This window comes from Manacus vitellinus, unplaced genomic scaffold (genome assembly GCF_001715985.3).
Source record: "Manacus vitellinus isolate BGI_N305 unplaced genomic scaffold, ASM171598v3 scaffold_70_pilon, whole genome shotgun sequence".
Taxonomy (NCBI): Eukaryota; Metazoa; Chordata; class Aves; order Passeriformes; family Pipridae; genus Manacus; species Manacus vitellinus.
Genome location: NW_021940754.1, coordinates 1,839,310 through 1,910,916, shown reverse-complemented (window position 1 = coordinate 1,910,916; position 71,607 = coordinate 1,839,310). Strand labels below are relative to the sequence as shown.

The window sequence follows — 71,607 nt, the reverse complement described above, 5'->3', positions numbered from 1 at the left end:
CGTGACCCTGCAAAGCTCCTATGTTAAAACATCAGCAGATACAAAGACCCACTCTGAACAACTTACCTGTAAGCAACTGGGAATCAAGGAGAATCAGGGCTAGTATTAATTGCTAAAAGACTTGCTCTGAGCACAGATACTTCCTCAGAGACCTCACCAACAACGTGAGAAGCAGAACACAGGAATTCCACTGTCAAAAATCAGGAAACACACACCGAAAAGAGCAAACTCCAGCAGCAAGGGTTTGGGTGTGTTTTTTGGCTTTTTTTCACCAGCATGAAACAGTCCACACCTGACATGCAGGACAGCTTTTCTTAAGTGGGTTTGAACCACAACGACTCCAGTGTTATCCTTCCAAACACATTCATCCTTTGTGGCAAATGTAGATCAAACATACCTGTTACAGTAACAAAGCAAAGTAATAACAACTAGACCCATCATTCACTGTGATGAAAGGACTGTCACAGCTGGATCACATTATATCAGTGTAGGCCATAAATCTCCTTCTTACTTTACTTCCCCATAAAAAGAGCACTTGCCCAATCAGAGAACGCTTCTCTGGCCAGAGATGTGTTCTCAAGGCATGTAAGTGTTCTTCAGGAACACATCTGTCACTTGGCAGGGTTCACCTGAAAGGAGAGCCCTGGGTGATATGGCACAGAAGTGAAAGCTTTGTTTTGCAATATGCCAGACAACAGAAAGTGTCTGAAGGAAGAGAACTCCAGCTTTGCTAGGGGGAGAGGCATCATAATCACTTCATAAACTCCAAATATTAAAAGCCATTATGCTGTGTTCAAACCCCATGTGTACCACACTCCACTTCCAAGGGCTGCCAGATAAATCTTTTATACATCAACTTCTACATCCAACAAAAAAGGAAATTGATATTTAAAACCCAACGAAATCCCGTCGAAGTCCCAGGAGCCTTTCCTGCCTGTACCATCCTGACACTGAGCAGGAGGCTATCCAGAGATGCCAGCAGGATCTCTGCAGGTAATGATGGTTTACTCAGACCGTTGGATGCACAGCACCAGAACAGCCCTGTTACATTTCTGCCCTCTCAGCCATCAGTGACAGTCAGACTTATGCCCAGAAGTTAACTGGTCTCTTAAAATAAAAGCCTGGAAAAGAGCTCAGACCATTCCAGAAGGATGAGTGCTAAGCTAAGGCCTCCCAAGTAGACTGTCTAAGGATCTTTGTGTCTTGGGTAAGGCTAGAGGTTATTGCTCAAAAATACTCATTCATGGCGGTCACAGACAGCAAGATTTCATCATCAGGCAGTACAGTCTGTAGACACGTTTCAGAGAAACCATTTCACCCACAGCACTTAAAAAAAGAAAATTTGTGAGACTACCCTGAGAACAAAAGAGGAATATAGACATAAAAATAAAAAAAAATAAACACATACTAAGAGGAACTTCTGTTGAAAAAAACCCTGGATGAGACAAGAAATGTCTGAGGGACAAGAAATGGCAGAGTATCAATAACATTTATCTACACTGGGGAGCAGCACTGCCCCACAAAGGGGGACGAGGAGATCCCAGCACAGGCAGTGCCCTCACCCACACAGTGCCTGGCAGCAGCTTTCATCAATAGCTGCAGAAAGAGCAAAGGGGTGAACCAAGCCCACAGGGTTGGAGATAAGCTACCACACACCCCTGGACAGCAAACCCAGGGACCAACCCACCTGCAAGGCAGCTCAAGGCTGGGCTCAAACAGAGCTGCTGCACAGAGGGTATGGGTGGAGGTCCCCACTGAGGCTGCTCAGAGCAGTCAGGACTCAGGGGTGCACTGGGACTTTGTTGGGGTTTTTTACTGGAATCCCAGGGCTCACAGCTGGGAAGCTGGAGGAGGAGCAGGATTGTGGCTCCACGAGGAGAATGGCATCTGCATTGCATGCAGCAGCAGCGTGCAGAGCTCTGCCTGCTGTGTAAATGAGGGCGACTGACCACTATGGGCCTTTGTTCTTTTCTTCAGTCTGGCTGTTGGGACTGTCAGGGGTTGTAAGCATCAGCGCTACAGATTTCGGTGTTGGTGCCAAAAGGCAGAGCAGTCAGAAGTTGTGCCTCTTCTTCCTTTCCAATTTAAAATGCTGCAGCCAAAAACTAAAAAGATGTGGAGTTATTTTTTAATCAGTGCCGTATAAACCTTGACAGAAAAAAGAAAAATCATGGACTCAAGTGCTCCTTTTTAAAGGCTATTTAAACTGGTGTTTGATGGGTATAAACTTCCTCCTCCCCCAGAGCTGTGCTAGGGAAGACCTCCAGTTTATCCCTCACTAGTGCCTGCAGACTTTTTTTCTCCCTTGTTTTATTTTTTCCCTTGTTTCTTTCACCCACCTCCGTTCTTGTCGCTTCTTTTGGCATCGGCATCCCCTTTCCTAGTCCCACCTAAAAAATCCCTCCCTTACGTAACTGGACTTTTCACAAGGCCCTGGGGCAGCCTCTCTCCAAAAAAAAAAAAAAAACAAAACAAGAAGGACATTCACTGACTATGTCAAGTTTGTGTCTTTGCTTCCAGGCTTGGGGTGCAACCACACAACAGTTCATCTTTGGGGTAGTTAATAGGAAAAATGCCAGCAGGTGGCATTCCAGAATAGCTTCTGGAATCAGCAATGCCAGCAAAGCCCAAGGTACATCCAGGGCTCCTCTTACAGCTGTTGGCATCTGCACAGTGGAAGGGGATGCAGGGCAGCTGCAGCAGCATCTCCACCCACAGCGCCTTCAGGTGATGGCTGCTGCCTCCCTCCTTGCTTTCCTCCACTCTTCACGTTCTTTCTCACAAATAAGCACTTTACTGACATCTATTTTGAAATATGTCCTTGGGATAAAATAGCTGGGTGATGGATCAGGCAACCACCAGAACACTGAGCCAGAGTCTCCACTTCTCTCTTCAAGCAGTTGAGACAAAAAACAGCACATGGGTATCTCTATGATCTGAAAGCCCTGAACATAAAGTCACACTGGAAAATCTTCAATAGGAGACACATACATGTACATGCATGCATTTGTATGTAGCATCCAAAAATGTCAGTGACCAATTTGACTCACCCTAGTTAAGACAGCTAGTTTTCAAAGGTTTCCTCTGCCACCTTTAAGTTTTAGTGGGATGACAATGACACTTACATTGTCCTGTAGGAAGCTGACCGAATGCTAGATAGGCCTTCTAATTGTGGCTGGAAGCAAAAGCTGTTATTCCTATTTACAGATTTCTTTCTGCCATCAAAGTCACCCCTTGCCACAGTTGTACCTCTGCTCTCAGCAAAAGCAGGTATTTCCCAGTCTGTGAGCAGCAAGATACCTGCTGGGTGTGCTAAAGCCTGTTATTTCAGCCTGGAGTAGAAATACCTTCTTGTTTTGAAAACCTCACTGCTGCAATGTAATAAGTCATGAGTAAAGGCTAAAAATATCTTGTTCTGGGCATTTTAACTTGATTTGCTTCCTGGAGTTAGATAAATGGCTGCAGACACACAGCAGTGTGCTCAGGGAGCCGCAGGGAGAGGAGTCTGATCTGTTGCAAAGACTCAAGGTTATATTTTGACCCGAAACAGGAAAGTGATCTCACTTGTGTAGCAAGGAATTCTCCTCAGTTGCTGAGACAACTTCTACCACAACCATAGGAAAAATACCCCTAAGTCAAATGGGTGGAGAAAATTCCAGAGAGCCTGTGGAGATGCCATGAGCACCTTGACTTCCAGAGTTGTTACGATAGCTGGCGGTGCCTAAGGACACAGCACCTGTGTAGGCTGTGGAAACAGAGAGTTTGAATATACCTGCCCCAAAGTCAGCAAGAGGGCTGAAAGAAAGATCCTCTCCTCTGCTTTGGTGCTGTTTATTCGGAACAGAACACTTCAAGGTTATCCTACTCCGTCATCAGCCTTTTGGGAAAACAACGGCTAAATGCTGCCTTTGAGGAATCAGTGCCTGGCTTATCTCATCTCTGCACCTCTTAGTACAGCCTCTTCTTCCAGGCGCGTGGCTCAGTTTTCTGGAACAAGGAGTCACCCAGTGCATGGCTCAGTGGCCACAGGTCCTGTCTGAGCCTGCATGAACATTCCTGCTGTTGGAACAAAAGCGACAGAGGTTGGAAAGCAAGAGCCCTCAGTGGATGGCGTAGGGTGTATATCACTGTGGCTTCATCCCAGACCACTGACTTCCTTGACTTGGATAAAGCCAGTCCCAGGTTAGTACAGCTGGAGGGGTGGAGCAGCAGAGAGCAGCCAGGTGATGCCTCAGCAGGAACTTTTCCTGCGAGTAAACTTTAGGATTACTGGGAGGACAGTGTGAGATATCAAACTGTCTCCCACGCATACAACATGCAAGCTCCCGATGCCAGTCTGGGTTCACTAAATGCCAGACCATAGGCAATAGGTGTATCCCAGAGCCACTTCAGCTGGACATGGGACTGTCTGTGGACTCAGCTTCGCCCCCTTAGTATTTTTGTCTTGTGTATCCCACTGCAGTTGCTGCCTGATAGAGAAGGCATTGGGATTCAGTGACTGGAGCACAGATGGAAATCAGGAAAACCGGTTTCTGTTCCCATCTCTGCTACTGATTTGCCGTATATCCACAAGTAGTTAATTAAGCCTCATCTTTCCTCACTTTAGAACTGTGATAATTACATTTATCTCTCTTTGTGAAGAGCAAGGGCTTGGAGACATTTGAATGAAAGCCCTCAAAGAGCCAAGTGTTGTTATAGTTAGTTATAATAATCTTGGCCCTCCCTGATTTCATGAAAGTTCTTCTGTTTCAGCGACTCTCCTTCACAGACAAGGCAGAAAAAACAGGAGTATAATTACAGAGTGAGTGACTCCATATTTTGCTGTGGTCTCCTTGTGTTTATTTGGCTGAACCCAGCTCACCTCCAGCCTACTTGTTACCTTGCACACGTCCTAAGGGAGCTGTTAATATTGCAATGATATGACCATCACTGCAAAGCAACTAGGATTTTTGTCACGCTGTGCTAGTGATTAAAAAGCACCATCACAGCTTTTAACTTCTGAAATAACAGTGCAAAGTACTGAGCTACAGGGATTCTGGCATTGCATAAGTGACCTTCTTCAGAACAAGGGGAAAAATAAGATCTTACTCTTCAAAGGTGCTTAGCACCTTGTTTTTTCTTTAGGTGCCTAAATTTGAAATGAAACTGCAAGCTCTACAAAGCAAATAGTTCAAGTATTGCTGATGTTTACAGCACTCCAAGTTTCGTGAGAGACTTCATGTATAGGGCCAGTGGGGAAATCCTACCCCTTATGTTCTGTATGAGCTTGTTTTCCAGACTTGCAAGGTCCAGGCTTAATTTGCTACCTAAGAAGACTCCTGAGGGCTTACAAAGTCTGAGGCAGAACTCACTCCTTTTGCTGCTAATAGATAGTAAAATGAGAGCAAGCTATAACTTCTATATCAAGAGCAATACTTAATAAACTAAACAATGCTGGGGAACAATCCTGAGCCCTGGGAGCAGATCTATGCTGTTTAATTCCTTAGAAAAATGCCTGGTTTGACCCAGGCCAACTGGCAGCATCCCAGATGGAGCCTGAATCACTTCAGGAGTTAATCTGCAGCACAGACTTTTCTTGCTGCTTTCATGAGCTGCCCGCTCCATGCTGGAAGCTCAAGAGGTTTATGGTATGGACAAAAACCTATAGGATGAGTCCCACAAACCTCAAAACCTCTGTCTTGCTTTCAGACACAAAAAAAGGAGGTACAAAGCAGAAAGGGTTAATTGTACAGGTCAGATGTGCTGCTCCAGAACTTGAAAGCTCCAAAAGAAGAGGGAAGTGTCTGCATTTGCAAATGTGTGTGAGTCTGTGTGGGTGTGAGTGTAAACATGCACATTCAGGGGGAAAAATCTTTCAAGAAAATCACAGAATATCCACCACCTTTTTTACAACGAAAAGAGATGCCGAGATCTTTGACTTAATTATTCTCAGTGAATCATTCTTGCAGTTAAAAGCTACACCAGCATTTCCAGAAAAACTTTCAGTTCAGTATATGTAAACAAATGTAAAGAAAACAAACAAACAGACAAGAAAATGCGAAGATAAAAGGCTTGAGATAGTAAGATTAAAGATGTTAATTGGAGACTGCGGCTTCTACAGATTTTGACATTGGTAGCTGAGTTCCTACAAAATACTCCAGCTCTGCTGGTCCCAGTCTGTGAGCCCGTAGCCCAGCAATGCTCTTGCCACAACCCACCTCACTGTGCAGGCTTTGACTCAGCAAAGCACAGAGGCACATGTTTAGGTGGCAGGCTTAGAGTTTTGTGTTTGTCCAGGTATTTAATTGCTTTGGGTCTGGGTTTAAATTACAGGCAAGTATCTGCATAAGTGCTTTGAACTAGGGCAGTGATCCCCAAACCATGCATGTCCCCCTCTTCAGCCTACTACTCTCTAGCTTGCTTTATTTCTCACCAAGGATAGCAACATTCTGCCTTTCCCACTCCTGCTTCAAATCAAGACCTCAGTGTCCTCCATGTGCACATCATACTTGCTCCTCATGTGTAGCCCATGATTTTAAAGTCCTGAAATAATAAACTTTCCAAAAAAAGACAGGTAGTCTGAAAACAGGTGGGAAAAAACAGAGCAGAAGTTTTATGATGTGTTTGCTTTACTTTACACCCTAGATTTACAGCTGATGAACTCATGGGGAGTCATCTATTGTCCCTATTCTTGCTGAATGAATAGTTTTACTTGAAAAAGGAACCAACGAATTAAAGCATTTAACCTTAATTATCCTACAGTTTTAAGTGTTGTTAGAAAATGACTATCAGCATTAAGCCTCTTTTTTTTTCCAGGAAACCACTGGGTGAGTGTGTCTACAAGAAAAGCACGCTCATGGGATAGGCAATGACCACATCAGGAGTTTGGTAGGCATGTCAGTATGATTCTTCTCATTACAAACAATCATGTACCAGGCCATTGTAAGTGTATTGCTGCACTACTGCTGTTGCAATACTGCATCTGCAAGAGATGGTGTCAGCCAGAATAACAAGCCAAGAAACACACGAAGTCTTTCCAACTGAGTTTCTTTTCCTGACAAGTTTCAATTCAGGTTCACTCCAAACGTCGAAAAAGATTAAAGATTCCCTGGAAAGGGTTTGCACCTTCTGATAGGACCAAAGCAGATGGAGGGGAGGGTGAAAGGAAAAGCTTGTGCAAGAACAGAGATGGGCTAATGCATTGCAACAAAAACATTTCAGCCTGAGAAGCTGCTACTGTGGTCATGGGCTGCCAGCAGGGCAACGTGCCAAAACACTTCTGAAACGCGACTGCGGTTGTAGAGGAGCAATGAGAAAACGTCTCACATGCCAGTGCAAACCTCTGCTATCCCAGCACAAAACACAGAGGAAATGGGAATGCAAACAGAAGTCTTGCGTGGTGAGCTGGAAGAGCAGCCCTGGCTCCCTGACGTACACGTCACCTGATGAAGTGCGAGACAGAAGGCGACACAAGCGCGCTCGCTCCCCGGCTTATAAATAGCGACAAACTCTGTCTGGAGCTCTTCTGAAACTGTTGCTCCAAAAATGAAAATCTGGCCTGCTTATGTAAAGGCTTCTGCTGTGTCAGACCAACTCTGCTTCAGATGGAGCAGGACGTGACCGTGCCTCTGGCTGGAATGACAGGGGTTTAATTACTGCCTCTGCCGCCGACATCCCCACCAACCTCATACCGGTCATGACGTCAGCTGGTGAAATCTGGTTCAAGTCTGCAAAATTAAGCCAAGTACATGCTGTCCCCTAACCCTTCTCCTGCCTGTGTGGATGCTACACCTTCCTGGGCAGAGCTGCTCTCCTACATGGTGTGTATGTACAGTGCTAGGCACAGAGGGAGGGCGACGGGCTGAAACAAAATCCTCGCTGGCGAATACTAATTGGTCGCGTCTTTTTCCCTCGTTTGGTTTCACGTTTTTCCCTTGCAGGTTTTCCATGCTGCCTTAGCCTTGGAGACCTCTTCTGTAACTGGTGCCCACACCAGCCAGCAGTGATGCTACGTCTGAAGGGGAGCCTTCCAAGGCAGAGCTTTTCTGGCATGTTTTCTGCTTGCCATCTGTTTAAAGGGAAATGTCCCCAGGGCAGGAGCCTTCTGCATCGCAGGTTATATTCTGTTGGTACCTATCAGATAATAAAGCTGCTTTTAATTAAGACAGGCTGAGCAGGGACTGGTGCTTTATATACACCGCAGGCACTGTGCCCAGGTGAGTGGGAGGTGAGACTGGCAGTCTGGAGACCTACTGAGTATCTCAGGGGTCAAACACAGGATTTATCCACCCAATATTGGATATTTACACTGCAAGTGGCAGTTCTGTGCTCCTTTAAAACCCAACAGATAGAAACAGATAATTGTAGACCACAGTTCATTTCATCCTAAATTCCTTTATACAAAGAATCTCCAGTATCGAGTTGGTGTTGCTGAAGTTGGACAGCTGAAGGTGGTGAGGTGAGTCTGACTCCAACTCACTTGGCTCCACACAGTTGCCCTCGTTGATACAGTGATGGTGGGAATATATTTGAATTGGGTGGCCTGTGAGTGAAAAATTGCACCTGGCTTATTTTTGTTTAGCATTATATTCAATTACAGTACTGGCTTTTCCAATATATAAACAAAAACCCATGTTCCTGCTAGCATAATTTCTACTGATTCCCAGAACCATGTAAACACGTGCATTTTTATGCTATGAAAATACGTACCTTTGCTATGCAAAGACTTTAATATTTGAACATCATAAAATTGTCATTAAAATCAACTTTTTCCCCGAGTAATGCCCCTCCAGAAAAGAACCCAAAACATTTCAAAAGGAGATGTACTATGGGCAAAGAGGATCAGAAACATATCCCTGTTAGAACACATGGAAGAAATCAGCACCAACATCTCACTACCACTTTTGTGCTGTAAAATTCTGCCTGGTTAGGCAGTGGATTTTCACACAGAAAAGCTCCCCAGTTATTCTCTGGCACAAATCAATGTCACAGAGCTGCTCTGATGGAATAAAAGCTTCATACAGCACCAGTGTTATTGCATATTGATTCAGAATGTCCGCAGGGTCTGTCCATTTAACCAGTGTACTACTTTCAAAATGGCTTTTGGTGTGTCCCATTGTGCTGCGTTTCTGCTTTTGGAAAGACATAATGGATTGTCTGAACTGTTTTTCATAAGGACGCTGAAGACACAGCAGTTCCTGAAACAGGTGGCAGGAAACACGGGCACCTCAGGCCTAGCCATCCTAGCAGGACACTAACTTGCTATACAGGTCACAGGCTCTGGGAAAATATGGCAACCTTGGCTTTGAAGGACAAATGGAAAGGTCAATTCTTCTGCTAATGGTTTAATCATTAAATGCCCTTGCCCTCCAGCTCCACTTGCTTAAAAGGCACAATGCTTCTTTAGGGATAGGAGTGGCTGGTGACCTCGATATTTAACTAATAATTAAATGTGATCATTGCAATGCAAGGCAAAACCATCACTTTTTGACATGGATGATTTTACGAAGAGGGTTGTGCAGGGACATTTGGAACATTCAGGTTGCCCTTGGAAAGCCCTCTGTCACCCTAGGAGTTGCCCACCAGAGCTGAAACAGCAGGGGGAAGACACAGAGAAAAGATGGGGAGATTAGGAAAAGGGAGTGATGTGGGGAAGTTGGAAGGAGCTGGGAGAGACTTGGAGGAGGAAACACCTAGAAAATATGATTTATTTATTCAGTGGACAAACAAGGCAGCTCCTCCATCATTAACAACTAATCGCCCTGGGTACCCTGGCCCCAGATTGGCAAAGGGTTTAGGTGTGGCGACAGAAACTCCTACACCTCTCGTCCCTGTGCCTGGATCCAGCAAGGAAATATCCAAACCCCAGCTCCTCAGCTACACCTCCAATAGGAGGTACCATAATTGCTGGGTAGTTGCAATTAACACCTAAAATGGTCAACAAGAAGAACTAAGAAAATGGATCCCCTCCATTGAGCCTCCTCAAGGTGGATTTTGAATCCCATGGGTTTATGGGAACAAAAGAAGATTGTTCCTTGCTTTAGCTCTCACATCGTCACGCCAAGAGGCAGTGCATCAACCAAGGGAACTGTGACATTCACCAAAGGCAAAATGGAAATGACACCTTCAGTCTAACAGAGAACAAACCAGCACCTCCTGTCAAAGCACCCACATTGGCTGGAGGGAAGGAAAGACTTCTTGGCTTGTCTTGACATCAGACCACTGGGCATCCAGCAAGGAATGTTAGGTTCATGACACAGAAGAGATAGAGGAGCAAGACCACCTAAAGACCACCTAGCACAGTAAAAAGAATTTTTCTCCTGGTAAGGTGTGAAGAAGGAGGATCTTCCTGCATCCCTCCTCCACCATCATCTGTGTACGTTCTCCAAATAACTGCTTTGGAACAACAGCCTGTAAAGCCTCACTAGTCTGAGGAACATATTGGTAATCAGTGAAAAGGCTTGGTATTAAGAGAACATTATTGAATCACCTGGCGATGAAAAACATTCAGTAGCCAACCAGTGGATTAGAAGCTAATGGATGAGGGCCTTCTCCTCCAGATAGCCATCCTTCCAAGAGTAACCAGACACACAGGCATCCCATCACTGCAGTGCCCCCTGGAAGTGTCACTCACAGCATGTGGAGGGAGAAAAAATTCTGTTTAGCAAACTTACTTTCACCTGCAAACTCCCATTGATTTTGCTGCTTCCTTCAATATGGGTAGAGTAGGACAATCTGCCAAATTGTGTCTATCTTTCAGGGGCAAATGCCTTTATGAGAAACACTCCAAGACATTCAATTAGTGCATGGCCACACTGTGCCATGAAACTCTATACACTCATCTAGCAGCTGTCTTGAAGTTCTCAGAGGGCAAGATGCTCTCTTTTGAGCCATTAGAAGCACTCCTGAAATACCAGAGGTGTTCTGTAGAGCACTTTGTCTCAGTTTCTGGCCAGCAGACCTGTGCAATCCATGGCCTACCTTTATTGCGTTTGTTAAAGTTGAGAAAACCAACCTCTTATCAGCATGTTTCAATTTGCCATCAAGGAAGTTCAACAAGTCCCCAAAGTATTTTCAGAATTCACAGATCTAGAAAGCTTGAAAAGTTAACTACTTTAGATTTTAACATCAAAATTCCCATTCAACCTCCCTCTCTCTGGGTAACGAGATGTGACAGGACCATGACCCAAGGGGCCATGGCTGCAGGCATGAAGAAATCTTCTTACTCAAGTTGCTCATCAAACGAATAACATGAATCTCACTTTGTCGTGAGCCTCTCAGGGCTCAAACGATTTTCAGCTTCAGAGTTGGAAGTCCAATTTTGTGTCTTCCCTTGGGAAACATTTTTCCATAAGTGGCTACTGAATCAACGTTGTGAACATCTTTGCTGTGCCACCCTTTATCCACTTTCAGAACTCTGTTACAAAGAAAAAATGTTCAAAGTCACAGATCTACAATATTAAAGTGTTGACTGGTTGCATAGTTCCATAGGATAAGGCAACCCCAAATTTCTATGCCAAGTCAAACATGCCTCTGTGTGTGTGCAACGTGTTCTTTGTGCCTCCAATGTCTCACAGTGACCACAGATGACAGAAAAGCTCAAAAATTCTCAAGTACCCAAAAGCTTTGGGGAAAAAGACGACAAAGCTGAGGAGCCAGACTCCACCAGTACCCTTGGTGAGAGAAAGGCCACAGTGGTACTCCATATGATTGTACCATCAAAGGCCAACAGCAGGCAAACCCAGACTATCATACTAGACACAAAACTGGAGGAAACCAGGCTTTGCTGGCTCTACAGCCTGTGGCATGATTTGGTGCTTTCCCTGGAGTGTCACTGTGCCTTCACTGCACTTGGGACCTGGTTGTCCTGATTAGGTGAGGACAGGTTTGTTCTCCTCCGCTCCCTTACCTCTGCCTGCAATACAGGCTCGGGAGACTCTTGCCTTGCTTTGCCACTGACCTGCTAAGCCACTTTCCCTTTCAGCACCTCTGTTTCCTCATCTTTGAAACAAGGATTGTGACCTCTATGAGACGCTTTGATGTCCACAGACGAAGTGTGCTGTGGCACATATGCACGTTCTCTCTATTTTGAACACTGGTAACATATCGTTGTGGGTTTTTTCTACTATTTATTCACCTTTATTATTGAAAATGGAAATCAATGAGCCACCCTGAACAATAAGAATAAAATAAAATAAAAAAAAAAAAAGGAAACACTTTGGATCAGCTTTCTCTTTTGAAGATAATTACAGGAGAGAAAGCAATTTTGAAACAAAAGTGGCAAAGTGCAATGCTTAGGAACTGTAGAGCAGGATGTATTTGTCCACCCCACAGTTTGCTGTTGCAATATTCCTCTTCTCTTCCATTTTCTAAGTCATGTACAAAACATGCTTCCTAAATAAATTATTTAGCTCTGAACTGCTGCAATGCACAGCAGGATGCCTGTAAGGACAAAGCACTGTTCTTACGAAACGTTGACCTCATACGATCCAGGGGGGAAGAGGAGTTCAGACTGCAACAAGTCCTGGGTGGGAATACAGCACCTGAAACCCATGTGCACAGGCAGGGAAACCTGACTTGGTCAGCCACCCAGCAGTTCCCATCTCTCCCTTTTCTTCCCAGGAACGGCCTCATTTCCCAGCCTGGGCAGACGTGCTGATTGTGTGGAATTTTCTGAAGGCACTGTTGGCATTGTTGGTGGATGAAGGGAAGTTGCCAGTCTCAGGCTGTACCTGCAGATGTTCGGGACTCAGTCAGATGCTGGCTCTGCTCCAGGTGCACCAAAACCAGCAAACCACTTTGGACAAACCAGTGATGTCCAGCAAATCCATGCAGGGACTGCATTGCCCACATACAACCAAGTGCAGTATTGCCATTAAATGTAAAGATGTGATTCCCGTGTTCCATGTTTCATTCGCAGAAAGCACTTTAAACCCAGAAATATTAAGGCAGGTCTTTTAAATTACAAGTGAAGAATATTCCCTGTGGAGCTTCTCAATACAGTAAACAGCCCCCACCCTGTCCTGCAGACAGTGAAAAGCTACAGGAAACCTCTTCCAGACTGAGCAGTGTCATGGTATGTTTGGATACAAGGTACTCCATAAATTCAACTATATTTTATGAGCTCATTAGGAAAGTAAACAAAAAACCCCAGCAAATAAAGGCTCAATCCCCTTTGTACATATGAGTCTAACACGTCATTTCACTCATTTACCACTTAATTCATCAGGTTTTGAACACCCATGTTCTCTAACTCATAACAGGCAACCTGCAACTCAGAACTTGTGCACTTATGAGCAATACAGAGAGGATGGTGAGAGTGATCGTCCTTCCTTCTCCATCAGGGTGCAGGTGTCCAACTGGATCACACCAGGATGCATGGAAGCCTCAGCAGTCCAGCTGCTGGTCTTGCTGCTTCAAAGGCTTTTTGGGTGAGCTGACACATTTCTACTGCCCAGCGTGGAAGTGAATCTCTCCCACTGCCATGAGTTAAGGGGTCTGAGGAAACTGTCCAACACCCAGTGTGCAAGGAGGATGGTTGGCTGCAGGGGACAGCAAGCTGCAGGTGATGGTGGCTGTGAGAGGCCCTTTAGCCCTTCCTGGTCACCACGCCCTGCCCATGTCTTGCCCTTGCTCTGACCACGTGGCCCTGCTCTAAGGAGGTCCCCTAAACTTTCTGGGATCTGGTCCTGGCCACCCTGCTCTAGGGAAGGCTGCTGGAGCAGATATTGGATCAGACAACTGTGCTGGTCTAAAGGTAAACCAGCAGGGGAAATGAATCCAACTCAAAAGAGAGATTATAAATCAGAATAACAATTTAATAAAATAATACAATAAGTACGATTATACAGACAAAGAATTGGTTTTAACCCACAAAACCCAAATGTATAACCCAGCACCCTGGGGCATGAGCAGAGTGGTGTTCTTTGGGCCCCCTGAGTCCAAAGTAAAAGAAGAGGGGAAAACCTGTTGGTGAGAGTGCTGTTGCAGTCTGGTTGAGAGTGGTGACTGCAGTCTGGTTGAGAGTGGTGACTGCAGTCCGGTCAAGAGTGGTGGTTGCAGTCCGGTTGAGAGTGGTGGTCTGCAGTCTTCCTCTGGATCCCACGAGTGGTTAAAAAGTCCCAAGACCCCAAGATTATATATATCCTTTAGTTCAGGCAGGAATGCCCAGCACCTCCCTCAGGGCGGGGAGTTCCACAATGAGCGTGAGGACAGGAACATCTTCCTATCTCGCAGGCCTCTTAACACCCAGTTTATAGCCTGAGGAGTCAGGCTGCTCTGGGCAGATGGTGTAAATGGCCTATTGATAACAGTTTCTGGGAAATGGCATGGAAGGCTAGACAATACACAGTTTTGGGTTACACCCATACAGTGATGAACTGGTCCCAGCTGTTCTAACTAGGACAATGACTTTCACAGGTGCCTTACAACCTCCACACATGGGTGGGATATTCTGCTTTGGTTTGACTCCTAAAGCACCTCAACTCAACCCTGCTGCCTGCTGGGAAGGGTGCTGGGACAAAAAAAATGACCCCAAACTCAATTCTCCCCCAAGAGTCATCCCCAAACAACAATTCCTCACCCCAGGATGTCCTATGGCAGCACAGTCAGAAGAGAGGAAAGATCATTTTATTGTGGACATCACCTGGGGGGGTGTGCAAGAGTCACAGCACTCCAGCTGATGAACAGGAATCAGCACCTACAACAGCCACAGAGCTCTGAGAAAACTGGAAAGGCAGGAGGAGGCAGGATTTTGTTCCCCTTGGGAGAGCAGCCCCTCAGCAAAAAGGGCCACCAGCGAACTGCCACCTGGCAGCAGCAGCCTGAGCATGGCAGAGCCAGGATTCTCTGTCCTCCCAGTCTCCCTGTCCCACATAACAGCAAGGACATACCAATGCTCCTAGTGGTTCTCCAACCCTTTCCATCCTCCTGACTGGCACCTTGGGACTCCCTGTCTGCAAAGAGGAGAGGCAAGCAGTGAGCTGGAGGTGGCTTCCTTAAGTCCTGATCCCCTCCTGCCAAAGCTGGACTGAAAAATCACAAGATTTTTAAATACATGTATATAATGGTCCTTTTTATTTGCCACTAGATTTCAGTTGTTATGAAAATAGCTAAATTCGCAAATTGCTAGAAATGGCTTCTTTAAAACAAAACACAACCAAACAAACACACAAAAAAACCCAAACAACTCCCCACCCCACAGCAACAACAACAACAACAACAAAGCAGCTTAAATAAAATAAGAGCCAGGTATTTGTGAAATGACAAAGGCCTCAACACTGAAACAGAAAGACAAAAGAACCAACATTATGAGATTCATGAAAAAATTGTTGAGATAGGAAAATACCGAAGAAGTGCCAAAAAAGACAGAGCAGGAAAGACCAGCCTGTGATGCACTTAAACATTGATTCTCTGTAGAAAGGACTGGAAGTGCTGAAAGATCCTGAATGTCTACAGCCTTCAACCAGCAAGTAATGCCATATCCAACTTGCCTTTATGTACATGCCCTTGGCTCCAGTAAACAATCTTCGAGACAGGTATTTCTGATACACACCTGCTCTGCAGCAGATGTGCAGCGGTTCTGTGTGCAACCAAGCAACTCAGTCACCAGGACCATCTCCTTAAACACCAGTTTACACAACCCGTTACTGGGAGCCCCAGAAAACTGACTTCTCCACTGGATTTGTGCACGGCCAGAGACTGAACCCCTAAGGGCAAAACTCTTGACCGTAATAACTCAGGGGGCAACAAGAGAGCAAGGAAGCCACATGAAATAAATGTCAGGAGAGGGGTGCTGCTCCCGGCCCTGGGTTCCCTCCTCCATCCATGAGGATGTGACAGCACTAGCCTGGGAAAGCGCACAGGCGTGGTAAACACTCTCTCCACGCTGTCCGTACGGATAACTGTCATTTGTCTTTCCCACGGGTGAGCGTGGGAGGGCAGGCTCAGGAACATTTCCACCAGTACACGGCATCCCGTGCTTCAGCCTTGGCACACAGTGCCAGAGGAACCTGTCCTTGGAACACTTTGAAGCCACACTGCAACAGGGCATGCACAACATCTCCTGCTCTGCTCTCCAGCCCTTGCCCCTTCCAACCCCCTATTCATTGTCACTACTATCCTCTCCCAAGTCCTGCCTTGAACACCCACTCAGGACGAATCTATGCCTGAAAAAAATAGACCTCTGCCTGAGGATTTGCAGTGGCAAAGATACAAAGGTAAAAAAAAAAAATCACACAACCCAAATTGGTTATCAGCACTGCCATTTTACTGCTGTAATTATGAAAAGGAGGAATTCCTCTGAACTATTAAACACTTGGCTCCAACCACTGAATCAAACTTATTCCAAGCCATTCTCCTTTATTGGATGACTCAGCTTTTTCTGAGTCTCACAAAAAAACAGGACTTGAGTGCTTTGCCACCCAGAAACCAAAGGAAGCTTCCATGAAACCAGCACACACCTCCCATCTTCTCAACATTGTTATTAAAAAAGCAAAACAAACCAGAGAGGTTCTACAAGTCAGCCTATAAACCCAGTCATGAGGAGAGTAGTGTCAGTGGTAATGGGGCAAGAAAGGCAGGGTAATTATACCACACCAAATTTGCAATCGTGCCACATTCCTTGCTGGTGAAGGCCGGCTAAGAATTAGATACACCTTTTTAAATCATCAAAGGGAGTGGCTGCAAGATACAAGGTGCTGGGATTAAGATGAAATTCTAGGTTTGCCAGTTCTCAGCAATGGCTTTGGTGGCTGGGCTGGGCATGTCATTAAATGCTCCCAAACGGTGTTCACACCATGTCACTTCTTTTTAATCTTTATATGATTCTCTGTATTTCAAGAGTCCCAGGCTCCCACTGGGCAAAAAGCTGTACAAACCAAGAAACTGAAGACAATACCTATCCAAAACATTTTTTGCACTTGGTCAACCGGACAAGTCTGGTAACTTGTACCTCAGCACTACTTCAGTGGTGCACAAATATTTATCATGTTGCTCCAGTTACTGCCACAAGGTCTGCAAGCTCAGGCCCTCAAGCATGAAAACTCAAGAGCTTCCCTGCCAAGAAGGCTGTTAAAAATACTGAATGGGAAAAATACTATTTCGTGAAGATGATTTAAAGAGGTCTACATGAGTGAGGGAACAGATTTGGCTCAGACCTCTCCTTTTTCAGAAGAACAAGTACAGGAGTTCAGGTGCAGCACTTACCCTGCAGGTCTTTGCAGAGGGGCTGGGAAGCTGGGTCTCAAGGAAGCCCCTCCATGGGTGAGAGGCACGGTGCTGCGATTTCAGAAATGGAATCCTGCTCCACAGCCTGCTGGGCAATGCAGAGGCAGGTAATCTTCTGCTGGAGAACATCTCTCTTGGAGAAACCACAGGAGTGACCATCACGCAGGCAGGACAGCGGCACACAGAGGCAGAGCTCCTGCTCTGGCTGCCTCACCTTGTTTGTACTGTACACGGGATTCTCAATAACCTCCTGGGCTGTTACAGGGTAAGAGGAGAACAAGGCACAGAAACAGAAAGGCACAGACCACCAGAGACTTAAAAACTGATGAATGTTCTCTCCCACCGTAATTTCATAGTGCAGGTTGTTCCAGACAATCCACGGCCAACAAAACAAATGCTGCATTTGTGCTAGTTTTCAGAAAACATGCCAAAAAGACAAACACAAGGCAAAGCAGCCAGCCAAATAGACAAGTCTTGATATTTAATTATTTTGAAATGAAAAAGTTCAATTAAAACCAGCTACAAAACAAAGACATAATGATTACCTCTCTCTTCATAAGTTTGTGCTTTGGCACAAATAACTGGCTGGCCTGATTTTATGTCCAATGAATTTAATCTTATCCAACAAAGTGGCTCCCTGTACAGCACAGAAGACAAGGAGTTCTGAAAAGAGCTCTTGGGACAATGCATAACACCATACAACTAAATTAAAAAAAAAACCAACCAAACAAAAAGCCTAATGTAGTTGGCATCAGATTGTGGTGCGGTAAGCAGCACTCAGGAGCTGACAAACCCATCAAGCTAACTCCAGTTCCACTTTGCGGAGAAGTTGTGAATGCACTCACCTCCCCACTCGAAAGCCAGCTGTTTGTGTGGTGTGATGGGTTCATGTTACTGCACTATTTATGAATTCAGTCTCCTGGCAGTATACAAGCCAGATGCTTTTCCATGTGGTGGCAGCTGACACCCAGTGATTCGGCATGAAGAAAAGAGTCCAGTGGTTTTTCCCATGCTGAGGCCTGGGACACAGGGATGCTCACTGCCCTCGTGCCCAGCCGTGCCAGTACACCTGAAGCCATGACTTCAGCACATGACTTACAGTAGAGCTGTATGCTCAAACATAAGCTTCTGTGAGCCATCTCCAGCTGGGCATCCAGAGATGAAAACATCCCCAAATTAGTGGGCACTGCTGAAAAAGTTAGCCAAGTGTCTAAACACTTGCACAATCTGCACTTACTCTCAGTACCTCTTGATTTTTCAGATGGCATCACCCACTGATTGCAAGCGTTTCCCAATGGACACAGTCATATTGAAACCCTAAATATTGCAGTGACTTAGCTTCTTCCACTTCACTTTACTCAATGTAATTAATCCCCACAGCGCCTCAGAGGAAGAAGGACAGCGGCATCGACCAACCCAACCCCAGTGTGCAGGCATGAGGCACGAAAAGCCAAGGGAACTGTGCGAGGTCCTGCAGAGCGCAGGCCAAGTCCATCTGCTGTGTCACGTTTCTAAAGAGATACTCATGCCATCAAACCCCAGTGGTGAGGAAGCGGGAAGAAAGCCTTCCTCAATTCTCCCCCCCTGCCCAGGACCCCGAACTCGTCAACATGATCATTACAGCATGTTTGACGGCACAAGTCACTCCTGCTGTGGTCCAGGCGAGGGATTCCTGGCATGGCACGGGCAGGGCTTGGTGGCCTCGGCCGGTGCTCCCCGCCGGCACGGCCGCATTGCATAACTACGGACACTGCATGTCAGTGGGAGCTCCCCACCGGCATCCACCGGCTTATGCAATCACCGCGCCCCGCTGCGGGGCCGCAGGGAGGCGGGTTTGGGCTCCCCTCGCCCTCCCCTTCCTGAGCGCTGCCCACCGACCCCGCTCGGGGTATCGGCCCCCTGAGGGTCCTCGCCGTGGGGCACGGAGGGGAGCGGGGTGGGGGTTCATTTCGGAGCGGCCGAGGCACCCCTGGAGAAGGGGAGTCATGCAGGACACCTCGCCTTCGCCGAGGCGTCCAAGCTCAGACATAAAGGTGCTCCCTGACGTGAGGGGGCGTGGGGCTCCTGTGGCCGCTCTCCGGGCATCCATCACCTGCAGGTGCCAGGTGAGGTCCGGACCCCGCCAGGCCGGGCCACCGCCGTCCCCCCACCGCAGCAGCGGGCCCGGGGTACCGCTGCCCGAGGGCCGGCCCCGCCGCGGGCTGCGAGCGGAGGAAGCGGCAGCGGCCCCCGCCCCGCCCTGCCCGGCTCCCCCTCGGGCCAAGGGCTGGGCTCCCCGCCGGGCGAGGCAGAGCCAGCCTGCCACCTCCCCTCCTCCTCCTCGCTCCCTCCTCCTCCTCCTCGCCTTCCTACTTCTGCACCGGCTCCGCTCGGCTCCGCCGCTGCCCCTCCGCCGCCGAGGCTGCACAGAGCCCCCTCCCTCCTCCATCCTCCCTCCCTCTCCCCCGCCCTCCGCCCTGTCCCCAGCGCCGCCGCCGCCGCTTCCACAGATGGCGGGGACTGTGGCCGAGCGGGACGCGCTGGTGAGTGCGGCTTCGCCCCCCGCCCGGGCCACCGGCACCGGCACCGGGACGGGGCCGGGGGGCCGGGCAGGGCACCTGCGGAGCGGGCGGGGGCGGGGGGGCTGCGCCTGGCCCTGCCTCAGCGCTCTCCTTTCTACCTGCAGAAAATAGAGGACGGGCATTTAAACAACTCCCTGGGATCCCCGGTGCAAGCTGATGTGTACTTCCCTCGCTTGGTAAATCACCTTTATTTGGTTTCTTTCTTTTTTTTTGGGGGGGGGGAGGTGGTGGTATTTTATTTTTTTAACCCCTTTACTCCCCCCTCTCCTCCGCCCGGCTGCAAAACGGCGGCCGCTGCTGATGCCGAGCTGACCCTCGCCACCTTCCCCCCTGTCCTTTCCAGATCGTCCCCTTCTGTGGGCACATCAAAGGAGGAATGAGGCCGGGAAAGAAGATCTTAGTTATGGGCATAGTGGACCTCAACCCCGAGAGGTAACACCTGGGCCCGGCCAGGGGGAGATGGGGGAGCGGCCACACGCACGTACACATACACACGGATCCCTGCTTTCTGGAAAGGATTATTTTTATCATTTTAAATATAGCATGCTGATTTCTCCTTTGACCCATAGAGGGGGCATTTCTTCAAGGGATCCCGTTTTCACTTGGGAGTAAAGGAGCATATAGAGCATATATATATGCATATATGTACACATATATGTACAACACCATGCACACACAGACATATATATATATATATGCCATAACCATGTTCCTGTCACTGCTGAGCTTTCAGGGTTTCTCTGAACTAGCTGAGCTGTCATCCCCCCTGTGCCGCTATACCAGGGGCTTTAATAAGCCAAGAAATGAACCTGGGCGGTATTTGGGGCTTATTTGGTTTTTTTCTGGCTGAACGAGAGCCGTCCTGTTTGTGTTGCAGCTTTGGCATCAGTCTGACTTGCGGGGAGTCAGAAGATCCTCCTGCGGATGTAGCCATAGAACTGAAAGCTGTGTTTACAGACAGACAGTTTGTCAGAAACTCTTGTGTAGCCGGAGAATGGGGGGAAGAGCAGTCATCTATTCCTTACTTTCCATTTATACCGGACCAGCCTTTTAGGGTGAGTACCAGGATGACAGCGGCTTACACTGTATCCGATAAAGTGTCATTTGATCTGAGTTGCAGCAGGACCTGACTTGGCTTTCTTGAAATCACAGTGTAGCCCGCGCTGCTCCTGTTGAGACACCAGTTGCTGGTTTGTTTGTATCCATCAAAAGTTGTGCAGGGATCCTGCTGCTACGTGCAGCTGCAGGCAGTTCGGATGGGGCTGTGAACACCTCACCTGGGTGCTATGACAAGTCGGAGGTTGTAATACTGTGTGATGAAGTCCAACTTCCTGAGCTTAGTTTTATAGCTATATATTAAAAAGTACCTCTATGTTATTAGTGCATTACAAGTTATTACTGGAGAATGTAAATACTCTGTGGGACTGCTGTATGTTTTGATGGTTTTTTTAATGGACATAGTGTTTGCAGTTTAGTGCGGCTAATAAGGATCACGTTCATCCTTTGTCTCCAGGGATGTTCTGTAGAGGTTGACCGTAGCTCTTCGTGTGAGCAGATTAAACAGCTAAGCAATAGTGGTATTCTTTCCTGAACCCTGGGATTAAACCTCCCATCAAATTTAAGTCTGTAGTCACTTGAAAATGGTGTTCTGGGAAATGCTGTGGCACTGTGGATGGACTGGGTTGACCTAGAAGCAGATTCCCATCTGTAGTGTTTATGGTTACGTGAAGATGTCTTTGCAAATCAGGACTAACAAAGTATGTGGCTGCAGAGGGCTGCTTCACTACATTGAGGAAAAAAGGCTGCATGCCTTTTCCATGCAGCTGACCCAGAAAAACCTTCCTCCTCCTCCTCCCCGCCCCTCTTGCAAAACCTCACTAGCCCCTCTGCTAAATGCCAGTGCTCTGACCAGCTGCCAAACTCTCTTAATCCTTCTTGCCCCCAAGATAATCTCCCCCAGCCCCAAAAGCTCACCATCTCCCCAGATGCTTGGGCTTTAAGAGGGTGTTTGTGACTGGTTTTGCCGCAAATTGGTTGCGCTCTACTTGCTTCTACAAACTCTCCCATCAGAACTGGCAACACCCTTTGGTGGTGTGGGAAATGCAACTTGAAAAGACTTGGAGGCTGGGTCCTGCTCCAGCTGAGAGGGTTCCACTGCCTGCTGCACTGGGTGGTGACTGGGCCCTCAGACGAGCCAGACAAATTACACAGAGCGTGTTTTGTGGGTGTCCCACTAATGGCAGTTGAGGTTGGAGGACAGCAGTATTGCACGTTTACTGTGAGATACTGTAGATAGGGAGTTGTTCTTTCCCCCCTTTTCTTTTTTTCTTTTCTCTTTTTTTCCCAAATGGAATTTAGGCTCCCAACTGACTTTGCACCTTTGATGGTCTCCCTCTCAGTGAATAAATTAGACTATTAAGCGTTCTTGCCAATTACTTGTGGCCCAGTCCAATTATCATTCCGGCGTGGCCCCGGGTGATCTGGAGAAGCGGACTGTGAGCAGGGTTGAGGGTAACCATATCTTTTACATAACAAGGCCTCGGGCTGGCTGCGCCTGCTGCAGTGACACAGGAGCTACGTGGCAGCACGGGCCCTTCCCTGGTGCTTGGTGCACTACCAGGTGTCCAGGAGTTTAAGCTCTCCTGGACTGTCAGCTGCCACTTCTCCCAGTGCGACGTGCTCCATGTCAGCTGGGCTTTGGCTCAGGCAGTTTGTCACCCCTTTCGCATTTTTACGTGCTGTAATAGCAGCAGAGTCAAGTGCCTGGAAGCAGCACTTCACTCTGGACAACCTCTTGAAATGACCCAGGATTTGCATGTGGCTCCCCTGCAGATTTTCTCCTTAGCCTGTCCAGACCTGGAGGTCTCCAAAGGCCTGCACGAGAAGCGCATGTTCTGTGCCCTCGTGTCCCTGCTTCCTGCTGGGGCAGCTCCAGTAGATCTTAACAACGGGACACCATCTCAAGCCACCCCTAACGTCAGGAATCTCCCAACTTGTCCAAGCTTGTTCAGCTCCAGGCTTTATTGCTTTTCCAGAGCATTTCTGCAGGTCTCTCAGGAGGAGGGATGAGCTGTGTCCCTCCCTGATCTGGTTTGTGCCTTGTGCAAACTGCCCAGCTGAATTCAAGCAATCCTGCACTGCATCGCCTTCACTGCAGCCCCAGGATGGAGTCCAGTCCAACAGGGAGTCCTGGGCTGTCTGCAGCCACAGGAGTGAAGGCTTTGTGGTTATGCAGGAGCTCTGTATATGTGGGAGGGAAAGACAAACCTATCTCCCTGCTCCATATTCGCTCCCTTCCAGTAAATTAACAGTAGTGTGGAAAGCATTGCAGAGGGAACTGCCGCCTTATTCCGCAGGAAAAAAAAAAAAAAAAGAAAAAGAAAAAAAAAAAGTAGCAAGGAATGCAAGGTTTGGGTTGGAGATACAATTTCTTCCTGCTGTGATTAGCGGTTTGAGTCTGTTTCTGGCATTATTCCAAGAGGCGAAACCTCCCAGTAGCCAGTGGGACTGGGTTCCGGTGTGCTTACTGCTACGACAGCGTGAGATTGGATTAATGTCCCTGGGCAGTAAGAGCAGATCCATCACAGTGTAACTGGTGTCAAGGGGGAAAACTGGTCTCAGCCCTGGCTGTCGTGTGGCACATTAGTAGCACAGTGTGTAACTTCACTAACACTACTTAAAGTGCTTTTTGTGTGCTGTGAAATAACTTTCCAGTTACGCTGGGAACAACATGCTTTAACAATTTATCTTTTACAGGTTGAGATACTTTGCGAGCATCCCCGTTTTAGAATATTTGTGGATGGACATCAGCTCTTTGATTTTTACCACCGTATTGAAACACTGTCAGCAATTGACACAATAAAGATAAATGGAGATCTTCAGCTTACAAAACTGGGCTGAGCTTGTTAGGACTGCAGATTCCAAACCAGCTCAGGTGCCATCGTCCGTTTGGAGCAGTGACAGCCAGCTCTGGACACAGCTATGGTAGGAAGGCTGCCCTGTTCCTTTTCCGCATGCAGTTCTTCACTCCTGTGCCGATGAATTGGGCTGTTTTTTATCCTAATGAAGAGCACTGTTGGTTAATAGACATTGAGCCGTTTTTCTTGGATCAAAATAGCCCACCTGTGCTGGATAATCAAATTGGAATGGATTCAGAAAGACTTGCAGTCTTTGTTTCAAATCTCACAGAAATGCAGTTTCTGAAATGCAGCGCTAAAACCGGTTACTGAACAGTAGTGACAACAAAAACGAGTTTTTTCTTTTGCAAATATTGTTTCTGCACTGAAGTGGAGTAGTGTAGCACAACATAGGGCCACGTGCTGACGTCCTTACCCGGGGCCTGAGCCTGGTTCCATGGAAATCAATGGCAAAACTCCCACTCACTTTAACGGGGTACAATCAAACTGTCTAGTCCTTAGTCAAGCACAATTCCCACTGATTTCTATGGCATTTTTGCACACACCTTGGGGCCTGCTGTTCTGCTGGTGTAAATCAGCATTACCTGCACAGCTCGCAGTGGAGTTCTGCTGATTGCTCCCAGCTGCTGGTTTGGCCCAAGGGCTGTGCAAAAACTGACTGAGGGTGTGTGGACACAGCCTGTGTATTTTAGTCAGGGTATTTGCATAGAATGTAGGTCGTTATGAGTTTTTGCACAACGTATTGTTAATACAATTTTTAAAGCTTCTCTGTAGTTTATTTATTTATACTCATTGTATGTATTATTAGTAAAAAATGAACAATCTTACTGGCGGTTAAGAACGGCAACGTGTAAACATTTTGAATGTACAAAACGTCTGAGGTTCTTTGGGTAAACTTTACATATCGTTCTTGAAAAAAAACCATGTTTCCTATTGAACATTTAGTTATGTTTTAGTGGAGCCCTCTAGGCCCTCTGGGAAAACGTGGGCATGGTAGCTGGTGGGGGGAACTCCGCATATTCACGAGGATCTGTTTTTCAGGGCTTACTAACTTTGCTGCACAGGATGGGTTTGAGTTGAAGTCGATCCATTTTAAAAACTTAAAACCCAAATTTGTAGGTTTAACTGTGCTTTTATAACCTGAGAAAAAGTTGAATTTGGCAATCTCTTAGTTCAGAAAGAGAACCAGGCTCTTTCCAAGGGAGATGGGAGATTCTTTACTCTTGTTTGAGAACATATTTGGCCTTTGATATGACAATTAAAACTTGTCTAGACAGCCAAGTTATTAATGCTTGAAAATCAGCTACTGCACATGAATAATAACTTTTCAAGTAGCTTTTAAAATAGTAGGTATAGGTGTATAAACACAGTCATTGCGCTACACTATAAATGAACACAGCCACTTTCTTGACTTCTTTAGGACTAAATACACTTTTTTCCCTGGCTGCTCACAATGGTCTGTAGTGGGTCTTTCTGAGTAGTTATAATCGTGATATAAACATACATTTAGGCAATTTAGAAACACATAATATAGGGACTAAAACACAGACTATAAAAAACATCCTTTGTAGCACAGTATTAAAAAAAAAAAAAAAGAGAGGAGAATCTCACAAACAGAACTGTGTTTAACCTGCAATAAAACTGTGGTTTAAAGCCACCAGAACTGGAATATCCAAAGTTAAGGGTAGAATGCCAATGCAAAGCCTCATTTTGTGCTAATTTGGCCTGCAGTTAAGAAGCCTTAGACTGCAAGCTGAAATTCCAACTGTGGCTCTAGTCCAAAGCCTGTTGAGGTCAATCAGAGTCCTCTGAGCATAGAAGCCTGATTCTTATTTCATGCAAGTGCAAATCTCTTTGTAAAGCTGAGGGATTGTTGCTGCTGCTCCAGACAAAATAAGAATCAGGCTGCCACCTATAATATACAAGTTAAAAATTCAATTTTTAGCCTTAACATTTGATGCTCCCTGACTTTTCTTCCTACTTCCAAATTAAGAGAGAACTTGTTGTTTTCCAGGTGACTCTTTTATCTGATGTGTGGCTTTTAAGCTTTACATCAGATTCTATTTGTACTCCAGATTGAATTGAAATGTTCCTGTCTTGCTCTGTTTTTACTCTTTTACATGATACATGATGACTGTGTCATTTTCCATTGTATAAAAAACGCTGACAGTGTTTCGGTACAAAATATATTCTTAAAAATTATGATAATAAAAATCCAAGGGAAAGGTGCTTCTACATGAGGTGTTTTGGATTTTTCTCCAGCTTGGAAGTGGTCTGTGCTTCCAAAGCTGATGCAGGCAGAAGATGTTTGGAGAGGAATTTAGCACCCTCTGTGCCTAGTGCTTTCTCCCAACCGGATATCTAAAGCCAGGTTTGCTGATGCAGGGCCAGTGCCTGAGGCCAGAAGTAGGAGGCAGGAGAGAGTAAGTAGCATGTCTACCCTGCAGTAGCTCAAACCCAAAGGGAATCTCCCTGACAGCACACCAACAGAGATTTCCCCTTCCATGCCTTTGCTGTATCCCAGGAAAAGCAATTTGGCTGCCTTGAATTTTCACAGCCCTCGCACTCCTGCTCTCCCGCGCAGTCTCGGCACAGCGCAGTGCCCACCCCAGGGATGCTGAGGTGAACTGGGTGCACCACCTGTCAGTGCCATCTCTGGTGGGAGCAAGGGCCTGCTGATCCCGCCTTGCTCCTCTTCCCAGCTGCTGGGCTGGGCACTCCCATTCTTTCCCGCTCCAGGAGTTTTCTGTCTGGGGAAAATGCTTTTTTTTTTACCCTTTTTCTGGTTTTGCCTTTGCACAACTTCACCAACCACGGCGCCCACCACCTGACCCTGCCCCGTGGTGGTTTCTGAGCCAGGCTTCAAGGCAAGAAGGGCTGTGAACCCTCTGCTGACGGGTTGTGGTTTGGCTGAGAGCTCAGGAAAGGGCAGAAAGTCACAGTTAAGGCTTCCACATCTATCTATCTATCTATCTGTCACCTGCTTGGAAGCCTTTTTATTTTTCTTTTGCTCTTGGGCACTACCAGGCAATGGCAGGTGAAAGAAGGATGATGTCTATGTCACCAAGGGCTGTTTCCACAGGTGCTTGGCTTACACTGCCCAATCATGTTAAGAAGCAACTGCAGAACACTTGCATGTGCAGAGTAAGTCAGAGAAAACAGAGGCCTTAACTGTTTCTACTCAGTTGGACCTTGAGCCAATTTCAAATGTTTAAGGTGGGAGACTGTGCTGCAAAATTTATATCTGAATTTTTAGGTCTCCACAGCTTAGGGATTATTCAGATCTTCATTTTGAATATAAGGTCCTAATAGAAATAAAGACTATTTCCAAATTGCACCAGGTTTTTCAGTAGAGACAAGTAGTCTGTGAGCTTCTTGGAAGCTGCAAATCTTCAGGACTTAAGGAGTGTGTAAAACGACTTTTGAAACCTTATGCTAAAATTTATTAGCTGAATAATTCTGCGATTTCCTCTGAACGAGGAAGTTGATTCTGAAATTAAAAAAGCCTTGAATGGATAAAATCCATGTGCAGTGGAATCATTCAACTTAGCATAGCTTTATTTTTTCCAAAGAGGAAAAACTAAAACAAAACAAAACAAAAAACCACAAAAAAACAACCAAAGCAAAAAAACCACATTATTTAATTTTGCTTGGGCTGTGATAAAGCTGATTTGATTTTAGAAAAACCAAAACTAGGTTATTGCCTACTCAGAGCCTTGAAATATTTCAGTGTCATGTGAGGTAGTCTGTGTCTAAACATATTTCACATAAACGCTTTTTCACAGGCAAGTTGTTAAAAATGTTACAAAATACCTTCTTTTTGTGTCACAATTAGAAATGTTTGCCCCACCTTGTAAGAACATTTTGTACTAAATATTCATGTGTTGTCTATGAGAACTTGCACTAACATATTATATTCTCCCTCCCCTCCTTGACTAGTTTGAGCACAAATAGGCATAATATTGCTAAACCGGTTGAATGTGACATCTGCTTGAGGCCTTGCACCTTTCTCAAGGGCTGCTTTGAGTAAACAGCCTGGAAACCAAAGGGAGAGCCTGATTCACCATTCTGCTGTGCCAGCTTTCCACCCTTGTCACTCTCCTGCCGTGAGGCTGAGACTAAAGCCCAGAGATTTTCATGTAGGGAGCAGCACTGAGATTTTTATCTTTGGATTTCAAACTATTCACCGTGGAGGAAACAAGACCAGAGTAGCCACAGCGCTCTTCAGCTTGGTGGTGAGGTTGGGGTAGCATGACATGCTTTAGCCCTAACAGAGCAGGAGTTCAGAGGGCATTGGGGGGCATTTCAGAGCCAGACAGGAGATGCAGGACAGCTTCCCGGGGATGGGCTTTTGCCACATTTTTATTTGCCACCTTCTGCAACCCCCTGCCAGGACACATGGCAAAAAGCCAGCATTGCTTATGAGGTTGGAAGGCATGAATGGATTCGTGTTCCTACTCGTCTGATGTAAGAGAGGCATTTATCTGACGTGGGGCTCATTTTGCCTCCTGTCCACAAGTATGCCCCACAGAAAACTCCAGCACTGTTTTCTTCAGAGGCTGGTTACAGAGACCTTTCCAGGCAGAAAACTGCAGAACCACAACTCTGCTGAACCAGTTAACAACCTCCCAGCACCCCTGGAATTAATATGACAGTATAAGGCACAAGAATCAGGCTGAAGGCAGCCCCAAATACTCACTGTGATAAGCACAGAAGTTCAGAAGAAAAGCTTACACCAGTCTAGGAGCAGTAAGAGACCTGGTGAGGGTTTTTTCTAATCGTGGGTATTGTTCTGATTTTATCACGTGGATCAGAAAGTGTACAGGTGAAAGTCACTTTGCAATGAATGATGTGTGGGGTTAGAACCAAGGCCAACCCAAACAGGGAGAAAAAATGAGCTGCAGACGCCCTATCTGGCTTTGATACACCCTCCCAGCTCCTCCCAGCAATCACTGCTGTTATGAACATAGACAATTACTAGAACAAGGAGATTCAGCAGCATGTGCAAGATCTAAATAATAAACTCCTACTCTGCCACAGGTCCTCCCTAGTTCCTGTTGCTAGGTCTTTCCATCTGTCTGTCAACAAATAACCATGTCCTGCTGCTTTTGAAATCCATGTCAAAAATCCCTTTGACTTTCATGGAAATAGGTCCCCAAGAAAAGGGTTATTTCTAGCTCTCACTCTCTGGTTATTTTCAGCTGGGGCATACTCTAAAACTGAGTTTATTTTTAAGTATGAATAGAGGACTATTTCTGACTGCATTATACATTGGGTAGAGTCAACAGGAAGCACGGCCTCTCTCTGCTGCAGAAACACTGGTTTCACAGTTCCCTGATGAAATGTCTTGTTTTCATTACCTTCTGATTTTACAAAGTGAGATTGTGCACAAACTGACCGGGCAATAACAGTAATATGTACCATTCACCACAGATCTATTTTTATGTGTTGTGCTGATTTCATAATGAACTTTTAATAACAATAAAACATGAAATCTTCACTAGGTTGTTCTGTCTTCTGTCTGAACTATTAATGCTCATTACATACCCTCCTGACTTCTCTAACTTCTGGCTTTGTTTGATCTTCTGACTGTTTTCCAGATGTAGCTAACTCTTTCCCTCATAAAACTGTAGTGTGAAACTTTAGAATGGGAAGTGCAGCTTTGGTAGCAGCCTGTGTAAAACTGCTTTACAGCTTAGATGCACTGTACAGAATAATCAAATAACTTCATTAGAGGAAAGAACATCTTGCTGACTCTTACAAGACTCTTGCTGACATCACTGGGCAGTGTAAGCCTCAGGAATTAACAGGCACGACTCAGACCTCACAGCCAGGCTGTGGGAACAGGTCACTGATCGTTTTGCACAGGTTAAAACAGCAGTTTAACTCACACGTGTTCCAGCTCACTCTGGTGGGACTGGATTCATAGGCGAGTGTTACGTGGTGAGTAAAACCACCAAATCAACTCCAGATGCACATTATTATGAGATCCAGTGTTTTACTTGTTGGCATCATCTTAACTAAAGTTCACATTGGCCTGATTAAACACAAGAGGAAACTATAAGGTCTCAGCTTCTTCCAGTTAAAGTTGCTGGAAAAATTCTGTATGACCCAAGTGGGAAAGGATTATGCCCTCCATCCAGTCATGGCTGTAAAAAACAAGTGAGGTTTCTGTGGGAAACCTCAAAATTCAAACAGCACTAAAGCAACAGATGAACAGGATTTGAATACAGCTAGTTCTGTGTTTTTTCTCCCAATAAAATGACTGTGATTCAGATGCCCCACATGAAGTTCATCCTACCTCTAACCCATGAGCATCAGTCTGTGGCCATCCCCGCTCAAAGCCAGCCTGAGATTGGGCCTTTGTTTGCTACACATGACTCTAAGAGGGGACATCTAGAGATTCTGAGATAAAACACAGAATTTGGTAACCTTGATGCAAAACAGAAATGGCTGTGAGTGATATAAAAGCAGCATCTATTCCCCATCAGACAGCAGAACCACAGCAGCTGAAGTGCCTGGGAGGGATTTTCAGGAGAGGGAATAGATACATCAAATTTCACCTCTTGCATGGGCTAACTCCTACAGAGGCCCTTGGAAAGCTCTCATTTGACCTGTAATACCGAGTAAACTACAGACATGAGTTTGGGGGAAAGGGAAAGCACCTGATGTGGCAAGTGCCATGTGTACTTCTCTCTGGTTCGGATCAGTACTGTGGACACCTTGCAGCTGGGCTTTATTTCGGTGGAGTGTTTCTGAGCTTCAAACCAAGCCAATTCATGCTGAGTGATTTACTCACAGGAATACCGTGAATATGACTCTTTGCTAGCACTGCACTGTATCTTATTTTTAAATTATGACTTTCACCACTCTTCTAAGAATAGAGGCTGGCTCTGAAACATCACATTGGCTCCAGCATTCTCTGAAAGCTACACATTTCTCATCCTGTTCAGGTTTTGAGGCTTCAGTTTCCTCACTGGTGCCTTGCTAGACCAGGGCTGTGATGCCAGGAGGGGTCATTCTGTGAAAGACCCTGACAAGGAGGCGTCTTTCAGCAGCTCTCTTCGGCAGAAGGAGACATGCTAGTCTCCCCCAGCAGTCAGGAGTGACAGCAAACCGGAGCTATGCTGACTCCTGGTTGGCAGAACAGGGCTTCCTTGTGACTCCGAGAGGCTGGAACAAAAGCCTGGTTAATTAGAAAAATTTCACTGAAGCTGAACAGTAAATCTAAGCAGCAAAGAGGAGGATTTCAGAGCTAAGCAATCTGACACTAACAGCAGAGCCATGCTCCCTGGGTGCCCAGAGGCCACGGGCAGGCGTTGCTTCTATTGAGCAGAGAAGCAAAGCTCCATTCTGTGGCCAAGCATGGATGAAGATGTTGGAGGTTTCTGACACTGTTCAGTGGCTCTGCCTTTGCCTGGCTCCAAAAACCCCTTTGATGGGCAAAAAGCCAGTGCTGACAGTATTGTAATGTATGACAAGCTCCAGTAGCAGCTCCAGCACTGCGTGCTCCAAGAGGCAAAGAGGAGTCTTTCCTCGCTGCTCTCTAAGAAATTCTCTGTTCAGTGGGACAGATAATGGCTGTCTAGAAGAGATACAAACCAGTACTAAGAACAAAATGTGGCTCTAGGTAGAAGAAACATTCTCAGGAAAGCAACAGTTTTGCTACAATCTCCAGGGGAAAACTTCCTTTTCTCAGGGGTAGCCAGTCCTCTCCCTGAGAGAGAACCATTGATGGAGGAACGTCAGAGGAACTCTTCTGTGGCTTCAGACCTTTATATGTCTTCTACAGACACCAACCAAGGTATACCTTATTTAGTGCTGCTCACTGAAGAACTTCAAAGCATTGACATAATTTAAAATTCATGTTAATTCATGAATGGACCTTGCCATTTCTCTTATAACTGCTGTTATCCTACAAGCAGGGAGAGGGAAGAACAGAGATGCAACAACCACTTCTCAGCAATCAGTGCTGTAATTTGGAATGCACTGATTGGCACACAATGTCTCACCACTGTGACTTTTGGCTACAACACTGAAGTTCAGGCTCCCAAGCCCCCTCCTTTGCTCACCAGGCAGACATGTTATTTTGGGACAGAATATACAATGGTAAGGTTGAGTAATGCTATACACTGAGTAGCTCCTCTGGGATCAGAAGGACTCTGTAATGCAAAATCCTTCCAAAATATGATTTTTTTTTATAATAGTAAAAATGAATGGCATTCTGTCAATTTTTTTTGCAGCTTCCACTGACTCACAGTGCCTTCAATTGCCATTTAAATAATGCAGAAGAGAAGCTGGAACAAGACCAGGTTTCTTGGCAGGGAGTTTGCTGCACCTTGAATTCAAAAGATGATGTGCACATGTTTCCCTAGACAAAATACAGCAATCACAACCTGAGTGATGAAAACAGGCTGATCTCTCTCAATTTTGGTGGAAGTACACTGATTGATAGCAACTGAGCACCTAAGAGTAGGAACTAGTTAAAGGTTCCCATAATAAACCTTACCTCTTTGAGCTATTCAGAAGATGCTCTTAGGCAAAATAACAGGATTCTATTTAGCAAAAGAAAGCACGTGATTGTCTTAATGCATTGTACAGCTGGAGCTGTGATAATGCAGGCTAGAAGATGATGTTTTAAAGTGAAAGGGAAATTAGTTGTAATTATAATAGTTGTTGTCTTTATGCAGTATGCCAGCTGTATTGATTACCTTCTTTCTGTGTGTCACTGGCAGCTAGGGAACATGATACATTATCTCGTGCTAGTGTTGGAGAGCAGCAGAGATTGGTGTATTTTTAGAAACAAGATTCCCACAGTGTAGCTGTGGCAATTGGATGATCATACACATGCATATTAAAATACCAACAGATGAATTCCTGGACAGTGCCAGCAAACATTTCACTGTTTGGGGTAGGAGGAAAGGGCAGGAATGCACAGCTCAGAAATTCGACAACTGCAAGCACAGCAGTTTTACCTCGAAGAGTGTCCTCTGAGGGATTCGTGGCTCACATTGGCCAGTCTGAAAGGGAAGCTGTGAAAAAACAGAATCTTTTCCTTTTCCAGGATGAAAAGATGACACATTTGCAGATCAGACCTGGTCTCATTACACAGGAAATTAGATCTCTGTACCAGTACAGAGAACTGATGGCCACCTCTAGACATCCTTTAAGGGCCCAGTCCTGGGCCTCAGCCACCAGCAGACTGTGTTTGGGGTGCATCTGTTGCACAACAAATCATAGTGTAGAAGTCCCTGGCTCACTAAATCTCACCAAGACTGCAGAAGTGCAAGGCTTATTCCTGGGCACAGACCTGCACAGATGTGGGCAGACAGAGAGATGGTAGAGCCAAGTTGCCCGTAAGCAAAGCTGGTGGTGAGGCAACCAGGTGCTGCCTGTGCAGAGTCCATGTGTGGCAGCATCTGCTGGGAACTTATATGTCTCATAAAGCATTTATGAGACATATCTGACATGTCTCATGTCAGAGAATCTGTTTCAGACTCTCTGGGAATAATATCAGCCAGGTTACCAGTCCTGTAATTGTGCTGGCTTACACAGGACCTGTACAGGGCCAGTGGAGGTCTGAACCTTTCCACTAAGAGCCAACCCAAGTGTCTCTAAGTAGAGCACACTGTGAGTTCACTTGTAGAAGAACTAATTAAAGTACACTTGGAGCATTCAGCAGTCATTCAAGTAGTGTCAGACAGATATCTTCTATATAGTGTACACTGTTAGTGTATTCAATATAAACAAACTGATAGTCACAGGCCATCACAGGAGCACGGTGACTATTGCACTGGATAAATCTGGCAGTCCAAATAGCTCACAACTTTGGTTATGTTAACTGGAATGTGTTTTGGAGGACAGCACAAGGGATGCTGTGACAGACAGCTTTAGCATAGCTGGCTACAGATAGATTTTTCTTTCAGTTCTCTTTAAGTAGGATTAGTCTGAAGCCTATTCAATAATCTTGAATTTTATGTATTTATCACTGATATTGCAGTGATTGCAATTGGTGTTGGAGGATATTTAATGCCTGATCTTTTTCAGGATCCTGTTACATTTATGCATATGGATATTGTTCATGAATGGCAACACACTACTTGCAAAGAAAATTCCTGTCTGTCTTTGATGTACCTCTCTTCTGTCTCATTATGTGCCCTTTTATCATTTAATAGGTAGATGAATTAAGAGAAGACCATAAACTAACTTCTCAGTGTCATTTAGCTTTCTATATACTTTCATCATGATCACCTCTTTCAAGGTATCCAGACCTTTTCAACCTAATGACCACATAACAAACTGGAATCTTTTCTAAAACATGACTTCAATCCACGCTGTAAGAATTAACAATCACCAGAGTCAAAGCAAATTGCAGGTGGTGGTATATTACCCAACATCCTGATGCAAAGGTAAGATAAAGGCCTACTCCAGGGGTGTAGCACAACACAAAATCCAAGTGTACAGACTTTGCATATCAAATTTTATCTTTATTTCAGAAAAGCCTCTAATTATGCTGAAATGTGTGCTTTTAAGCTTTCCTACAGCTGGCCTTAAGGAAACTCCCCCTCAATTAACTGCAGCAAATGACTCTCTCTCATTCTCTCCCCACAAGGGATTTTAGGTACTAAATCTACATAGACACATCACCAGACCAAACAGACCTCCATCTCCTCAGCTTGTTCCCACCTGCCCCTGGCCAGCCTCCAGATAATTTTCGTGTCTTCCTTTATGTTAAAGCCATCTTTTTCTACCTGCAGTGCTGGAAGGGAGTAGCCAGTCTCTCAGAGCACACCACTCTGCAGGGAACAGCTTGTTCTGGAGAGGGCACAGCAGGAAAAAACATCCTTCATAGCACTCAGGGAGATGTGAGCCAGGTTTCAAGCAGAAGGCCACACTTTGGTCACTGCCAGAGACTGCCACCCATCTCGGGCACGCAGCAGCTCCATTTTTGCCATCTTCTAAGCTGCTTAGTTTAGACCTCAACCAAATCCAAAGGGAGATTCTGGTTACCTTCACGGGTGAACTTCCATATACGGCCATGAAGCCACAGGCTGTGACGGCTGGCATGCAGGTAATGTCAGCATGCCAAAACCTCCACAGCAACTTGTAACCAGCGTACACAAATAAAATTACACATGCATTTGTTGGGAGAAGGTGGTAGAGTGACTCGAACATGTGTCAACAGTTTCCTGGGGTGAGGATTTAAAAGTGCTATTTGGTGCAATTTTTTTTTTTTGCTCAGGGGAGCTGAGCGACGACATTAATGGGAAAACTGGAAGCCTTTCAGTAGTAATTCAGTCTGGTCTCTGTGGGTTCCCCATACAGGCAGTGGAAAGAGAGATGCTTCTCCAGAGGATGATTTAGCAGAGAGAATTTTGATGCCCTGAATGGTTTTCCAGAGGCCTTTGCTCCAATGATTATATAAGAACCTTGAGGACATTCACTTCCTACCAAACACCCAAATGTAGATGCCTGATCTCCTTTTCACACACATACACACCCTGTGTTTGAAATTAAAAAAAAAAAAAAAGGTATGTACAACAGGAAACAACAGGCCACAGATGGGTGACTCCAGATGTTTCCTTTAGCACCTGTTAATAGGAAAGAAACTACCACCCTAAGAAAATGAAAACCAGCAAAAGCTTTCAGTGCTGAAGGCAGAGGGTTATGCATAACTAACACAATAAAGAAGTCTCTTGCAATTTTGCTTTCATGGGGATTCACCTGTTTTGTCAGGCTTGGAAAGAGATATGAATAAAAAGCCCCGGAAGAAGTCAAGGCACTTGGGGAGCACCTGCACAACATCACTCTTCAGCATTCCACAGGCAGTGCAAGCATCTTCTACACTCAGGAGTAAGAAACAATACACTCTATCAAATAGCAATGCTAATAGTGTGGGAAGGGCTCTATAAACATGTGACCTTTATTTATTTTTAATTGCTTTCCATAATGCTGAGAGCAGAGTTTCTTATTAGCCAGATCCAAAGTAATTATTGGTTATGGGAACTTTAAGTGGCTTGCAAGCAGGTCTTGAATTGCCAGAAACAGGTGGCAATAAGAAAACACTGTGTGCCTCCCTTTCCACTAAAAGTAAAACCAGATAAAGCAGAACTGTATTTCAAGAGAGCAGATTTATCACTTTTCTTAAACTGAAGAGGGCAAATTTTTGTCACTGTCCTTTTTGGATTTTTCAGCACTGGCATATATATAGGAAGGCACAGAGCAGTGCCTTCTTGGAACTGAAGATACACAGTAGCTCTTGGCTGGTGGGTTTCTTTACAAACAGAACTGGAAGTGCTAAACGTCTCAGTATTCAACCTTCATTCCTTGGTGGATTCCTACTCTTGAATGTAGAGGAAAAAATGCTGGTACTCCACAGATGTTGAGGAGGTTACAGCAGCAAACAAATCTGACCTGAGCTGCTTTGCCTTGCCAGTTTTGTGCATAGCTTACCATTTTAGCATAGAATCATAGAACATGCTGAGCTGGAGGGAGCCATTAGGATCATCAGGACACCCCAAGAATCACACCGTGTGCCTGAGAGCATCGTCCAAATGCTTCTTGAACTCAGACAGGCTTGGGGCTGTGACCATTTCCCTGGGCAGCCTGTTCCAATGCTCAACCACCTTCTGGGTGAAGAACCTTTTCCTAGTATCCAACCTAAATCTCACCTGATTCAGTTTCATGCTATCCCCTCAAGTCCTGTCATTGGTCACGAGAGTGAAGAGGTTGGTGCCTGCCCCTCTGCTTCCCCTCATGAGGATGTTGAAGACCACAATGGGGTCTCCCCTCAGCCTCCTCTTCTCCAGGCTGAACAGACCAAGTGCTCTCAGCTGCTCCTCATAAAGCTTCCCCTCCAGACCCTTCCCCATCCTCGTGGCCTCCTTTGGATGCTCTCTAACAGTTTAGTGTCTTTTTTGTATTGTGGTGCCCAAAGCAATGCTGCACCAGTGCAGAGTAGAGCAGGACAATCCCCTCCTTTGACTCCAAAGGGGCCAAATGCCAGGGATGGGTGAATGACCATTAGCTACATAAAGTCTGATTCAGCCTATTTGGAGTGCTTTACCAAAATGTATACATACCAGGTATGAAGTGATGCCCTGTGGGGGAATGGGACAGAAACCATTTGTTGAGCTCAGTCTCAGATCATGTACGTGAGCCCTCCCACAAGGCCAGAGCCTTTACAAAGGATGGGGAATGGGCAGAGCGCCCAAAAACGGAAAGGGAACAGTCCTGTGGCTCTGCACAGAGACAACACTCCTCCAGCTGTTTATTTAGCTGCAGTCAGAATGCATCCTATTTTGTGACTCTGCCAGCACACAGGAAAAAAACATTGGATTGAAACCCCTTGCTCAGCAGATGCAGGACACAGGCTTTTCACTTTCTAAGACAATATTATTTTTATATGCAGTCTTAGCTAAACTCAGGAGTCCTGATGTGTTCTAACTCACTTCAAATTCCTTGTCTACTTTGTCCAGCTAAAGACTGATCAAAGATTTGGGGCTAGAGGCTCTAATGGACTGCAGCAACCGAGGGACAATGATATGTTCATTTTGTTAAACATGAAGACTTCAGGAATACAACGCTTTGCATTCACAGGTATTTTTATTGCCAGTGGCATTTAGGATGGTGAAGTCTTTGGAGCATAGAAAAACAGTGCCTGAATATTTTGGGTTTTTTTTACTTATGCCTATTTTACAGATTCCATATCAGGATAATCCATTTTAATACACCCCAAGGAAATGAGGAGAAAACCCTCAGATTCCTAATTAGATTAGGGCTATACTAAACTTTTCATGGGCAAAGATCAAGGCAAGGGTGATCCTACTCTGTCAGAGTGACAGCACTAAGGATGTAATTTAAAGATAATGGAAGTTAAAGAATGAGATTACAAAGAAGGACTGGGACACAGTTTTCTTGGTTCTAATTGCAGCTGGCTCCTCTGCAGTATCATCTGGAAGAATCTTACATGGGAGCAGCCCATTAGCTGTAAAAGACCATGCATAAAAGCCTCAGAGAAAACAATCTTCATGCAGACAAGCAATATTAATCATCAAAAAAACAGGCATCTCTTCTTCTTTTTGTCCTTTACAAAAAAAAGTGTAAATACATACAGGCAGTCACACATAGATTTATTCCCAATCTTCAAAATTATTTTAATGCCAATGAGTCCAAAGCCTACATATGTGTGTTAGGTAGATATCACTAGAGCTTGTTGCATTCTACCAAGAGAGCCACTTATCACCTACCATCCCTAGGGAGACCCCTCTCTTCTAGCAACCATTGCCTTGGTAAAAACAGTGATTCTGGTCTTTCATAGCTGAGCAGTACCAGTGCAATGGGAAGCACAAACAGCACCTTTGTGCACCAGTGAAGGTCCTGTGGTGGTCATTTTTCTTTTCTGGGAGCTGAAATGGTTAAATTCAACATCAAGGTGTTAGATCAAAAGGAAGTCACAGGAATAAAATTAGTACTCAAAAGTTCACACAAATGCTACATATTTCCCACACATTAGCTGCCACAACTGCAGAGATTGTTTCCCGTTCTTCATGGAATTCACTCATTCAATATCATAATATTTGACTTCCAAGGGGAACCTGGAGACCACTGCAAGGCTTACCTAGAGCCAGCATTAGACTGGGGTCCAACACAGCTCTAACCTATTCCTATCTTATCAGTTCCAGTGCAGGGAAAGAAATGGCAAGATACAGCTCAGGGTGTAACCGTCCAGCCTATCCCACAGAAAATCTGACACTTTTTACACATGAAGGTTTCCCACAGGCAAGAATGAGCCTTGGAAAGCTACAGAGATAAGTTTATAATGCAGTGATGACTCCTTCTATACAATCAAGAGAGCAAAACACACCACAGACACTTAACTGCAGCAGGCCCTGGGGCATGCTTGTAGCTGTGCGATGCAACCAGAATACATGTTAAAAAACAGAGCAATAATAAAGTAATAATTGTGAAGGGGGAAGAAACCTATCTGATCCACTCTTAAACTGAATTAAAGGCACCACAACAGTGTGCATATAACAGAATCTGACTCAGAGGAAACTGGTCCAGCACTGTAAAAGCAAACCAGCTCCAAGGCAAACTCGAGCACGCGGTGACTCTCTGTCATGCTCTGTAGCAGGTTATTGCCCTGGGTTTCTTCTATGTAGCACAGTGTTGTAGCTCTGTCTGCCTGCATCTCTGTCAGATTGAGAAAGGTGGACTCTCCAGAGAAGTGGCCTAGCTAGTAAGGGTGTATAAATCATCAGTCAAAACCAGGGATGTGTAAGTAACACAGGCCTCTCTGAAGGCACAGCCTGTAGGATAATTTAAGCATGTCTTGATAATGTAGAACTGCAGAGTGGAAAAATCTTCTCAGTGTAACCTGCTGTCAAACTGCATCTGAAGACATTTATACAGAAAGAAGATCAGAAGACTCATGGATCAGCAGCCACGAAGTGGATACACCATCCATCCGTTACTGGCTGGCTACAAGCAAGAGAATAGGTCAGTTTGTGACAACCACCCCAGCAGGTTCAGTCTACATCTTCCTCACCCCTGTGAAGGGCCATCTGACAGCAATTGAGTTCCATCAGCACAGTTCAGATAAAATGATCCCAGAAGGTACAAGAGGACATGCTGGGGGGGGGCAGTCGTGTGCTAAAATGGCTACGTTATTTTTGAACAAAAGCTGGTTCACATCCCACCACCTCTTCGAATAAGAAGAACAAGCATTTGACTGGTGGGAGATCTTTGCAGTGCTCCTGGAACTCCCTCCTGCTTCACAGGATGATATGCACAGAAGTCTTTGTTCCTCAAAAAACCCAGGCCATCGCCAACAGGTTTTGTATCAAGAATTAGTTGCTGCTCAGAGAACAGTGGAAGATCTCATAAACTGCAATGTTTGAGACAGGCTGCCAAGGAGACGGAGGTCTGATTTTGGAAGACAGCTGCATCACTAGCAAGGGTCATGCATCTTGGCCTTTCCACAGAGGAGAACTTGTTGGAGACTCCACCCAGTATGATACAGTGGTATATACCCAGTACAAGAACAGTGAGTTACTAAGGATATGCTCTCTGCCCAGGGGATTTCTTGCCGAAGGAGACAAGACCATTTGCAGCAAAATATGGATAAATATGGATAAAATATGGATTGTGGCCAAATTTGGAAATAATTATGTCTGTTCTGCTCTTATAACATTCCACAACTGGGCAATTGGCCTAATGCCATTTCCATGCAAACCAATTGGAGGTTGGCCATCAGTCTTTCATTTAAATCCACTGAACTGCTGACCTACATCCGATTGAGCAGACAGAAAAGACCCTGTGGCCTACATTATAAACAATTCGATAAAGGCAGTGAAATCAAGACAAAAGATTCTCCTTTGAAACATTTGGCAATCAGCTTGTGCTGAGAATCAAGGCTCCTTGCAACAAGCCCTAGACCCTATAAAATGAAACTTTTTTTTAAACTCAGGGGTTAAAAACTGAAAGCTGTGAGACAAATTCATCACTAATGCAGACCCCTTGAGTTCAATAAGCTTAGAGATGGGGTGGCTGCAGCTCACTGCTCCCTGGAAATGCCACAGGCTGCACTTAAACTGTATGGTTGGTGCAGAGATGCAGAGAATGGTGAGGGGAGGCACACCCTGGCAAGGGCTCCTGCAGAGTACATCAGTGACACCATGTAAGCCTGATGGGATCATATTTGCTTTCTAGAACCAAGAACGTGACTGAGAGACAGCCTCTGTTTCCCAGCACTAAAACCCAGTCAGCCATGATGTAGAAAAGAGGGTTTCTTCTCAGGGTCTAATGAATTTAAACAGATTGCTCAGGTACCTGGATTTACCTAATCTCATCTTTCCTAGCTCTCCTCATGGAAACAGAGCTGGTTCAGCTGCTCTCCAGAGATCTCTGACTGATTCTGGTTATTGAAGGGGTGGAGGTTGGACTTTTCATCTCCTCATCTGCCCCACTGTCTCTGTGCTTGCCTTTGTCATCCTGCTGTTTCCCTCCCTGACCTGTTCTCCAGTCCCCTCCGCCCGCTCCTTCCCCCACTCTGTCTGTTCCTAGTACAAATGTCAGGCGTTCACTCTTGCCTCTTTTCTTTGTGCTTGTGAGACAACAGCAGGGCATGACACAGAGATTAACAGATCCCTCCACCTGAGGGGCTCACCCTGACTGCTGGTGCAGCCAAGGGTCGATGCATGCAGGATTCCTGTGGCTGACAGTACTTCTGTTAGCACTCAAACACGTTGTAGCTATCTGGAGCACGGTATTTTCTCTCTAGATTCTGTCTCGTTGCTTATGACAACAGCCTTGTCAGGTAGTTTAGGATCAGGTATGGCAAATCTCACATATTTCTTGTGTAAGAGCTTTCAAGAAAGCAGTGCTGTTTTTCCGAGATCTAGCCTTGTTCTGTTCCTACATCCCAGATGCTTTGCATCTCAATGAACATAGATCAACAAAGTAAACCTACTGCAGAAAAATATTACAGAAGATAAATTTGACATATGTGGTACTGAAACAAAGCATCAGATGTGAGTCTGAAAGATGAGAAGGATTTTGACAAATATCTGTGAAAGGAACCACTTTCCTTGCATATCAGTTGCATTTGAGACAGAAGTTGTCATTAGCTCAGAAAAACCTCACCCATTTACATTTTAAAACCTGGAACTGAATCCTACTTTCATTTATACTTAATGGACATTTTGTCATTCACTGTAAAGAGAAAAGGACATGATCTTTGTAAAAAAATTCTCAAATTATTTTTATTGATAAGCATCACTGCCAGTCACACAACATTGGTTTGTGAGGAAAACTTGATCAAAATATCTGAATCTGGCACTTGAATTTCACTGACTGTGTTGACATACAGAAGTGAACTTGTGTGATTACAACAGGATATTGCAAGTCCTCTGAAATATATACAAAAAAACCAGCTGTTGAGGTAAGTTTCAGTGTTCCTAAACCTCAAAAAAACCAACCAAACAACACATTCCCAAACTCTAAGATGCCTTAGAAATGAAAAGGTCTTAAAATAGATGATAAAAGAGATTACAGAACATATATGCTACTACCCTGCACAGCTCAGTGTGCAAGAGACTGCTGTAATAGTGCCTCTCACATACACAGAGTAAGTACTTTGGACTTTGGAATTTCCTGATGGGTGTTTGGAGCCTCTTGACTCCTGTCGTCACAGAGAGGAGCTGACGCACAAGGAAGGAGGATGATTATGGAAATCAACTCACCTTTGTCCAATAAATAAATTAGTTCATTAAACCAGAAAAATGGTCTTAACCATTTTGAGGACTTTTCATCTTAAATGTAAAAAGCTCACAAGCCATGCCTCTCAAAGGCAAAATGAATAATTTTGATTTCTTTTCTTAATGGTTTTCTACATTTAGAGCCTTTATTAAAAAAAACTATTTAGTTGCACTGGAAAGCTTTGCTACTGAGGGCACTAGAAATCCTGCTTTCCTGATGACAGCTGAGGTACTCACACAATACCATCCTCTAGGAGAAGCAAGTATTGTCAGACCTTGGTTTGGCTATTGACTCTGCTGACAAGCTTTACCACCATCAATATGTACACACACTAAAATACACTTTGCACAGGCTGATGATGAGCTATGTATAAAAATAGGTTGAGGTCAAGTATACACATAGTATTGCCACACTGAAGTCATTAACTTCTACCACTTGGAGGATGTGGTCTAGACCATGGCAGGTAAGGTGGGGCTGTTTTGACATTCATGATCTGGTTGATCCACTGGGTAGCCCTCATATGGCAGGAATGTGAGCCTTCATGTTCATTAGACGCTCCAGATCAGCTGCTAACATGGTCAAGACTCAGAAAGCAGTTCCTTAAAAGAAAAAAACAAGCAAACAAACAAAACCAAGCAAAAAAACCCCAATCGAAACAAACAAAAAAAACACCCTCCCAACAAACACTGTTGAATGGCAACAACCCTATGGTTGCTCAAATAAGCCTAAGCCAAAACACAAAGAACCTATATTCAGATGTAAGAAACTTCTAAAATAACTGCCATTTCATCTGTTTTCTGTAACTACACAGGGTTCTTTGTAGTTAACACATTCAGGCTTGTTTAAGGACAGTTCTGGACTTTTTAATGGCCTGTGAATCACAAGAGAACAGGCTGCTGATGTAGCAATGCCTTCTCACTTTTGTACTATGACTACAGAGTACATAGTACAGGTAGCCAAGGAGATTTGTAAAAAGTAAAAACAAACTTGCACTCCAAACAGATCTCTTTGTTCCATCCAAAACATACATTACAATGCTTTATACTTCATGCCACTGCAACTAGTACAGATGGAGACAGTCCTTTCCTTGAGGAGCTGCGAAAAGCTGAAACACCTTTGTTGGACAACCAAAACAAGAGAAACCAGTGCCTGGCCATTCTGCACGCCCAGAGGTCAATGCTAAAGGAAGTAGCAATGATGCAGAAGACATGGGATTTGGGATATTTACTAGAGTATCCCAGAGCCTCTGAAAAGCTTTGAGAGGGACCAGTCCTGCAAGGAAACAGAGACCACCACTTAGGGTGCAGATTTGGGGTGGAGTTCAAGGCAACAACCACTCCTCAAAGAAACAAGCATCCACTGCTCACAGATCTGTTTTAGCATCTTTCAATGCCAAAGGACAGTGTAGTTTAGTAACAGGCTGCTTTAGTAAGTTCACTCTTTGCTCAGCTGCACCTTTGTTTAACTCAGCTAACAGTAACTGAAGGATTTTTCTTTTAGTAACTGATGTCCATTTAGAAGCCAGCAGAAAGCACATATTATTCATTCAGCTAGCTTTGACAATGCCCACGTTATGAAACGACAGCCACAAAAAATTTTCATGTAAAGCTTCCGAGGTTCATTGGTAAATTCAGTCAGAAAAGCTCTTTCTGCTTGCTAATGCAGTAGTAGGGTTATTTCAGCTATACATGTCTCAGATAAATGCAATTTTACTGAATTAAAAACATTTCAGAGAAACGTGCCACTTCATTTTCATGTCAGGATGGGAAAAGGCCTAAAAGCTCTGTGAAGATGAATTGCAATGGTTTCATAGAATCACAGAATCATAGACTATGCTGAGATGGAAGGGACCCAACAGGATCATCAAGTCCGGCTCCTGGCCCTGCACAGAACACATCACACCATGTGCCCGAGACGTAGTGTTGTCCAAGCACTTCTTGAACTCAGACAGGCTTGGTGATGTGACTCCTTCCCTGGGGAGCCTCTTCCAGTGCCCAGCCACCCTCTGGGTGAAAAATCTTTTCCTAATATCCAACCTAAATCTCCCCTGACTCAGCTTCATGCCATTTCCTCGAGTCCTGTCACTGGTCCGCTTCCTCTTGTGAGGATGTTGAAAACCACAATGAGGTCTCCCCTCCATCTCCTCTTCTCCAGGCTGAACAGACCAAGTGACCTCAACCACTCCTCATACGGTTTCTCCTCCAGAGCCTTCACTATATTTACTGCCATCCTTTGGATGCTCTCTAACGGCTTAATGTCTTTTTTTATATTTTAGTGCCCAAAATATTCAAGGTGAGGATGCCCCAGTGCAGAGCAGAGCAGGACAATCCCCTCCCTCACCCGGCTGGCGATGCTTTGCCTGATGCCTCCCAGGTTGGCCCTCCTGGCTGCCAGGGCATTGCTGACTGATATTCAATTTGCCTCTGACCAGGACCCCCAGGTCCCTTTCCATGGTGCTGCTTTCCAGCATCTCATTTCTCATTCCCCAGTCTGCCTGTACATCTAGGGCTGCCCCATCCCAGGTGCAGAATCCAACACTTGCCCTCGTTAAACTTCATATGGCTGGTGATTGCCCAGTCCTCTAATGTGTCAGGGTCTCCAAAGATGATTTTAAATTCGTTTTATGGATAATTTCAATTCTTTAATGTCTGATTCAACTGTAAATTAAAAAAAAAAATCAAGCAGGATAATTTCTTGACTATCTAGTTTCTGCTCAGCAGCGCTGCCAGATACAGCATAGAAGGAAGCAAACTGGTTGAAATTTGGAGATTTATCTAGTCTTTGATTAGAGCAAGTTTCTTCCCCACCGAGTGGGGAAGGCAGAAATATCTTGCACTGCCAGGAGCCATGTTGTACTATATGTATTTTTGAAATAAAAAAGAAAAAGAGCTGCACTATCCACTACTAACAGCCCAACATATTTCAGAAGATATTCTGCACCACACTACACAATATATGGTACAGCTTATAGTATAACTAAAATCTACATTCAGGAACCATGTTGTAAACTTCAAAATGAAAAATTAAAAGCTAAATTTTTTTCCCTGTAAATACTACCTACTCAATTTTTTGAGAATTATGAATTATTAAGTTTTATGGAGGACATGGATGTAGACCACAACAAGTTGCCCCTGCCATCCTAAATTCCCAACCCAGGAGGAGTGTCTGAGTCTCCAGACCACGCAAGGTTTTGGGAGAGCCTTTCTGAATCATCTTGACACACCACTAGACCTTTTTCCATTTGAGACTTCTGGGAAGGCTGCGCCCTCTCCCGGCAGTTCAGGACTCAGTAGCAGCGATTGATAAAGCTGCTCTGCTGCAGCCAACAAGTCAAGGCTCAACCTGGGAGTTACTAAGACCAGAACTGCTCGATTTAAAACCTCTATTGTGCTACGCAGAAGGGCTTCCTTGCGATGAGTTATAGTAAAACTGAGATGGGTCTATTGAAATTACGACTTTTTTTCACCATGCTGTAAGGAAATAAATGGCTTGGAAGTACACGCTTTAAAAGCACCTCACCATATGTTTGAAAATTGATAAAATACCATGCTAGAATCATCTCCAAATAAGATACAGTGTTTACAATCCCTGCAATTCTGTAAAGGAAAGTTTCGTATGTTAAAAATATAACCTCAAAATTAGTGTTGTAAGCCATGAATTCCATTTCACAGAACTAATACATAATACGGCTAATGCTATTATGAAGAGTCAGTCTGCCTTCTCAAGCAAATGTAATCTCCCTGAACCAGCAAAGCTTATGCAGGAATGACTAAAGAAATCCCACACATCTTTTCAATCATTCACACTATGTCTAAGTGAATATCACTTTCTTTTTTTTTTATATGAAATGTTTACCTCTCATCTGATCCTGCATTCAAGTTAAATGAATTTTATATATTCATAACTGCATATTGATTAAAGCTTCAGGTCCCAGAACATTCTAAATACTACTGAGAAAGATAGAAAAGAAAATTTTCCTCTGGTTAGACTGGCAGGGACTATTTGGAGGGATTTTCTGCCTTTCTTTGTAGCTTAGGATATGAGCCACTTCCGCAAATCATGTGGGAATTTTACTTTAAAAATTTCCTTCTACTCTAGAACCTAATTACTGACACTGTTGATCTTTCTGGCCCTCTTTCTGAGGCACATGATTGTGCTTGTGGTTTTGGACTTTTGCACAAGGGCTTTACTAATTTTTTTTTTTTTAGGTGCTAGTGTTGTAAAATGTGGAATATGTGGAATTTTCTTAAGAAAGGATGTTCTTTGATGTTTGATCTTTGTATACTTTCAAGCCTAATCAACAAGAAGGGAGACTTAATCCGTTAAACAGATCACAGCTAACAAGTAAGCTCTAAGTGATGTCCAGGTGTTAGAAAAACTAATTACTTGTGGGGTAGAATCGCCTTGTTAAGGTTTAGGTTTGGATATGCTTCAACAATCTCAGACCTAGAGGGAGGTTAACAAAGCCTGGGAAGGAGGATGTACCACTGATAGCAGACACAAAGAACGCAAGGTTTGGGGGCCACAAGGACATTTGGCAGAAGTCCCAAGATAAGGAAGAAACTAATAAAGCCAACTCAGCAACTGTGCTGGATCAGCTCTGACAGGGTAAAAGGTGATTCTGGCAGGGGCAGATCATGACCACAACTCGGAGACCACTGACCCAAGAAACACACCAACCCCAAAAAAGAGAAAGACTGAGCATGTGGACTAACTACCCTGAGAAGCTAAAGAGTCATTAACCAATAGAAGACAGAGCATTAATTAATAAGAGAATGTATATCCAATGAACACTAATTCCTTTTTTTGGTAAAATGTATAATTAGTAAAAAGTTTTGATAGTTGGCGTGCTTGATTTGTGGAACACCAGCAAGCACCCAGACTTGCACAACTCCAAAATAAGTAGTCAATGTCTCTGTCTAGTGTGTAATTATTGGCATTTTGCACACCAGGTAATGAATCTGATTTTTCTGGAAACACGAGGGTTTGTGTTGCTGCCTGTGGAGTCTACGGGCAGTGTGTTATTCCGTATGATCATTCAAATGATTGATGCAGCAGCTGTAAAAGAGAAGGTAATTATTATTTTACCTCCTCTAATTATATTATTTACAATAGGGTGATTAACACTCATAGCCAATGACCACCAATTAAACACAGCTGGAATGGAAAAAATGATTCTTCGTGGGCTAGCGCCACACACTGAGGTATACTTTGGGACCCTGGAACTTCACGGCTACTGCCAGATATCCAAAAAAAAGCTCTAGTTTGTCTGTTGCTTTACAACAAAGTATTTAACTGCTTTTACAGGATCTTCTCTGTACCTTTATGATTTGTAAAACACATTGTTGTACACTGGTTGAAGGTCAAAGACTGCTAAATTACCTTCTTTCCTATTCCCCCATGCTTCTCCTTCTGTCCTGCCAGGTCAGCACAAGCTTTACTCTTGTGTTTCTGACGCTAGGATGGAAAAAAAAGGGAACAGCCACCAGGCGGCGAAATAATAGAGAATTAATCACACAGCCTTGTTAATAGTCACCCATGAGTATGTTCAGCTACTGTAACAGGATTCCTAACGTCACAGAAACACTGCATTAACAATATAATTCCCCCATGCTTCACAAAAGCCTTCTACTGCTTATTAAATTATTGCATTAATTATAATTACTCTTAAAGGCATTTTTATTCCACAAACCTATCTCAAACGTGAAAAGTTCTGCAAATGGCCTTGTTTTAAGCCTTCCTTCAGCCAAACTACTGAGTACTTAAATACCTGGGGTGTGTGTGTGTAGATACGGCCTCTGGAGGAAGGGGGGTGACCTTATTGTTCTCCACAACTACCTGACGGGAGGTTGTAGCCAGGTGGGGATCGGCCTCTTCTCCCAGGCAACCAGTGACAGGACAAGAGGACACAGTCTTAAGCTGTGCCAAGGGAGGTTTAGGTTGGACATCAAGAAGAATTTCTCCACGGAAAGGGTGATTAGACACTGGAATGGGATGCCCAGGGAGGTGGTGGAGTCACCGTCCCTGGAGGTGTTTGAGGAAAGAAAGGCTGGACATGTCACTCAGTGCCATGGCCTAGTTGACACAGTGGCGTTCTGTCACAGGTTGGACTCGGTGATCTCAGAGGCCTTTTCCCACCTAATTAATTCCGTGATTCTTCAACAAACCTTTTGATATCACGCTCCACTCGCTGTTTCATTATGGCGATTCGCCGGCGCGTTGGAACGGCCGTGCGGAGCTCAGTTAACCCCCGCCGAGGGATGAATGGCAGGCTCCGCACGTTCTGGTTCTAAATTTCAACACGCGCCTGCTCGCGGTCGGAACCAGGCGGCCTTTAGGGTCCTTTTCCACCCAATCCGCTCTGGGACCCCGTATGCCCCAAGACAGAGCACAGAGCACAGACACACACAACACACACATAAACGTTTTCATTCGTTTATTTGCGGCACCGACCGCCCTCGCCGGCCCCGCTCGCCTGCCCGGCCGGACGTGACGCGGCGCGGCGGCGCGGCGGCGCGGGAGCGCCGGGAAGGTCCGGGGGCGGTGCGGGGCAGGATGGCGGCGGCGCGGAGGGGGCCGGGCCGCAGCGAACGCGGTTCCTGTCGCCCACTAGCGGCTCCCTCACATGGTGCGGTTGCCAGCGGGAGGCCGCAAGATAACCGGCCGCGGCCCCCTCTCCTCCGTCCTCCTTTTCCCTGTCCCCCCCCTTATTCCTGTCCCCCGTCCCGGCTCGCAGCCAATGCCATGCCCGGCCCCCGCGCCCCTCGCGCAGTCCTCGCAGGTAAGAGAGCTGTGAGCGGGGCGGCTTCAGTCCGCTCTTCGGGCCTGGCCGGGAATGCGGCTAGCGGGGAACCCTCGGGCGGGGCTGCGGCGGCCGGGCTGGCGGGGCAGCGCCGCCTTTTCCCCTTGCCCTCGGGGAGGCGGCGGGGCCTGGGCCGGGCCGGGCCCCGCGGGGCAGGCGCGGGCAGGGGGGAGCCCCCGGCGGGTCCCCTCGCTGAAGCCGCCGCTCCCTCGGGCTCGAGTGCCCGCTTTGTCCTTCGGCGGGGCCCCAGCGCGGGGTGCCCCGCGGTGTCCTGGGGTTCAGCTGAGAGAGGGAGAGAGGAATCAGGGATATGTGGTACAGTAAGTTAACCTGTCCTGTGTGCTCGGCTTTCCCTGAAGACCTTTCTCTTTTAAAGCGTGTCAGTCGCTAAATGCTTCTGGAGGTAACTCTGCTTCAACGTGTCATCATAATTATGATTTTTATTTTTTTTTAAGAAGCAATATCATTCTAAAATGGGGTAGTTACTCGAATGCCTATTAGGTCCTGACGCTTCAGTTTACCATTGTAAGTGTCTACTTGATGAACCAAAATATTTTTTTTCCTTAGAGAAGACAGTGCCTTAAAAAAAAAAAGGGTAAAACCCTGGGATTCCTTCGAGGTGTCAGTAAATTGGCCTCATGGTGGTGACAGCCCCTTCCTCCCAGCTTCAGCACAGAAACTGAAACCTTCAGGAGTTTAATGCTCCTTTAACAAACATCTGTTCATAAACAGAGTGAGTAGAGGAGCATTGTTGACAGGAGCTGCACTGCGTCGGTCGTGTGAGTTTAGTTTCCATGCGTGGTTTACAGCCCCACGTGCTTCATTAGGAATAATTTTTCAGCTGTTGAGTCCATGGCAAAGTGATTTTGATGGATGCTGCTTTTTAACTGGACTGGTCCTTGGAGACTGAACAAAATTAAAAGTATTTCCTCCTTGTGTTATTCTCTGGACATATGAACTAGACTTGGAAAGCTAATTAGCCTACTTTAAGCATGAAAATGCTCAGTTGTGTTGTCAGCACAGAAGTTGGCGGCTAACACATGGGTAGTGGTTCCTCCTCCTGAAGTTGGAGCTGTACCTGGAGAGATCCAACATTAATTGTGAGAGCCTGGGGAAGAGGTGAAGTAGCTGTGACTACTGAGGGGTTGTGGGTTTTTTGGAACAGTTGTGTCAGTGAAAAAAAGTAGCCTAAATGTGAAAATATGAGACTTTAAGCTTAAAAATATGAAGTGATGCAGAAAAACTAATGTGGCTATGGTGTTTTCATTCCACATGATATTTGCATGAAGTACACATTGTATGACCTTCTAAGGCAGTGTGAAAGTATGACCTCTTCCTTTTACTTCCTTAATTTGTTTATAAGTAAGCAATTGAAGGAGCTCAGCATCAGTTTGGTTTTATTCTTTTATGTATTTCAGTTTTGTCCAGATCACGGTTTTGTTTAGCAAAGGATTTAATAGGCTGTAAAATTTTGAGTTATACACAGTTAAGTAATTCTATTGATTAAAGCAATGTGATCTTACATTTCTACTTGAAAAAATCTCTCTAATAACTTATTGAGCATTTTAACATCTTAATTACATGGAGTAATATTCTGAAACTTTCAGTACTTTGCAAAGACTTGTCTTTCACGATGGAAATAATACAGCAGCTTAGATGGACTTCAGTCAACTCTTTGCCCTTTCCTCTTGAAATATTCATGGAGCTCTCCTTGCAGGTCTGTGGTGGTATCAGTTGGAAACCTAGTGGTGAAGAAACTGATGCTTGGTCTGGTTGTTTTCACTGTACTCAGAGACATAGTCTTCCTTCAGATCCTCGTTGTCTTTTTCGACAGAATGTTCATTCCTTTCTGTGCTATTTTGCTGTTTGACAACTTAAACTACTTCTTTGTGAGTGTTTCAGCACAGTGACACACTAACCCTTTCACGAGGATTCAAAATACTTAGAACTTTTCTAGATAGTCCTCTTAAGAGCAGTGGTTTAGATCCTACTCATTCCCAGGTGTCAGAAATTTTGTCTGTGAGGTTTTTTTCGTTTGTGCAAAAAACCACACTGTGTGAGCTGCTGCTATTGCACACACACAAAAAGTCTTGAAATGTGCCTTGTTTGAAAACTGACAGTCTCATTTTCAGCAGACTTTCTTTAAAGCTGATGTCTTTAGCAATTAAAATTTTCAACTGATTTCAGTTCAAGGAGTGTTTCTGTACTGGTGCCATTTGCAAGGTGATCTAATGAGTCTGCTTCTGTAAGGCAAATAATTTGGATTTTGCAAATCCAAGAGCCCTGCTTTGGGAGAGCCACAAGGAAGGGCGAATCCTGTCGTCACCTTAGTATGTTTGAAAGTTGGTACCAGGGTGAAGGAAATGTGAAACCTTGAGTTCATGTGTCTTTTGAAAAGTGATGAAAAATAGATTTTATTCTTTGGAGTATTAGGTGTCCTGCCTGTATTGTGTTTTTAATATGATGTAATGTCTGTAGGTGGGATAAATGATGAATAATGTAAGGCTGTTCACTGAAAAACAAGCAAAAGTTCTCAGTAATGGAAAGAAGACCTATGTGGTTGTTCTCCCTGTGCAGTTGTATTTCCTCTACCACACCATAGGAGAACCTTTCACATAAGAGTGCACCTCTGGGCAGTTGTAATTTACTCTTTACTGTAGTCTGTGTGAAGTTCGAAAGGCTTATATGTGGTGGAGAACACACTGCTCTGTAAATAAGTCTCTGGGAACAGTTGACCTTAGGTAATCTAGTTCTAATACTTTTTAATCTAGCATCTTTTTATCTTAATTTAGAACAGGTTCCCAGCTAGCATGTTTGAGGGTAACATCCAGAAATAGATTTTCTCAGTGAGTTGACCACCTGTTTTAAAAGGAATTTAAGAAATCATAGGAATGAAAACATCTCAGCTATGTGTTACTTACGACATCTGTCTTTACACGTCGTAGGGCTGTGTACTCTACATTGGACACAAATATTGCATTCCTGCAGAGCCAGATTTTAAACCTGATGGACTTTCCCAGCCAGTTGTGTTTGCCTATAGGATTTTAAAATATGCTTGTTCTTACAATATTTCCTCCACTGTCTGGTTGCAGATTTAACTAAAGGCGGTGTCCTCATCTGCAGCTGATAAAGCACATCAGTAGATTTTGAGATGAGACATTTTTTTGCTTGTATTAACTTTACAAAGATAACCTGGTCTTTTAGGTTTGGGAAGTAATGCTATTCTTGGTTAAAAGAGTCTAATGAACCAGCACAACATCTAGATTCATATTTTCCTAACGTTCTTCTGATTCCACAGCTAAGTTAAAATGAAACAGGGAGAATTGAAGCAGCACAACTACTGAAAGTACGTGTTTGATTGCTTCTTTGTATAGCCTAAAAAGGAGATCTTCCTTTAAAAGGAAGATAGCTATATCCAAGATCTGTTTAAATGCCACATTTGTGCCACCTAACGTTGTCTATCAGTGATGAGAGGAAGAGGAGCACTGTCAAAGAGGTTTGGATATTGTCTAGGCTGGGTTGTCTGGGGGTGCCAGCCTCTGGAGGGCAGAAGGACAGGAAGAATAAGTGCCTGATTCCTGGTGTCAGCCTCCCAGGTTTTGTTACTTTAATGTTTGTTGTACATACAACACTTTCTGATGAAGGTGTCTCGCATATTCGGTGTTTGTTGAAACCACAGTGATGTACAGTGGTATTGATTTAGTTCCAAATGTTGGGTAATGAGAAATAGGGCTTGGAGACGTTTGCCTTACTGAAACTGGAGAACATTGTTTTCTTCAACCCTGTATATGTCCAAGGAAAAAGAAGAGTGCTCTGAAACTCCTGCTTTGGGTAATGGACCTCCTGGCTGTAACAGCATCAGGTTCAAAATCGAAAACATTGATTTCTTGGAGGCTTTATGAAGTAAACATTTTCTTGCTGTATTTTGTTTGCTGGTAACTAATTCCAAAAATAAAAGTAAGCTTATTAAACCAATGTAAGAACATATTGACTTCAGCCTGGACAAAGACTCTCCCTCTAGAGTGGATTTGGATTGTAGAAATGCTGGTTTAGCAGACAGACTCTCCTCATTTACAACCACCATTCTAGAAATAGATTCTCAGGTGCGGAAAGACTGTGTGATTATGTTTTCCTTTGTTCATAAGCCAAAGAAAAGGCAGAGTGATAACAGAAGAGGACAGCTTTTCCTACTGGAAGCCAACATTGTGCTGTAATAAGTTTAAATCTGGTCCTTGCTGTGGTATTTTTGGCATCTGCTTGAGGAACTCCCTTGCAGTAAGAGTTAAATGTTCTTGGAAAGATCAGATGCTGGCAGCTGATGACTTGAATCCATCTCTTGCCATTGCAAGGCTTTCACTGTAGGGTATTTCAGTAATGTTGTTGTCATTTCTGTCATGGAGATCTTGATGGTGCCATGTGTGGTTATTGTGTTTTCTGTGTGCTTTAAGGGGATGGGTTGCTTAACTCAGCTTTGTTTTCAGAACAATCCACAGCTGAGAAGTTACTCGTTGCTTCGCTTCCTCTTAAGGTGAAGGAAACATTCTGCTCTACAAGGGGTTTCTTCCTTTGAGTTTACACGCCTCACGTATTTCTTTAGAGACACTCTTTGTGGCCTCCTGATTTTTTAGGTCTTATGTAAGAGCCCAACTTGCTGTTTCAGGTTTTGCCCTAGAAGATAGGCAGCAAAGGAACTATTTATACCTGCTTTTGTGTAGTGTAATTACATTGTTCCCTTTGCTGCCATGTCTTTGTTAGACTGTTACTATTACTCTGTAAAAAGACAGTGAACAAGGATGTGGTCTGTGTATGAGGAAAGCAGATATTGTTCCTTACTTACTGCAAACAAATAATAAGAGACTCTGGCTTCATTGTAAATGTTTTGGAAACCTAGTTAGTGACCATAAAAGAAGAGTATGCATTTCCTTTTTCCAATTCCTTGCCCTATCAAAACTAAAGTCAACTACTTCTCATTTCTAGCATTACTGATTTCTCTTTTCTCTCTTGAGTGTTTTAAATTAACCTGAGTTACATTCTTAAATGCTTGTGACTTGAGAAAAAAGGTTCGAACCAGAGGCTGCAGTATCAAAATTGAATCTTAATAAATTAATCAGCAATTTTTTTTTCTTTTGAGTAAAATGTCAATATATAAGTATATTGGTGGATTGCACTTTTAACAGTGGTCTCTATTAATAGTGTTGAAATTTGTTTCAGAAATTCCTTCATAATGAACATTAGAGTGTGAATGCAAAGAAAGATATGGACACAAAAAGTTAACTAGTGTTTCCAGTTTAAAAAAAAAAACAACCAACAAAAAATAGGTAAAAAGACAGAAAGGCAGAAAATGGCACCTGAAAGAGAATACAATTCTTTAATAATTTTTTTTTTTTGAAACTATTGGGACAACTGCATGTCATGAGCAATTGATGGAAATCCATCTTCAGTCTAATAGTAAACTCTTGAGATCTGCAAGTGTTGCTGACCCTTGTCAACATAAATCTGTAATGGTGACTAAAGTAATCCACTCTAAACATGAACACTTTAACTGTGCCAGATTCTTCACCTCAGGGTGTAAGGTTTGATGCCAGAAACCTGAGATGTTGCATATTAGAAATCACAGAAGTTATGTATGTTGTGCTCTGTTATGTAAGTAAAAACCGTTGTAATTTCCTTCAAATAGGAGTCCTTATTATATAGCATGCTGAAAAATTGGTGGCTTCCAGTTGTTTTAAAAGTACATGTTTCAAGAATGTTTAAATGAACAGATAAGTGCAATAAGTGCATGTGAACTTCATATCTGACTTTTAAATTTGGGAGCCAGTTCCCTGAAAACTACGGGGAAGATAAATAATCCACATTATTGGTCATAGATTTGTTCAAATTCTACTTTGGGTTAAACCATGTTTTGTGTTCATCACTTGAAATACCAGGTTTAAAAAATTATATAGCCTAATATCTTGACCAAGAATGTCTGAGCTGGGTATAAAGTACTACAAAAGATGAAGCCACTGTTCCAACTCTGTTTGAGATTCCAGACAAAGCAGGGATTAACTAAATGAACTAAGGAACAAAGTCGTTGTTCTGTCGGACCTGTGGGTCTTCACTATGCTATTGTTTCAAATAACAAATTTGAATTCAAGTTTGATAACAAATTCTGTTTATAGTTGGCAGATAGAACACTTTTGGTAGTCGAGAAAGGGGACTCTAATTAAATTCTTTCTGAAGAAAACTACATTAAGGCTATAAAATTCCCATGCTGTTTTATATTGTGAGGAGATTTGGGATTATGCACAGCTTATAAATTTATCACTAATTAGTCAAGAGGAGGGGGAATACTAGTATGACTTTTTTTCCTTCTCTTACAGTTGGAGTATGTTTGAGTTCTATAAACAACAATTAAATTGTGTTAACATAACAACCTTACACTCATTTCTAATACAGGTTCATACATTTTGGAGCTCTTCATGTCTGGCTTTTAAAATGCAGCTGTAACATAAGTGGAAATAGTTGACATTTAAAGAAAAATATACACAAGTCCAAACAATTGATTATAAGTTGATTCTTGTGGTTAAACTGATTAAACACTTAGCAGACTTTCAAACCTATGATCAGATTTTTAAATGCACAATTAATGTTCCTTGCAGATCCTGTTTTGGCAACTGTTACTGAAACATATCTGGAGCATTGTTCTGCTGGACTGCTGCTGTGTAAATGATCCCTGTGATCTCTTAAAAGTGCTTTGAAATGAAAAATTGAAGGAAGTTTCTTCTGCTGCATGGCAGAAGTTACAGGAGAGAAAATTTTTAAGTGGCCAGAGATCTTCCTACATGTTCAATTGGGCTTTGTCAGGCTGCTTCAGCCCCCATGCAGTCTCTCTGTTATCTTTGTCCTGTGCTTGTCCTTATTATTCTTGTTCCTTGTCTCTCCTTTTTTTATGATAACTGGAAAGAAAAGGAGTCTTACAGGTAAAATCCCTTTGATTGTGGTGCTTGCTGCTCTCACATTATTCAGTTTGCTTTCTGAAAACTGCACATTGGGGTTATTTTAGATCATCCTTGCTTCTAAGGATTTTCTCAACTCTCTTATGGTTTATTTTTGGCTGAGGTTAAAATACACAGTAAACGGCCAACAAAATATGGGTAGGGTTGTTATGATGGATAGTGTATGGATGTATGGCCAGTGTAGGGTAAGAATTTTTTTATTATATATATATTTTTTATATTATTTTTTTATTTATTATTATTTTTTGCATGAGATCCTCTGATGTCAGGTGGTGAAGTAGCAAAACTATACTTTGATGTCATTGTCTATGTACAGGACTGTAAGTTTATGTATTTGCCAGTTAGAAACAAATTTAAGGTTGCTTCTGTTTTCTGCTTTTTATATATATAATATATAATATATATAATACTTTGGTGTTGAAGTTATGTCTTTACTGCACTAAAAGCTTCAAGAATGGGTCTTGTGGACTTCAGAAATCTTGGTTTCAAGACCAAATGTGTTAACTTCCTAGCTTTAACTTGGGCTGTCCTTGAAGAAATGTTGAGTATTATTTTGTTTGTTTCAAGAACTAGTTTGTTACCTTTACTATCTCTTCAGATTTTGTCACATGGGATATGATAAATATTATATCAACTGCATTTTCAAATAGGTGTAACAGCTCTTAGTAAATTTCAGAAAGTTTAATAATAAATTTTTGCTATTGCCTACTGAGATTCAGCTGGAGATTCAAATTTAAATACAAGGGATGATTTGTTATAGCCAAATAAACCCATCCTTTCCTTTTCCAGGAACTGAAGGTGGGGAGAGTGAGTCCTATTGATGCAATTTTCTGTTCTTTCTCCTGAATCTGTCTTGTTACCAAAAAGCTGTTGATTGATGATCCCAGTAGCCATGAATTCCAGACACAATGCCACTCACTGGTCAACCAGCTCCCCTCTAACTTTAAGTAGTGCTATCCCTGAGATAATGGGCCTTAAGATGGGCACAGAAAATATGAACCAATATCTACCTGACTGGTCTCTTTTCTGCAAAAGAGCCAATAGAGCACTTCCACCTCCCAGGGCATATCTTTGTGCACAGCCTGTGGATCTGCTTCTGCAGTGAAACATGCAGAAAGCAACTGTAGTCTGGATATACTGGGTGTTTAATCCCGGTGTTGATGGTTGACCTCAGTAAATTTGGATATAAAGAAGGAATTACTGCTGTGATAGTGACAAAGACGAAATGCTGTTATGGTATTTAGTGAAGTGAAACCCCAGGAGCTCGGAAACTAAACAGATTGGAGTAATCTGTCTGTGAACATAAAGTCACACTTCTACAAACATCTTGGGAAGGATCTTTATCTCCATGTAGGACATTAAACAGCAATTGCTAGACCATGATGTAGAAGGGAGAGTGCTCTTGGGAGATGAGGCCTCTCAGATAAGAGAGTGAAGCTCTTCTCTCAAATACCTTGTTAAGCAGCTGGTGCTGAGTAAGCCTATGTGGGAGCTTGTTGACAACTTAGGCTTTATTCTAAACAAAATTCCTTTGCAGTTCTCTTCAGTTTGCACATTATGTTACAAATTACTTCAGGGTTTCATCTGATAAGCATGACGGTTCTTTTGGAACCGCAAAATACCCTTTTAAAAAGAAATTGTAGGCATGTTAGTCACCTTAAGGACGACAAAGTTTCCTGGCAAATATCCAGAGCTGTTTGGCTCAAGTGCTTGGTATTTTGTGCTCAAGGAGAACTGCAGAGCTTCATTTGTTGTTCTTTTACCCTTTGTATGCTGCTCTGAAGGTGTGTTCAGGAAGTCATTTGCTAAAGATGCTGGACTTAGGGATCATGGTTTACCCGTGTTTCAGACGTGGTATTATAAAGTCTGCGCTTATTCTGGTGGTTAGAAATTCAAATATTTGCTAATATGTATAGACTGTTTCCACTCTTTTTCTGTAGATAAGGCTTAATGTGTTGTCACAGTTCGTTCGTGACAAGTTTTTTTGAAGTGGAAAGAGCTTGGTCGTAGCTCTCCCTTTAAGGGTTTTAAGGTATGAACTAGTTCAGTGATATGTGCAGTTGTGGGTCTATACCTACTAGTAGTTACTGTTTCATTAATTGAACACAACACTGAAGATGTCAGATCATTCTTTAGGAAAGAAAATTTTCCATAAACATCTTGTTTGTTCCTGTAGTGGTTTGCAATGTTAAGGGAGTCCTTAATCTGTTTCTATCTAGGCCATGGGAATACTTTCTTCTTTTTTTCTTTTTCCTCTGTGATTTGGTGATTTGTGTTTAAATATTTTATGTATAATTGTGCTCAGTTCTCCTTTTGAGAATAAGCTTTGATGAAGTGTGTTTGGCTCTAGGCTTTACTGGTGTTCATAATGGCATCTCTCAACTGGTTCCTAAGACAGAGGCAGGCTGGTGGCAGCAGCTGTGGAGACAGCACAGAGTTGCAAAGAACAGGGAAACCAAACAGAAACCAATGAATTGGTAGAAAGAAACTTAAACAATAGGGCAGCAGAACTGATGAATTAAAACTGAGTTTAGTTGTGTCAGTGTGTTGCACAACAGATCAAGACAATGATTTCAGCCCTACCAGCTGAGAATTGGCTCATATAGTAGTTCACAAGAGCCTTGAACAGTCCCTGTGCCTTCTAAAACAAGTGGATTTGGGGACTGTTTCTTTCAGATATCCAATACAGACATTGCCCTATACTCACACTTTTAAAATAAGGCACAAAACTGTAAAAATGAAGTGCATAAGAATACCAAAGCTGTCCAAATTCTGATATGCTTCTGTTTTTCCCTGTTACAGAAATACAGTAAGGTTGAAGCAGGACTAAACAATGGAACCAGACATTATTCGAATGTACTCCTCATCCCCTCCACCACTGGACAACGGAGCCGATGATGACGATGAAGATGAATTTGGAGGGTTTTCTGGTGTGAGCACTGCTGGTGTGGCTTTTGCTGATTTTGATGCACCTGACTACAGTCATCCGAAGGAAGAGTTTATACCCACGAACCACTTCATCCCGCTTCATGATTATTCCGACAACGTAGCTGGCATTGCAACTTTCACATCTGTTAAAAATGTTAAAGACTGCGCTGCAGAGCTTCCTACTCGTGCTAAGGAACTTTCTGATATGTCAGCTACTAGTACTATCAAAGAAAAATCTAAGCTTAGAACTTCAGGTACTGCTTTAGAAGACGTAAACAGAAGGGGGGAACAAAGAGACAACACTGGAAAATCAGAGGGTTTTTCTTCTCGTCCAGTTAGAACTGGTGTAACAGTTGAGAGCCAGGATGAGCAAATAGATGCTTGTAATGGTGAGAAACTTCCATGTCTAGAGATTCTAACAAACGGATTTGCAGCATCAGACCCTGTAAATCCTCAGGGAACAGAAGATCTAGACAGTGTCGGTGACTCAAAGGGACTGAAAACTGTTAGCACCCATAGTACTGAGCAAAATTTGAACTCAATGCCCAGCTCAGGTGAAGACTTTGCAGATTTTGCTACATTCTCAAACAAAAACCCAATCCATTTAGAGGGAACGGGGCCTACAATATGCAGTGTTCTTAGTGAAAGAGACTCACTGACCATTCAGGAGAACAACAGAATAAACAGAGTAACTTGTACTGAAGAAGAGGTTTGCATTTCAGAAGTGAGTTGTGAGCAGGGTCCCTCAGCACTGGAAGATAATGAATTTGCTGTTTCTAGTACATCTCAAACAACTGGAAGTTCAATATGCACTACTGAAAATGGAGAGCACAGTGGGAGGAGAAGACAACATCGCACAGAGAATGGCAAAGATTTTCATAGGCCTGATGGTTCTTCAGAAGCAGCAGACGTCAAGGTTGATAAGGTCCAAAGCCTAAGCTGTGATCCTGCAGGAGAAAAATCGGGTGATTCTGAAGATCTTAAGAATGATGGAAGTAGTACTGAAGTTGAAGCTTGCAGTGACACACGTGAAGATGTTTTTGGTGACTTTGGTTCAGTCAACAGTGTGTCTCCCACCTTCAGGAACGCTCAAGAATCAGTAAATGATCTAGATTTGGAAAGAACTGCTGAACAGCCTGCACATATTAGCAAACCTAATGTTGAATTTGGTGAATTCAGGGACACAAGTACTGTTTCTCAGCAGCCGGCAAGTTTGGATCAAGCTGAACTAAAGCAGGCTGCTGACACTTTAGAATGTGATACTACCAGTAAAACTTCTGGCTTAGACTTCCAGCATACTACTGAGGTAGAAAACGGTGATGATAGTGAATTTGGAGACTTTGATTCAGTGCCAAAACCTCAAGATGAGAGTGTTGCTTTCCAGGACTCTGACGACTTTGCGGACTTCAGTTCAGCAGGTTGTAACCAGGCTACGGACTGGAATGCTTTTGAAGATGAACAAAGAGACAGCTGTTCTTGGGCTGCCTTTGGAGAGGAGCAAGCTGGTGAATCTCATCACAGAAAAGAGACATGGCAGTCACATAGGACAGAAGCACCTGCCAGGAGTGATGGCCCAGTATTACACAAGACTGACAGTTTTGCTTTAGCATCTTCCCAAGGAACTATCAGTAAGCAATCTCAAGAGCTAACACCTTCAGTTCAGGTAAGGGTGTCCTTGATTTTGCTCGGCCTTGTTCTGTTCTTGTGCATACAGCCCTTCCTGGTTCCTACTTCTGCACACAACAAATATTTGAATAGTCCTTGTTTGTCTTTCAGGAGAGATTTAATGTGGTCTGTGAGACAGGCTGATATGAAATAGTATGCTGTGTTTGGATCTTGCAACTCTTGTACTGTTACTTCCTGCAGAAAAATGAGCAGGGTGTGCTGGAACTTGTATGCATTTGTTTTGAGGATTGCATGTGATCCTTTACATAAATGGATTGAAGGAATAAGCCAGCATGAATGTTTCAGAGCTGTGATAGTATTTCCTTTGCTCCATTGTTAGTTACTTTTGGGGAGGCTCTCTGTTGCCTTTTCATAAAGTAGTGCTGTGACTGGAAGCTGGGATTACTGGTTCCCAAAATTTTTCATCACCATTCTTTGTTGTGTTTTCAAAATCCGATTAAAAATGATTACTTGATTTGTAAATAGCTGCACTCATTTGCTTAGAGCAGAGAGCATAATAAAACACAACCTGTGGAATTCTGTCCCTGTTATTTCAGCTCCTGGGAAGTTAACCATTAAAAAGTTCTTTAAAAATAAGTCTCTGTTATACATTAATTGTGGGAAGCTTCACATTATAGCAACATCACAAATACAGGACTGGTGATTTGTTAAAGCTGCTGGTACTTCTAATTAGGAGTCCCAGGGAGGGTGAAGTAAATAGATTTATTTCTTACCACACCCCCTGTGTTTTCTGCCTTAGTTGATAGGCATTTATTAATTCCTAATTAGTTACTTCTAAGTCTTTTTACAGGTAATTTTTTTGAGATCTATGCCTGTTCATACAGAGACTTTTTTTTTTACCAAGTATTTGATATTACTTTTACAGAATTCAGAACAACAGTTTGAATTTAGAATTCTCTTCAGTGCTTCTTTTTGTTCACATCATCCCATATGAGTAGTTTAGAGTATGCTCTGTGTTTTGAGAAGTGTGCAGCAGCACCAGCAGTAAAGGGTGTTAGTGGTGATATGAAAGGTTTGGATCTTCTCTGGCAGTAGAAGGAAATGAGGTAAGTCCTTTCTTCCAGGACCTTGGTTGGTGACAGCCCTGCCTCTTCCCGTTTCTGCCCAGTGACAGGTGAAATGGCTTTTCAGAGGAAGGTTGTGCCAGCTGGAGCTTTGCCAGCACCAGCAAATGGAATGGAGCTTTTGGGCCTTAGCACTGGTTTCTTGTCACGTTAAAATCTGTGACCTTCAGGTCCTTACACTTCCTGCTTGCTGTTCCCTGCGGTGACCAACACAGCACATCTCAAAGGGATTTCACAAGCCAAAAAAAGGCTCCCAAGTGAACCTGCAGAGAGATTTTTGTGCCTATGCAAAACCCTGCTGCTATGCAACACCTGAATGTGTTGGTCCACTTCTTAATCTGAAAGCACAAATCTGTTGTTACCCATTCTGTTAGTCATTCACTCATAAAAATTGGAGAGTACTAAGGTCATTAGTGCAATTAATCTCAATTGTGTCTCTTGCCACTTGAAAGACTGTCCAGAATCTGACAAAGAAATGGGGTGGGGAGATGATTTTAGTAAATCATCCCTTTTATTTTCTAGTTAATTACACTATTAAGGGATAGTCTAAAGGTTTCAAACATTTATTTTCTTTTAAAATTGTCCATAATTTTATGATGGAGTTTTAATAGAAAGCCTTTCTGGATGTAGATGTTTATAAAAACAGAACCTTCAGAGGTTCTGTAGTTAATTTCCCCCCTCCCCAAGTCTGCCTTAACAAAAGATAAAAGTAGAGTTAAAACAGAAGTTCTTTGCTCAAGATCCAGATGAAATCATACAGTAGTTTGATTATATTGTAAAGCAAATTTTAAGACTTAAATGGCTTTTTTTCATTCCCTCTCTTTACGCTGCAGTCGATTGTGACTGTTTGGATCCCCTGACAGTGAGGAAGTACAACTGTCACCATGTTTTACACAAAGAACCCGGAGAGGAAGTTGAGCTGGACATGTTTTCTCTGTTGCAAGTTTCCTTAGCCTTGCAATATGAGTTAGTTGCTACATTTTTTTTCCAGTTAACTCTTAAAGCAGTAGCTTCACGTTTTCAAAATGTACTTTGTATTCTGTAAGTGCCTTAAAGTTTTGGAAGGATCTATTAAAACTTTTTTATCTTAAAAAAATTCTTGTTTTAAGATTAAATAGTAATTCTGTTTTTAATCCATTGAGCCACAGATTACTAAATTGCAGTTAGAAACACTGAGATTAACTAACAAGTCAACATGAGCCAGCAGACAGTCCCAGAGTGTAGAACCTTAGTAAAATTAAACTCAGATTTTGATCAGCGTCCTTGCTTTCATTTAAGATGATGTCACTGAGGTCAAAACACAGAATACAGCGTTTTAAATATTTACCAGTCTTCTGTTTGCCATGTTTTAAAGCTGAGTTCTGCAGCTGTTTGGATGCAAGAGCAGGAACACCTGCATGCAAAATAAATCTCATGAGAGGTAAAAGAACAAAGTTTACTACTACCCTGGCTAAAGAAGGTTAGGGAGGAGGAGATCAGTGTATTGCTGGCAGATCTAACAAGCAATTGCTGTAGCAACCCAAAGGGACCAGGCTGTGTCCAAGGGAGAAATACTGCATGTGTTGGACACTTGAGATAGATGTGAAAATTGAGATCTCAGCTTAGGCTAAGGGTGGACTGAGATCATTTACAAGATACTGTATACGCTTGACCTGTGATGGTGAGGCTGGGAGAGTCACTGTAATATGGTAGTGAAATAATTTTGAATGGTGTAGAAGAGAATGATCCTAATGGAATTCTTTACAAAGGCAGAAAATTGAAAAGGATACTTAGCATTGCTGTTTAAACGTGGAAATGGTGTATACAGCAATTTTCATCCATCCAGAACGCAGCATGAAAGCAAAGTTATTTATCAGTAGCTCAAGTCTCCTTTCCAAAGGCCTCTGTGTATTTTCCTTTCAGTTTTCTTAATTTTTATATTCTGGATGTGGAGGTGGCAGCAAAATTTCGTGCTTTCTGAATGTGGTCTTGATTGTACAGTGTGTGTTGGGCAAACTGTTTTAAAGATTGTGGATTTGGTATACTCTTTAATTAAAAAATAGACTTTACTTCAATTCAAATATTTAATCCATTTTTTTATTAGAAAATATTAAATATCAAAGACAACACAGAGGCGAGGTCACAGAAATTACCTTAAATAGTGACACGTAGTGGCAAAAAGATCACTATGCCTTTTTTTCATTGCCTTTGGTCTCAGGCTCTGAATCCTGCACACAGTCTGCAGTGCACGATTTGTAACATGCTGACCTTTTCTATTCAGTAGTGCTGTGTAGAGGGGAGGAGAGAAAGGGCTTGGTGTTTTCTGTTAAACCTGCTGAAAGAATTTGTGACCCCTTAGAAAAGGTTCCAGTGTCAAAGGCTAATGGACACAGATACACAGGCTATTAATTGAGCCCATATTAATGCTGCTGTATACCTTAATCCATTTCATGTCTGCAGCTGAAAATGTGTAGTGCTTGGTTTTGGTTGAGCTGCAGTTTGCTTTAGACAGAGATGTGCCTTTGTGTTCACTATCAGGAAGATTTAGGATGTATCTGTGGGTGAACTGGCTGACTTAACAAGTCCCTGCACTGTACCACAGGCATTAGTCCCTTTTAAGGGATCACATTGCAAACTACTAAGTTATGTTTATAAGGGATAGAGGGCTTGTAGCACTGCTTTGTCCAAGAGATAGTGCTGAACATTAGTCAGCTGAGGGGGTTACTCTGCTGCATTAAGAATATATATATATAGGACTTGAGCAGTGAAGCACAAGAGCAGTTATAATCCATGGTGATCGTGTGGGTGGGGAATACGGCTGTGCCTGGCTGTGTTCAAGGAGCACAGGCATCTCTGGAGGAAGAAGAGCCAAACAATGGCTTGGCTGGGAGGCCAAAAGTCTTTACCTGAGAGTTAAGGAATCCTGGAAAGGGATAAAGGAAAATGTGAACAGTCCTCCAAGTGGGCTTTAAGATTCTCCATTGACTAGAGAGCCTGTGCTCACAGGCTCTGCCTCTTCAGATTAATCAGTGTGGGCAATGCACAGTTACTGAGCCACGCATATGCAGCAAGACAAAGAAAACCCTGGATCGCTGTCACTTGGAGTGTACTTTGTCTTGGGCAGTGATCATCCTTTTGGGAAAAAGTAATTATGACCATAAAGACTTCAGCCCTCCCAGTTCACTAAGGTAAATTAAAGTAGTGTTGGCTAAATTATGTTCAGGCAGTTGGGTAGCAATTTACAGTGTAAATATATATTTCTGGAAAGGTTTGGGTTTCTTAAGTTTCTTAAGTATGTGCAGCTGAACAGCAGTAAAAATCAGACTATTAAAAGTAGCCCATAATTGCTGTTTTTCAGAACAGGCTGGCTAAGGGGACTCTTACAAAAGAAAACAGTTTGAGAGGGGGTTTGTTTTAGCATTACTGTTGTTTGTATATCACAGAACAAAATGATTCCCCATTTTGTAAACTTAAGTGTCATCTGCTGTACTTCCTCTCAGAGCCTGACTGAGAAGTTAGTGCAACACCAGTAGATAATAACAACATGGCAAACTGAAATGGTCAGTAAGGTTTATGTAGTCACAATAAATAACTGTTAAACTTCACTTTGCTGGCGTGGCAGGTGCAGGATTTGCTGCATTCTTCAGCTGAGGGAGAATAAATGATCAATGCTTCCAGCAAAAAGGAGGGAGACAGCTTCATACTTCTACCTTGAACTTCCCTGTGCTTTACAACTCTCTTGTATCAATCAGTAAAGAGAGGAGAGAACTCGTGTTCGTTTTTTCTCAAGCTACTAAATTTTCAGATTTGCTTTGCAGCTGATCTCAAAACTTTTATAGTTACTCTTTAAAAAGGGATTTGGGATATTTAGGACTGAGATTACCTTCTTTAAATTATTGTAAAAAACCCTGAATCTTCATTTCACATTGGTGAGGGTTTTTAGTTCTTGTGGCATCCTTTTCCTGGGTTGCAAATCTCAGTTTAGGACAAGTATTTTAATTATGAATTTCCTCTGCTAAGAAAAATACCACAGTTCAATTTTTTGCATCTAAGAAATTTGTGGCACCACAAAATTTACCTGCTTTTCAAGTCAGGGTGGAGAAAAGCCATCACATTTAAGTCGTGAGAAGTTAAGTAGTGTTCTTTGTAAGCCTTGCTTGTCTTTTTCAGTCAGGAGTTTTTCTGCCTGCAGCTGTTCCCTCATTGTTTTTGAGGAGGTGTTCCCTTTGCTAGGCAGAGCCTGCACATCAGACAAAGAAATAAATTGTTGCTATGCGAAAGGGAAATGGATTCATAGTTTAAGTAGTCCATAAACCCTTTCAAAGAAAAAACTGCCCCCATGTAACTAAGAAATTAGTGATTTGTTTGTTTGCTTATTGTGTTTAGTTATCTGTTTAGCTTTGTTTAATGCTGAGTCCAGAAACTTTTGAGACCCACTGAAGCTAATTGGTGTGTTCTCCATGGTGAGTTGCATCAGTTTTTCAGCTCCCTTATGTGTGGTCATGTAGTCTAACTTTTAAAAAAAAAAATCCCCAAACCCTCTCAAAAAAACCCTCAAAAACCCCAATAAAAAACCAAACAAACAACCCCAAGACACCCAACTCCCCCACACACATGGTGAAGGTACAGGAGTATGTAGCAAGTTAGTTCCTCACAGGCAAATGTGCTGCTGGAAAATAGGGTTTGGTTGTTAAAAAACCCAGCAAAGGGAGTTTCTTGTTTCACCACTACTTTATTTTGTTAAAATAGTCATAAATACCTGTGCTAGACATTGCAGAGCAGTAGGTTCACAATTTAAAATAAATAAAATCTTTCTGGTTATTGAGTTTCTTTTCTTGGCCTCTGACCCATGAGCTTTGTTCTATCATTTTTTAAGAGTCTTCACTCAGCTTCTGAGTTCTAACTAGAAGCCAATGATGTCCATATGAACTTTATTCCTTTCCTAAATTATGCATTTAGCATCTTGGATCCTTTATATACTCGTTACTGTCTCTTTTATGTTTCTCTTTTATTACATTTCATATAAGCTTGAATATCTGAATATGCTCAGTAATTTAACTGTTACACTGATTTCATTTCTTGGGTCTTCCAGTTTTGTGTTTGATAGATGGAAACAGCCCAGAGCTGGTGTTGCTTCCTCTGTGGCCTCATTTCCTGGCAGGAGGATAAGGAGGGCTGAAGGCATGCTCTGCTTTTGGCTCTTCCCTTCTTAAAACACCTCTGAAGGCTGCCAGAGCAGAGATACTGTGAGCTGTAAGGGATTTCCTAAGGGAAAAAAAAAACATTGTGTTGAAACTGTGCCCTCCAGTGAAAAGAGGGGAGGGAGGAAGGACAAAGTGCCACTCCACTCTTCATCTTCCATCGGGAAGAGGAGTTCACTGGATGAGCTCCCATGTCTGCTCTGCAGTTCATATGTGATTGGAGCCATGGAGAGAAGCAAGACTGGGTTTTTTCCTGCTCTTGTTCACAGATTCCCTGAAACTTCACTCAGAGAAGCTTTACAGCAGTCAGGTGGTAAAAACTGAAATCAGCTGTTTCTGTAGTGGGGCTCAAGTGTGTTGTCTTTATGGCAAGTTCTAATATTTGCCCTTTTCATAGCTCTGAAGAAAGGCAGTGACCTGTCACTTTGAGTTCATGTGGAGGAGGGTGGAGGGTTTGGTGTGCTGGGTGGTCAGTGCAGATTTGCTGTGTTGGAGGAATTCATCAATTCTACAGTCTTGTGGTGGAGAAGAAGAGAAAAATTCTGTAAACCAAGACCTTTAGGTTTTCAGCTCTGAGGGCTGGATCTTGCCCCCTATATAATTGCCAAGGACATAAATTCTAATCCTGTGGTTGTTCTTATTTTAAAGTCTGTGATATTTTGATTGGTTCTGGTGGTGATTACCACATATTTAAAGAGTCTACCAAAAAACTTCTATGCAGTCACAGAAACTGTGGGGCTTTGAATTTATCACTGTTTGGAGAATCACAGCTAATGTTTAATGGCAGCTTGAGCCTTTGTTCACATCTTCAGCAAGTCCCTTTAAGAATTATTCTTCTGAAGTGGTTGTGCAGAACACTTGGGTATCAAATGCTTTTAGTGACATGAAACGTGGATAAAAGTTCTTTTTCTGCTTTTTTTTTTCCTGAAGACAGACATGACATTACTTCTGTCGTACAAAGTAGTATTTTCTTAGTCTGATTTATGCAAACAGTAGATTGAGGTTTGTAGGAGATGGACATTTACACCAGCTTTAAAACCTTGGTAATGCCCTTTATACCTGGAAGCTGTGGCCACAGGATTTCATTACCAATTAGGAGGACAAGTTCAGCTGCTTCCATTAATGACATTGGCACTGCCCAGAGATGTGTGTTTGTGCACTCATCCCTGTGTGCATTTGCACACACAGAATTAATTACTCTGGTTTGCTATGGAAACAGTTCTTTGTCGTATAGAAACAAGGGCTAAGCGTTTCTGGAAATGTAGAAAAGATGACAGCAAGTGTAAAGAATGCTATAGTTAAACTGTTCCTGAAATTTTAGCACCATTCTTAAGCTCAAATTTGAAACAGGGTGCTGACTGACATGCTGCTTGGTTCTTAGAGACTTTCTGTTCATTCTTTCATTATCTAAGTGAGCATATTTTTGGTCACTACCATGTTCACAAATGTTAATCCTTTTCAAGAAATGAGATGCCGTGCTGTTTCCATGATCCAGTGCCTTTCAGCTGCCTTCTTCTTTTCCCTGGGGGTATGTACTCTTGCTGTATTACAGAAATGAAGTAAGCATCACCTCTTGGTTTAAGATAAGGCCAAGTGATATATTGTAGGCAAAGTTCAGTTTTAAAACTGGAGTATGCTTTTGTGTGCTGAAGCATTAGCCTAGAGTCTGGAATACTGTTTAGTTTTACTTCCAAAAATTTAAGTTAGTGTCTTAGTTCTGGTCAACAAACACAAAACAGCCTACAAGTATTGCAACTTACTGTATTGCCAGGATGATTGGCATTAAGAGACAATTAAAAGGAAAATTATATACTGTAGAACATGGCTCATTATAGTCAGAATATCCCAGTGAGGTACTGAAGAAGAAATTAAAAAAAAAAAAGTGGGGTGAGTCAGGTAAGCTCTGAATTCAGATCCATTGTGTGTTTTGACAGGATGCTTTGCAAATGACTGTACCTGCTGGCTGTCCCTGTTAGGAATTTCTTTCACAGGTAGTAAAGCTGAAGAGTTGATGTTCTAAGCCAATTCGTTTTCCTGCTTTTTGCAGTTAGTGGCTGAACAGAGAGAATAGTCTGGACAGACTCAGCTCCCAGTTCCCCACTCGTCTCCAGACTCTTATACAGAATCCAGATATTCTGATAACATGGTGTTTTCCTCTGTTATGTTTGCTGCTGTACATGGTCAGTGAGTTGCTTAATTGAGTCAAGAGACAAGGCAAATTTTCAGCTTAAAATTCAAATGAGAAATGTTGTTTAACTACTGGAATTGTGCCGCAGGTATTTTGGTGCATAAAGGTTTGTCTCAACTGCGCTGATTGGTCTGACTTCCTCCTACAGCCTTCTCTGAACTTCAAATCATTTCAACTGTAACAAAACCCCCTCCCTTTGGAGGTCTGTGTGTGTAAATTCAGCATTGTTGCTGGAATATGCTGTATCTCCACAGGAGGGCTCTGCTGGCATAGCTATAACAGCACTCACCGTGGGATGCCCCTGGGATTTCCGCCTACTCCGTTTCTTTTCCATTTCCCCAGTGGAAAAGCAGGTGTTGGAGCTGCTGGACGCTGCCCTGTGTGTGTGTGTTGCAGCAGAGCACTGGGGAAGTGTTTGCTGAGGAGCTCTAAACTAGAAAGATAGAAATGCTGCTCTTATTGCCAGGCTTGTGCCTCCTTTTTTTAGCGAGAAAAGAGATTCAGGTGTTTGTGGTAAAAAATTAGTACATTAAAAAAGGCTTTAATTCCATTTTTATGAGCATACCTTGCAACTGGTGTTTTATTAAATATTAAGAGCTTGATGGTTACCTATTTTTAATGGGTTGAACTGGGGAAAAGAAATATATTCCCTATCAGTGTGAATATTCCCTATCAGTGAAATGTCATCCCTATCTGATGTCTGAGTCAGTTCCTAGACCTCTAAGAAGTTGAAATTCTGTCATTATGGAAATACAACAGAGAGAAGGGAGAAAAATGTAAAGGAGGAATTAAAAAGAAGAAAGCATAGTATGCTTATCAAAAAAAAAAGGGGGAGGGGGAATTTTTTTGTTGTTTTTTTGGGGGGGTTAGGAGTTTGTTTGATTCCTTTTTATTTTTTGTACCAATTCCATCTGCCAAGGCCCAGTGCGTGCTGTGGAATTAAAATGCCTGGAAACCATTAGTACCAATATGTGCTGTTTATATTGCTGAGCCCTTGTCCTTACATAGTGTAATTCTTGTTGCACACATTTTCTACTAATTTATAACAGAGTGACTCTGGTAAGACCAGATCTGGATTCTTCTGTAAGAACTCACTTTGCAGAGGGTACGTTCCTCACTGTTTCTTTGTAGCTGAAAGCCTGTATTTGGTGCTTTAAAAGTCTTGTGGTCCTCTGACAGTTAATATTTTGTGGTAAGTGAAACCTTGTATTAGCTACGTATTGTTTTCCATCTTATTGTTATAATTTTGGACTTCTTATCTTTAAAGCAGTTAACATAACTTGACAAATATTTTCTCTCTGATATAGACAACATTGCTAAGTCGCCTGGAACGAATATTTGAAGTCTGTTTTCCTTCCATGCCTATTCTTGAAATTGAAGAAGAAATAAGTTCCTTGAATCATTTGTTGGAGGCAGGTGAAAAGCAGATGACAACTGAGGAGACCTTAGCAAATACTGAGTAAGAACCTACAATGCAATGAACTTAAAATGAACTTAAACACGTAATTCAAACTCAGGTGTTTGCTTCAAGCATTGGAGAAGCTATTGAGCAAAAATTAGCTATCTATGAGAATGCTTGTTTTTAGTGACTACATATGCCAGGAGTATTTCACTTAGCAACTTAGCAGCATATCATCTTTTCAGTGATGCCTCTGAATTAATCAGAATACGTCTTATTAGTTACACTTGCTATAAATTACTGTATTTATTTATGTGATGATGTAGTCTTAAGTAGGTTTTGGCCTGTCTGCTTTGGACACCATTTTCCAGTAAGAAGTCTGAACTGTGATAGAGTGAGAACACTGTGCAGTTCCCCTGGGTGTTGGGCTTGGGCATAAGTTTAATTGGAATATATAATAAGTCACTTACATTAAAACCTAGAATAAATATTCAAGGCTACCAGGCTGTTTTTCCTGTTGATAACTTGACTTATGATGGGTTGTACAGGGAACTGATGGACGTGTGGACGGAGCTCCAGGATATCCATGATGCATATGGACTGAGATACCAGTGGGGTGGCTCCCACAGCAACAAAAAGCTTTTGTGCTCCCTGGGAATCGACACAAGAAATATTGTGAGTCTGTCAGTAAAACTGGCTTTTTAAATAACAAAGCTGCTTTAAATGTAGGATCAGGTGGAAGTTGTTTTGTATGAATGCTTGTCACCTAATTGCATGGCTGCACTCAACGTGGCTTTTCATGACAGACCATCTGACAACTTCTTGCAAGCCCTATTAATATTAAAAGTTATATTAGTTTTTAACCATTGTGTTATAATTAACATTGTATTTATTCTCTAATTCTAATCTTACTCATGTTATGTAACATTGAAAAACGTTTTCATCCCTGACACAGAAGCTCTTAAGTAAATTTTTTTGTTGTTGTTGTTTTATCAGCTTTTTACAGGCAACAAGAAACAGCCTGTTATAGTACCCATGTATGCAGCAGGACTGGTAAGCTTTTTTTAGTGTTATTAGTCTTATTTTAGTGTTATTATGTTGTTATAGTTCCAACGACATTACATAATGAAATATATTAAATTACATTAAGCATCAAATGTGCTGAAAAATATTTTTGTAGGTACAGTTATGGCTTAAGCATCAGTAGAAATGCTAAAACCAATCATCAAATACATGATTTTCATTATGTGTGCAAGCAGATACTTGATTTTAGGTGAAAGTACTTAGTTAAAACACTGAGAACAGTGGTTTTTTTCTTGAAGTGTGTGTATACATGTATATGCACATACAAACACACCTAAGCTTTTATATGATCATTCAGAAATGGAATATGAAAAAAGTTAGTTTTCTTTGGTATA

The 71,607-nt window shown here is 43.2% G+C and overlaps 2 protein-coding genes across 5 annotated transcripts in view; both read left to right on the top strand.

The window, feature by feature from the left end:
* The first annotated feature begins 19,175 nt into the window (after nt 1-19,175).
* Nucleotides 19,176-25,918, top strand: LGALSL (galectin like). 2 transcript variants are annotated; one of them, XM_029964375.1, is made up of 5 exons: nt 19,176-19,310; nt 19,871-19,942; nt 20,110-20,198; nt 20,644-20,821; nt 23,523-25,918. In XM_029964375.1, exons 1-5 carry the CDS (start codon nt 19,191-19,193, stop codon nt 23,664-23,666), a joined length of 603 nt encoding a protein of 200 aa, XP_029820235.1. In that variant the 5' UTR covers nt 19,176-19,190; the 3' UTR covers nt 23,667-25,918. The 2 variants fall into 2 exon arrangements, with proteins under 2 accessions (XP_029820235.1, XP_029820236.1); XM_029964376.1 differs by lacking the exon at nt 19,176-19,310 and adding an exon at nt 19,641-19,727.
* A 23,539-nt stretch (nt 25,919-49,457) lies between these two features.
* AFTPH (aftiphilin) overlaps nt 49,458-71,607 on the top strand; it is a 42,647-nt gene continuing 20,497 nt past the window's right edge. For 2 of the 3 annotated variants that reach the window (XR_003916292.1, XM_029964377.1), the window contains exons 1-5: nt 49,458-49,479; nt 58,547-60,335; nt 70,098-70,249; nt 70,738-70,864; nt 71,186-71,242. Coding sequence is in view for 2 of the 3 variants with exons in the window: in XM_029964377.1 (XP_029820237.1) it covers nt 58,578-60,335; nt 70,098-70,249; nt 70,738-70,864; nt 71,186-71,242 (2,094 nt within the window). In the remaining variant the exon portion in view is untranslated. The remainder of the gene's footprint in view (nt 49,480-58,546; nt 60,336-70,097; nt 70,250-70,737; nt 70,865-71,185; nt 71,243-71,607) is intronic. The other variant, XM_029964378.1, reaches the window with a different exon arrangement.

Coding starts and splice junctions, on each gene's coding strand:
- LGALSL (XM_029964375.1), top strand. CDS start 19,191: ATGCAGGACACCTCGCCTTCGCCGAGGCGTCCAAGCTCAGACATAAAG. Junction 19,943..20,109: donor ATGTGTACTTCCCTCGCTTG/GTAAATCACCTT, acceptor TGTCCTTTCCAG/ATCGTCCCCTTCTGTGGGCA. Junction 20,822..23,522: donor TACCGGACCAGCCTTTTAGG/GTGAGTACCAGG, acceptor TATCTTTTACAG/GTTGAGATACTTTGCGAGCA.